General features: G+C 41.8%; 3 protein-coding genes across 3 annotated transcripts; all 3 read right to left on the bottom strand.

Annotated features, from left to right (window-relative positions):
• Window positions 1–2,782: 2,782 nt before the first annotated feature.
• gpr17 (G protein-coupled receptor 17) lies at window positions 2,783–4,284 on the bottom strand (the record flags this gene model as incomplete). The annotated part of the gene is made up of 1 exon (XM_080472629.1): window positions 2,783–4,284. The coding sequence occupies one exon, from the start codon at window positions 4,282–4,284 to the stop codon at window positions 3,274–3,276; it is 1,011 nt and encodes a 336-aa protein (XP_080328755.1). The 3' UTR covers window positions 2,783–3,273.
• Window positions 4,285–9,338: 5,054 nt separating this feature from the next.
• myo7ba (myosin VIIBa) lies at window positions 9,339–33,712 on the bottom strand (the record flags this gene model as incomplete). Its single annotated transcript, XM_080472713.1, has 46 exons — window positions 9,339–11,120; window positions 11,208–11,327; window positions 11,409–11,492; window positions 11,603–11,719; window positions 12,755–12,940; window positions 13,120–13,226; window positions 13,655–13,742; window positions 13,841–13,954; window positions 14,066–14,171; window positions 14,698–14,853; window positions 15,104–15,246; window positions 15,936–16,107; window positions 16,395–16,516; window positions 16,605–16,786; window positions 16,892–17,058; window positions 17,685–17,811; window positions 19,762–19,873; window positions 19,973–20,149; window positions 20,235–20,462; window positions 21,418–21,591; window positions 21,788–21,907; window positions 22,005–22,131; window positions 22,213–22,297; window positions 22,804–22,891; window positions 22,987–23,199; window positions 23,288–23,494; window positions 24,247–24,465; window positions 24,550–24,634; window positions 24,722–24,816; window positions 24,999–25,091; window positions 25,173–25,331; window positions 25,426–25,563; window positions 25,675–25,850; window positions 26,811–26,946; window positions 27,040–27,250; window positions 27,340–27,479; window positions 29,409–29,528; window positions 29,607–29,683; window positions 29,778–29,931; window positions 30,024–30,137; window positions 30,212–30,354; window positions 30,442–30,563; window positions 32,543–32,727; window positions 33,263–33,415; window positions 33,504–33,605; window positions 33,695–33,712. 46 exons carry the CDS (start codon window positions 33,710–33,712, stop codon window positions 11,025–11,027), a joined length of 6,258 nt encoding a protein of 2,085 aa, XP_080328839.1. The 3' UTR covers window positions 9,339–11,024.
• A 4,124-nt stretch (window positions 33,713–37,836) lies between these two features.
• On the bottom strand, window positions 37,837–50,364 carry sap130a (Sin3A-associated protein a). The gene is made up of 21 exons (XM_080473831.1): window positions 50,257–50,364; window positions 49,494–49,622; window positions 49,118–49,407; window positions 48,450–48,617; window positions 47,253–47,379; window positions 47,035–47,150; window positions 46,819–46,943; window positions 46,536–46,680; window positions 46,369–46,459; window positions 46,164–46,268; window positions 45,929–46,070; window positions 45,280–45,395; window positions 44,559–44,846; window positions 44,303–44,468; window positions 41,978–42,076; window positions 41,522–41,874; window positions 41,179–41,424; window positions 40,971–41,096; window positions 40,790–40,893; window positions 40,025–40,138; window positions 37,837–39,198 (listed from the first exon to the last, which is right to left on the bottom strand). The coding sequence occupies exons 2-21, from the start codon at window positions 49,603–49,605 to the stop codon at window positions 39,040–39,042; spliced, it is 3,192 nt and encodes a 1,063-aa protein (XP_080329957.1). The 5' UTR covers window positions 49,606–49,622; window positions 50,257–50,364; the 3' UTR covers window positions 37,837–39,039.
• Window positions 50,365–52,265: the final 1,901 nt, after the last annotated feature.

Below are 52,265 nucleotides of genomic sequence, written 5' to 3'. Positions count from 1 at the left end.
ATTTGTCAAGCACAAACAAATTAAACATGATCCCACACTCTTAAAAAGAGTCATGTCTCATTTACTACTCAAATATGGACACAAGAGACACTTAACAAGGGTTTGTGTGAAATTAGAAATTGTTCCTGAAATTATTAGATTTTTTTTATGTGTGTTTCAGGGATTTGTGTGTAAAATTATACATGGTCAGCACAAGCACAACAAATGGCCATTTTTTATTGAGTCTGTATCTCACTTGTGAGTTTTCAAAGCTTTTACAAAACTTTAAAAGCAGACGAGGAAGCTTCAAACAAGCTTTTATATACACGCCCATATGGTATTGTTACACTTAACATCAGTTTATATATATATATATATATAATATATATATGTTAAGGCCCAGATTGGTAAAATGTCTTTTTAAAGAAATCCTCTGTTGAGGAAACATTAATTTAAGGTGTTCTTTGAGTTATCATTGTAAGAGGAATGATCGGACATAGAGGTAAGAAAGTGACTGTGGGAACAGATTTGTGTTTCCCAACATTCCTTGCACAATGTATTACATGAAAAGACATCCCTGTCAATAAGTCTGAAGCGCAGGGTATTGATTTTTATTTTTCAAAAAAACATTTGGTTCTAAAAGTTTTCAGTAAATGACCTGTGATACATGTAACAAGGATCAATAATATTAATGCTGCAAGCAGCCTCGAGTGTCAGTCTGCGTTTGTATGTCGTCTAATGAAACGTGGGAAATTTGGGGTCTGTCGTACAATGGACAGGTTATGTAGACCGTACTTCCTGTTTCCAGCAGGTGGTCTGGCTGATAGTCGTAATTGTAACGTAGCTGTGATGAGGGCCGGGCTCTGATGCAACGTATCAAGTTTGAATGTGACCATGTTTAGACTATTAACGTCACACTTCCGGTTCCATGGCGAGCATTGCTTCAAATGGCTCTATGAATGAGGTGGTTTTGATGAGGGCCGTACTCTGATTCTGATTATAGGGTGGCATGGGTCTCTATCGGAAGGTTGCAGGTTGGATTCCCATCTCCACCTGTCAACATGCCGAAGTGTCCTTGGGCAAGACACTGAACCCCAAAACTGCTCCCATTGGAGTGACAGTGCCTTGCATGGCCGCAGCCTCCATTGGTGTGTGAATGGGCGAATGTGATGAACTATGTAAGGCGCTGGGGCTGCTCACGCAGTCGTAAGGAGCTATATAAGTGAAGTCCATTTACCATTCAATGTGTGAAGTTGGGCGCTAATCCAGCCATGCTAAGGTTTTTTACACGGCACTTCCTGTTTCGTAGCAAAACATCAAAGTTGGGCCACGCCCTCAGACTTTTGCAGGAAAGCTTTGCTCACCAATCGCTTTTCTATCACCACGCTGTTTTTTAGGTAAAATAGAATTAAATCCTTGAACTTGTTTGCTCTAGAAAATTATGCCATATTTTTCAAAATGGCCAACTTCCTGTTACGTTTCCGTATGTGTGGAGAACACTTTTTTGTGCGTCTTGGGGTGTTACATATGTGTATTGAATGTTGTAGCTCTTGGTGAAACGTGAAACTGTAATTCCAGCTAATTATCACATTTTTCGCCGGGTCTGATGAGTTTGCAAAGTGTTTTCCCAAAATTTTGTACATTTAGGCCCTCAAAATTGCGATTTCCCATGGTTAATAAAATATAACAACAATAATAATCCGAGCAGTTTCAATAGGGTCCGTTGCCACTTTCAGTTCTTGGACCCTAAGAATGTAGAACCATGACTGTGATAGGTGTAAGAGTTGAATGCAATAAATATGCAATAAACATCACTTTTAAAAACAACACTTTAAACAGGAAATTTTGCATTGAGCTCAAAAATTCAGCTTGGCTTTACGATTATAAGCTCAATAATCTTGATAAGGCAAAATGAAAACTGTCTTTCTGGACAAAACACGGATGTATCATAAACTTAAGTTTGTCAAAGAGCAAGGTTCCCTGAAACAACCGAAAAACAAATACAAACATTTAACAAGTGTTTTGTTGAAATAACCACAAAGGCGCGAGCTTCAAGGGTATCATCTCTACATGTACGTACTAATAGGCTTCATGATAGGAGAAGAAACTTGTTTGTTGCTTTATGAAATTTCAGAGGCGCCACATTTAGATAAACGTCTCTAATACTAGTTGTACAATTCAGAGACTAAAACATGACAGCCAGCGGTATTATTAATTGAATACTGTGATATTTGGTAAAAACATGCTGTACAAACTATAAAGTATTTGTTGCCTTCCTTTGCAGAGTGACGTCAGGAATCAGAAATAACAAATCGGATGATGAGTCAACCCAAAGAATATGACAATTTAAACATATTTATCATGCTTATCGTCATTGTTTGGCATTTTAGCTTGCTAACATTTGCTAAGTAGCGCTGAAAACACATTCGAGCAACTACAGGATATACTGGAAACACCAAACTGATTATAATTCCTACAGGTTCTACATATACTGCATTTACAGTATCATGTCATATGGCAATTTGAAGCCAACATATCATATTTGGCTTACAGCACAAAACAATAGTGATAAATTTAAGTGCATGCAATAGTAAGCAAACAAAGATCAACCAATTTGAACCTGATCTGGAACAAATCAGTGAAAATCCAACCCGAGCCCACCGTGTAAACATTATCACTTTATATCAGAGAATGGCCATTGGAGCAAATCCAAGGGTTGTACCAACGAATCAAAGACAATTCAAACTCAATCAGAGTCACTCAGGCCGAGAACATAAAGAAGTAAACTTGAATTCTCATATCCCATCTGATTTGTTAATAGATAGTGACAGAAAAGGTCAGCATAGTGATTATAATAGTAAAAAAATGACAGAATAAATGTTACGTTATAGAAAGTCAAGTATGTTTGCATGCTTCAAAGAAAAAGAAAAGTAAAAAATCTGGAAGTGTTTACATCCATTAAGACCGTACAGTCCAATGTAACCAGTTCAACTTTGGAGATGTTCTGACCAGTAGGATCAGAGTCCATCATAGCCAAGTGGACTAATAAAGATTTCTCATGGGATCGACCCACAATACATGAGAACAATGATGGCGATGCTTAATGGGAATCGTTAACCAGCACAACTTCTTCATCTGATAATTGACGATCTGTTGAAGAATGAGTAGCATTCTTGTTCAAACCAGATCTCAGAGGGCGGTCTTTGGAGTCCTGATAACCTGCTTTACTCAGACATGATGTCACTTGCCAACAGATTTCGTTTCCACAGACTCCTTGCTCCATTTTCCTTCTCCTCAGAACTCAGACTTGGCGCTTATAGAGCTCTCGTGCGTTCCCTTTAACTCGCCACTGGTGGCTGCTGACATCCCGCCCTTATCCCTGCAAAACAATCGCCTGAGCGTGCCGCGGAATTTCTCGGCGCCAAACAGATAGACCAGGGGGTCCATGGCGCCGTTCAGGCAGGTGAGGGAGGAGGTGAGGCGGTTGGCCAGGCTCAGGCCTTGGCGTGTCTGGCAGGAAACGCCAGGATGGTTGTATCCCAGGATGAAGGTCGCCCTGCTCATGTGATAAGGCAGGAAACAGACCACGTAGATGAGCATGACCAGGCCGATGGTGCGCAGGGCCCTCAGCTTGAGAGCCGGCTCCAACCTGGAGCCGCGGTGGAGGCTGTAAATGATGAGGAGGTAAAAGGACAGGGTCGCCAGGAAAGGTGGCGTGAAGGCCACAGCCAGCGAGATCAGTGCGTTGCGTGACGCCTTCTCTCTGTACAGCTGCAGACACATGGTGGTGTTGTCCACCTGCACGGTCTGATGGGTAACAAGCAGCGGCGCCATGGAGACGGTCACCAAGATCCACAGAGAGAAGCTGATGATGTGAGCGTAGCGGCCTTGGCGAACCTTCAACGACCTGACGGCGTGCACCACGGCAAGGTAGCGATCCCCCGCCACGCAGGCCAGGAAGTAAAGGCTGGCATACATGTTTACATAGAACAGGAAGCCGACCACTCTGCAGGGCACCTCGCCAAAGGGCCAGTGCCCTCCAGTGAAATGGTATATGCCCCTGAGCGGGAGGATAATCACATAGGACAAGTCAGCAACAGCCAAGTGTATCAGGAAGACGTTGGCTGGCGAGGAAACCCCGCGCTGGTGAGAGAAGATCCAGAGAGCCAAACTGTTACCGCTCAGCGCCAGGACGAATACCACCATGTAGTACCATCCAAAGAGCTGGTTCTCCACGGTTGCATCTGCCGGCGCACAGCTGTCCAATGACTGATTGGATAGCAGCCCTGTAGTTGCAGATTCCATCTTGACTGCTGTGGAAACAGAGAAAATATTCTGGGTTAACTTTGAAAAGTACTTTTTAAAGCTATACCAGACTTACAAACTTCTTAACACCCCACCTGCTTCCAGATCATACACTGCATTCTGAAGAGGAGATCGGAATTGTGATTCACATTTGAGACAAGTACTTTCAGTACTAAAACAGCAAGCAACAGTTAAAAAGCCCAGATTAGTCCAAAGTAATTCTTTGAACGCTCGCAAACATGGAAGACAGCAAAAAAGTATTCTTTTAAGACAGTAGGGAAAAAAAAATCCTTCTTTAAATACAAGAAAAGCTTTATGCACCCATCTCTTCTCAACTTACAACATTGTTCTTTCTTCTCTGCCAAACAAATTCTGTAATAGAGCGTCGAAGGGTCAAGAGGGTCATGGGGATCATGGTCAATCACAGTGAATATCTTTTGAACCCCATGTGACCTCATGTGACTCCAAGGGCCACAACAGAGGTCATTATAAACACGATAAAGAATCAATGAGCCCCAGTCTGGATTCAATGGCCCTTTAACATGAGAAACCTTATGCACCCTGGGTGTCACAACCATAGAATTAAAATAGCCGAACTCCCCACCTTCGGGTTGGACTGATGAATTATGAACTGATGAATCTTCCTGGATAAGAAGTGAAAGATCTTTTAAACAAGACCAAGTCCAGTTGATGTGATTCAGTTGTTTTTAGATATTAGTTCAACTACATCCTGTACAAACAACAGGGAACAATGAATGTCGGATCTTCAAAGAAGATAATATGTTCTTCACAAACACACACTGAAGTCACAACTCCATAGCTTTACATCTTTTTCTGCAATATATGTGGTGTTGTAGTTTCAATTTTTCAAACTGGCCTGGATGTGAATCTCGGGGAAGAATAATATACTATGTCAGACAATACTGCACTCACACAATACGTTGTGGTAAAACGCCTTGTGAAGAAAAATATGTATTTCACTCCAGCATAGTGGGGAAGATATTTGACCTGTGCGTCTATCGTTAATGAGAATTTGAAGCTACAGTTATATGTGGAATAACTTGAAGTTATCAGTGAACACAGACTAAACAGTCGTAATCGTAAGCATTTGTGTATATTGTGTTGTCAGTATATTGACATTAGATGGTAAACTAACCAACAGATAACGAGTCACACTAGTTTGTTGTCTGCCCTGTATGTAACTATTATCTTTCTGCAAACTATAAAAACACTGATAGCTGAAACATCACATTGACTCACCGCTGCCCGTGGTGATTTTCCTACAAATGCATTAAAACCTGCAATAATCACATATTAGTTCACAGATTATATAATCCTTTTGATGAGAGTGGAAATGACAGCACATTTTGGGGCTTTGTTTGGCTGAGTCACAACAACAACAACAACAACAACAACAACAACAACAACAACAACAACAACAACAACAACAAATCCGTATAAAATGAAATGTATAGAAAAGGGTTTTGGACTGAGCACGACCTCACTCCTCTGTTCTAAACCAGGATAAATGTGTTTCTGCATAAATGTCTATTAATACTCAAAATTTAAATGCAAATATGTCAAACGTAAGTGCAGTTGTAGAACTAAAGTATTTTTCATGTTGCATGTATTTTGCAATGCATTTTAAATGGTTTAATAAGTACATCTGGCTTGTAAAGAGAGTTTCCATAGCTTCAACATTCTAACACTTTTGAAAGTCACAAAACAAGTGGACGCCTCAGACTAAATGACCATATTGAAATAATGGGACTCCAAAATATTGGATCGCTTCTTTCTCTGGCTCTCACCTGATCTGAATGACTCCATGTTTGTGGAGAAGCTGGTGCCAAAGCACTCGTGTTCACAGTTTGTGTTGAATGGGGTGAATGAGTCAAATACAAGACATTCATGCAGGATAAGAGGAAACAGGCACATTGATTTTCAAAGAGATAATCATTTCTGGTCAGCTTCATTGTGGTTACTCAAAGTATCTACTACTAAATGCAGTTTGTACTCTCTTTGACCAATGCTGTATGAAGGTTTAATGCTAAGGAGGATAAAGTTGACTTGTACTCGCATATTTTCCCCAACTATTCAGACACACCTCAAAAATGACCACCCACTCGTCCAACCAACTCCAGCGCTCCACTCCTCTTTCTCTTATCTGTTTTTTTTCTCTTTGTTGCTTTAACCTGACATCTATACGGGGGAATCACAGAGGAGGGAAGAGCACAGGCTGACATTAATTAATCTCAGGCAAGGCTCCTCTCTAACTCTGGTATTTGTGATTGATCCAACACCAACAGTGCAACATGTGTATCCAGGAAGAGTCTCATGCCTCCAGATTAGATGGAAGGTTTCCATGCACATAGCACACTGAGCGCTAAGACGAGATCAAATCCTGTTGCACAAATGCAAGACTCCCAGACAAAAGGCAGCTCAAGGATTGGCTGCTCCTGCATGACTGGGCTAAATCTAAGCTTCATCAGCTCAATACCCAGGCTGTAAAAGAACCAACCAGATGTGGCGGCAGTGGCAGCGTGGCTCTTTTCAGTGAGTCGCTGCGAGAGCCACATGGAAGGCTTCTCATTCAAGAGCGGCTCAGTCTCTGAGCGTTCAGGGTGTACAAAATCCTCCTCCCCTCCTGCCTCAGAAGAGCTGATGAAAAAAGGGCTCGCTGTTTCAACGGGGATAACAAACCAGGAGTGGAACATTTGAATTGAAAAGCTTTCATAAATACGGATCTCCGAGGGATAATCCCAGAGGGAGACGATCCCGAAACACGCCTTCATCACAGCGATGTGATTAAGCAGATCAGTGGAGGCGTGAGCGAGTGAAGAGGAGGCTGTGCATCCTGGCTCCGGTCCTTTAACATCCTTCACTTGCGACTGTACTGACAGCTGTGCAGTCTTTTTTTTTCTTTCTTTTAACTGGAATACAGTGCATGTGAAATGTAGTAACAGGATTAAATGAGTCCACAGGATGTTAAACCATCTGCACTGTAAAGAAGAAAACGCAGACTCAGCTTAATAACATTCCTCATAATGTTCAGTCAGTTGTGCTGATAATTAAAAAAAATAAAGATGTTTGCACATATAGTGCAGCTTCTTAGAATTAGAATAACTATTTGAGGATACACAAAAATTGGAATCAACTTCATACATAAAGTTCAGCAAGTTGTGTTGGTTACAGCAACAAAAAAACCTCTCAAGTTGCACAATCTTGTTTCCAAGTTGCCGCAACACAAACTGACTGAAGCCAACAAACACCTATTGAATTTTTGATCAAAATAAATATATATTGCATAAACTGTCAATCGGGTTTATTCAACTTATGATTTGAAGGCAGTTGATGAGCTCTTCACAGATAAGACGGTGACATGATTGGAACAAGAGCTGAGACGGCAGATTCTTCTCTATATTGTCAGCATGAAACTTAACACCTTTAGAAACGTCGGTGGAAATGTTGACCTGTCCATACGTCCAAACTTCAGCCTCCGTTTAACTTCATGAAGTGTCCCTACAAATGTAAACATCCATTCTTCTATCAATCAACCATCTCTGACCAGTCTCTGCATTCATTCTCTTTCCATTCAGCTCCATTCACTGCTGCCAGTTAAGTCACAACAGAAGTAAACGTTGCAAACAAAGAGCGCTTACCCCGAGCTCCTGAGAGGAAAACTTCTTCTGCTGAGAGACAAACCGGTGAGCAGCCAGTGCAGGAGCAGGAGGCTGAGCGAGGAGCTGAGTGCCGTCTGAGAGATCGTCTGCCACTCTGTGGAAGAACTTGCGCTCTGACATAAAGAACCTCGTCCTATAACCCCCCCCCCCCCCCCCCCCACACCCAACCCCACCCCCTTCCTTTTCTCTCCCTCAACATGTCCTCGGGAATGAGACTGTAGCTCTTTTTGTGTCTCAACAAATTTGATAACAGACAAGGGAGTCCCGATGGGAGCCTTTTCGTTTGAACCCTGACCCCACCCTTTCTCTCTCCATCCTTTTCTCCTCAGAGAGCCACTTGTGCGCTCCACAATAGCCTGAGTCAGAATAAGTGGCGCATTCTAGCAGCGGGAAAGAAGAATGGCATGCCTCAGTCGCAACGAGTTGTCGGGTACGACTCCATGGAAACCGGGTCTCGTGGTGCGCCGGGCGTCTTTAACGTGAACTCCCACCCTCCCACTGTTAGATAGACGATGGACTGTGCCGTTAATTGAGAAGTTTATGACTAAAAGTCTCAGAGATGATCTTTTGTAGACGGTCTGCTGAGTTCTAAGGAGGGCCCCCGTGCCCTATAGGAGTGCAAGAAACAAAAACAGAGGAGGGGGATGTGTGCTCGTAGGAAACAGAGGCCCTTGTTGCTGTCTTGCCTCCTGGGGGCATCTTGAATTGGAATGCCCAAAATAATCAGTCACATAGCCATCGGACAGATGTGGAGAGAGGACCCGCTGGCAGGGGGGGGATAATATTTCTTTCATACACGGACTTCACAGCTGTGTGTCAGACACATCGGCTCTTTCTCTGTTCACTATCATCGATATGCAAATGCATTTCTGAAGACGTGAATGAAGCTTCTATCTGTGTGAGAAGCTTTGACATCACTGCTCTGTTAATCTACTGCCAACTGCTAATTGGGGCGTCCACCCCCCCCCCCTCCCCTTCCTCCCTCTTTCTTTTGTTCCTCTCCTCCACTTTGTCTGCTGATCGTCTTGTCCCCCCGAAGCGTAAACATCACCCTGTCTGAGTACTCAAGATCATAAATACATCAGTGTTCATACTGCTGGGGGTGTTCAGCTCAGTTCAGTTCACCCCCCCCCCCCCCCCCCCCCCCCCCCCCAAAACAAGAATTTATTGAAAACCGAGATGCTCTTTTTTAAAAGTGGACAATGCTGCCTTTACAATGAAGTACTGTAAAGTTTTTGTTGTTGTTGTTTTTCTAAAAGCTTAATCTACATGGATATTTTCTATGTTTACTTTTGATCAAACAAAAATGTTATTGAGCTGGTGGCCTCGGGATGCAACCCAATAAAGAGAAAAAGTAAATAAGTCAGAGTCTTTGCTTTCACAATGTCACAATGTTTTATTTGACAAGTCGAGCAGAAAACAACAATTTCTCAACAATTAGCGTTATATTGAATACAAAGAACAACATTCTTTATGCCTTATGAATTGTCGCTGGCCACCCAGAGGAGTTTATTAATCCTCCAGTAGAGATGGTGAAGAACAAGCAGTTTGAGAAACATGCATGAGGGACATGTTTTCAAAAAATGGTCAAATGAAGACTGTTAACACTTTTTGCACTTTTTATTTTTTTTGCATAATTTTTCAAAGAGAAATGCTGAATGTAAACCTGTACAGACTTTTCATGTAAATAATTCCTGTGAAGAAAGTTTTTTTTCAATTCCATCGACAAAGTAATCCCTATATTGGAATAAATGCATGTTCCTTCATGTCTGTAAGTTAAAGCATTACATTTTGTTTAACCTTTCTTCAGAAGGAGTAAATACAACCAGTTTTGGTTGTATCTAGTTTCACAGTAAATGTACTTAGTTTGTTTTGCAAAGAAAAATGCTACTGTGCATACAATTTCTGAATGATTAAAATAGATCATATAATCTTAAGAAGATAGGTTTATTTTGTTGTTGTTTTTATTAGAAATGTATAAACATTCCCTTTTAAATGCAGTAAATAAGTAAATCATTGGCTTAACAGGAGTTTGTAGAAGCATGCCACCTATTCTGCGACTCAATGCAAAAACCACTGTCACTTTAGGTGTAGGCTTTATGAAGCATTTATTTTAACATGTAAGGTTTTCAGGACAGAGTTACTTTAGGCTTTCGTTCAGGTTCTCTTCAACCTCACCAGACCCTGCTGGAAAAGACTGGATGTCAGACACGTGTTCTATCTGACTGGCTGGTTTGTGTCTCCACCCTTGTAACACTGCTGCCAAGTTATTAATGTGCCTCATGTTTTATCACTGAAGGCTCAACTATTTAAATAATAATACATGTTGTTGTCTATAGCTCTACCTTGTTTAGCTTGAATTTGTATGCCGGTTGTTAATTGGGAGGCAGTGTTAAGGCACTTTCACCTGGAGTGTCGGTCTTCAGCTCATCTTTGCGTTTGTGGTCTAGATTGGGTGGAAACACTGCAAGCTTTTAAAGGCATTGACATTTGACTCAGTCCTCGGATCTTTCTCTGGTCACAGTTAGGTCGTCTGAAAACAATTGTCTCATGTGCTGGCACCTACAACCTGCTCAAAGATTTCTTTTTTTATTGTTAAACACTAATCCTATATATTGGGTTTTTTTTGTATTTAGATGATGTCGATTTACTTACCACATGGACTGTGCAGTGAAGCACTTTAGTCAAGTACTGATTGTGCTACTTCACCAAATTGTCTTGACATTGACAGCTATTTTGTTTTCTTTTTGTGGATTATTTTAGGTTATATTGATATACATGAAACACACATATTACATATTGTACCTTTTCAGGCCCCACATTTGCAAAAAATCAATTGTGTGGATTCATTTAGATTCCATAAATAGTTTAAATGATGAACGTGAAGCTCTAGATAAACACACAGATCTGCCACTAACTTAGCTTCATGCCACAAGTTGTTTCTTTCACCTCCCATGAAAGGCATTATAGGATTGATTTATCTTTCAAACTACAGACAGCTACTCCTGATCTGCTTCATGATGTCCTTGTCTTTGTGCCACAAGTCGCTGTGTTCTGACTTCACATGTTGAAGCGCTGGTTCCTGGATTGTAGCGCCCTCCTCTCTCTGAGGTACATGCTGACATAGGAAGTTATAAGATCGTCCATCTTGTAACCCTTTGATGAGAAAACACCGAGGTAAAGAAAGGGAAAATGGAAAGAGTACACGTGATCTTAAAGCGGGTTTCCGAGGGCGGGGCTCACCAGGGAAGTCTCACACAGGAATTTGGTTCCTTTGACCAAGCTGCCAATAGTCATGTGGAAGTAGGTGCTCCCACTGCACCAGTTGGCAATGCGGTTGAATGGGTGAGTTGCCAAAACATCCTGCGAGCGAGAGAAAGGAGTGGTGAGAAACAGTGCTTCCACTGAAATACAAACAAATGTGTGTGCTTGACTTTCTCCAACCTTGGTTTTAGGGTGTATGATTGCGAGTCCCTGTTTGCTGATGGCTATTCGCACAATGTCTGGAAAATTTCGCTCAGACGTTTGCTGCAAAAACAGTCAAAAAGATCAACGCTGGCAGGACTAAGAGAAGGGGCAAATATCAAATATCGATATGACGAGATATTTGTTTGCCATTCCCTTGCTGCAGCTTTTACCTTCACTTCGAAGAAAGCGCAGCCGAATGTTGGCCACCGGCTGACGATCTTCAGGAACGCCACCTTTGCCTCCTCAGGAGTCGAGCCAGCTTGTTTGTTAAAAGTCGCCACAATATTCTGAGATGTAGAGAAAATAGAATCACATGACACAGGGCTGTTGTTTCTATAAAACGCTTTTTTTCTTTTCACTTAAAACAATAATTTTGCAACACATCTACAGCCTTGGAATATTCTCGGTTTCTCCAACTAAAGAGAAATCCTCTGAGAAAATCGAGAACAATTAACATTACTCCAATTCCGCTGACATACTGCTATGAACATCAGCATTTTTTTGTTGTGAATCAGTTTAACAAAAAGCAACAACAACTGCAGTTGCAGTAATTATAAATCTGAAAAAGTGACATGTCCTTCGGTATTTAAACTTTGCAAGGCATGGCGAAGCAGTGTCCTAAGTAACCCCAAGGGGCCCCCATAATAAAATTGAAAGAGCCAGTGTTTGAGATTTATAGCTGAGGTCTGCACCCTTAACCACCAAACCGAAAGTGTCCAGAGCCACACAGTTAAAACCTTGGCTACAATCTGCTGTCCATCTCCGAGATTATTTATTTACTTAAGTCAAAGGTGACAATAATAAACAGGCCGTTTTTTCTATCTATCTAGAATATTACTGAATTTGATTCAGTTCAGAGCTTGCTCTACCACAAAGGTCATTTATTTATTTATTTATTTATTTATTGTGGCTGCACAGAAAAGCTCCCTACCTTGTCCTACATGTTGGTTCATTGTGACCTTTGTGCATCTTGTTGATGCATGATAACCCAAAAAGATGTACTTTTACTGTCCATTTGTGTTTGTGATGACATTTCCCTGTAGCCTCACATGCAAATATGCAAAAATGTGATGATGCTCTCTGCCCATGTCACTTTCAAAATATTACCATGTTAAGTCTGAAAACTAATATTAACGTGAAAGAACTCTTTAAATAAATCCCCACTGTGTATTTAGTGATACTAATGACCCTTTGTGTCGTCAAGAAATATCTCTGAAAACCCCCACAGCTCTAGTATCTGCTGGTTTTAGTGTTTTGATGGGACTTTTCAACAATAACAACAAAGAAGAGTAAGATCCGTCTGGTTCTTGAAGCTTTCTCACCTTCTTCCACTCGTTCTCAGACATGGCCTTCAGCTGGTCGACTGGCACCAACTCCTTCAGGAGCTTCGGTATCATCACAAGCTGGCTCTTGTCATTGCCAGCCTTTATCCTGAGCAGGAGGCCGGCAATGTTGATCATATCTTCTCTGTTGGTAATATGATAGCCTCTCAGGTACTTGGGTAACTCCTGGAAGACATGAAGTGTCATTTGAATTATGATGTTTTGTCGATTGGGTCATGACTGATTGAGGGATCTGCCACGGTTCCGATCTGCTGCTGCCTCAACAGGAATAATAATCAGTTAATATTTCTCTTTCATTTCAAATGGAGAAGTTAATCAGCAAGAAAGATGTGATGTAAATGTACCTGAGGGAAATGGAAGATACCATCAGCTTTTAGGTCTCTGCCGGGGATCACATTGAACCACAACTTCCTCATGAAGAACACAAGGTACGATATGTTGACCGGCCCGGCTGGAGACACACACACACACACACACACACACACACACACACACACACACACACACACACACACACACACACACACACACACACACACACACACACACACACACACACACACACACACACACACACACACACACACACACACACACACACACACAGACAGACAGACAGACAGACAGACAGACAGACAGACAGACAGACAGACAGACAGACAGACAGACAGACAGACAGACAGACAGACAGACAGACAGACAGACAGACAGACAGACAGACAGACAGACAGACACACACACACACACACACACACACACACACACACACACACACACACACACACACACACACACACACACACACACACACAGGTAGGTAAATATATCTAATTTAGGCACCAGTCATACAGGCCCTCTATTTACATGATGTGTTATTACCGTCCTTGATCCTCTTGGCTCCCTTGGACCAGTCGGTGATTTGTCTCAGACTATCAAAGAAGTAATCTGTGTCATTCAAACTCAAAACCTGAAATAAAACAAGCACAGTTACAGGCTGTTTCCTAATTCACTAACGAGGCAGGAGAGTTTACAAGAAGCCAAACAAATGATAAATTCAAGAAGAACCTTGTCGTGTGTTTTGACAAAAATACTGAAGCCGTCTGCTGAAGCCAGCTTGAGTTTCTTGGTGATGTTCTGGATGAGGTCCTTGACCTTGGTGCTTGTGGCCACCTCAAATATCTGGAATCAGTTGGAAAACACCGAAGTGTCAGACCACTTGAAACCCAAACTGATGTTAGTTTTCTTTGTCAATGACGTGTTTTTATGAATCTCAAAGATCTATGTTCTCGCCTCGTCCGTGTCATTGGGGAAGTGGACTTTGTGGAAGATCTGGGTGCTGTTCTGTTGGATGGCGTCCACCTCCACTTGATGAGGCGGGAGCTTCCTGTGCTCAATCCTACAATAAAACAGAAAATTCTTCGTCACATCCCCTCAAGTTGCCGTTGTATTGAGCCTCATGAAATAGATGGTCCTAGGGGTGGGTTCAGACTTGTGAAATAAATAATGAGAGCAGTAAGTGAACTTTATTTATAGAGCAACTTTCATGGATAAAGATCAAAAGATTCTTCACACCATTAATAGCAGAAAGATAAATACAGAAATAGTGTCAGTACCAATCAACAACAGGAGCTTGTGGCTTTGAAAATGCTACATACAGTATATTGTTACCAATTTATGGATTATCAATTTTAACGGAAAAAATATATGCAACTAATTTGTTGCGATCAAATATCTTAAAAGGTCTTAATGATGTTCTGATGGTTAAAACATCAACACAATAAACCCAAGACTGCATTAAGTGTAGCAAACCAAACTATTGTGGAAACTATCATGATTATTGTCCAGTTTACTGCCTCATTAAACAAACTAAGCTTCCTTTGAGTGGAGGTGATGTGTAACGGGGTGCAGCATGTCGGCCGTACCTCAGAGAGGTCTGCATTCGCTGCAGACAGTCAGACGCGAGCGTCTGACTGCGACGTGATTCCAGAAATCGCCGTGCATGCTTCAAAAGGGACTGGCTTGGAGGAAATAAGCCACAGCAGAGCCAGAGCAGCTGCCAGCCCTGCTCTACGCTGAACCTGCATCATATGAAAAGAAGCAAAAACAATATTATAAGCTTACCCCCTTTCAATCAATGGAAAGCTATCATTTCAGTTTCAAGACTGAAAATAGGTGAAATGTACAATAATGTGTGCCTTTTTCTCAAAACCTGCTTGTTGGAAAATCCCCAATCTGAATTTTCACCAATTATTTGTCAAAGTGGAACTTAAAGTCAGAGTTTTTTAGGTGTTTAATCTATTTAGGAAATATGAAGAAATGTTTGTATACCGGTTGTTATTGTTGGTCATCTGCTTCATGATCTGGCAGTAGATCTCATCCCTGAGCGCCTCGTATTTGGTGGCAGGGCCGAAGATCTGGTCGGTAAGCTCCAGAGGGCTCTGCATCTGCTTAGTGGGGTAATCCCCCATGTACTTCAGGATAGGTACACACTCAAGTCAAGGACTACTGGGGTTGAACGTGGAGGCTATACAAAAGTAACTCACTGGGTGACATACTAGCTGGAGGAGCCTATTGTTGCCACAGGAGAATCTAAATATCTTGGTTGGAGCGACATAATGCTGGTGAAAAAATGGCAGTTAGAGGACAAATCCAAGAAAATGCCCAGTTTCCCCATGATGGTATTAGAAGTCATAGTAATGCCATATAAATAACAGACTGTTTGTCATTGAAGTATTTATGGCAAAATACAATAAATTCATTTTCACCTGAGGTCAGAGGCGTACACTTTCATTGCATCCAGTTCTTAAGACATGATTGCAAAGTAGTGTGTGATGTGATGTGATGTGATGTGATGTGATGTGATGTGATGTGATGTGATGTGATGTGATGTGATGTGATGTGATGTGATGTGATGTGATGTGATGTGATGTGATGTGATGTGATGTGATGTGATGTGATGTGATGTATTTCCTACAGGCAGCATGCATAACTCGAAAAGTAAGGGTCCTAACAACATACCCTTTGGAACCTCCTTACTAACTTCAGTATGTGTTGAAGAATCATCAAAGGAAAGAAAAGCAAAGTCACCCTGATAAATAAGATCTAACTGAGCTTATTTTGATTGGAAAATCAAAGGGTGATGAAAAAAATAACTGAAAACATTTTGCATGTGAAGGATATCAGTGAACGCGAGGCAGGCTTTGTGGCTCAGCTCTGTGTTGCATAACTTCTGGAGGAGTGGCTGTCGGATTGGCTCTCTGGAGTTGGCCCACAGCCTCTCAGGAGCGGCATTTCGAGAAATCACCTGCCGCTTCACGTCCTTTGTGGGCTGCCTGTAGAATTGAGAACACAGGACAAGCATTCCACAGGACATGTTAGACAGAAAAAGGTTTAAAAAAATTTAAATGACATCAGATTTTTGATTTTTTTTCATATTTGTTTTTCTTCGGAAATTATTTTCAAGATGTGATTTTATTCACAGCGCTTTATGTTCATATTTCATCATCACTATTATCGCAACAGATGTTTTTTGTTTCTTCTCCAAATGAGGTCCCAAATCTCTGTTTTACCTCCCTGCTGACCACCTGTGTGAGAGACAGCCCACGTCAGCCTGAAATACCTGAAATACTGGAGAGAGAACTCCTTCAGTGTGACAGGAGCCATTTTTTCCATCGTGTCTGTTTGCTTCATGTTTGCCTCCATGATGTTTATCCTTTGGTTTGGAGAGAGGTTGATGAGGCTCTGAAATGAATAAAGATATTTGAAGCACGCTGCAGAGTCCAGAAACTGTAGCTCATCAGACACAGACTTGCAAATGACAACTCCGTACCAAGACCTGGTTGGTGGGTTTGCTCAGCGTTGGCAGGATTTGGATGGCCTCAATGGGGACGGCTCCTGTTCGCCTCGTGCTGTCGCTTTGGCCCTTTACCCAGCCCCGCTGCTGAGAGAACTCATTGTCTCTGATGATAATAATGAGCTCTCCTTTCTTGAAGCTGAGGAGCGTTGGGTCTTCTGAAATAGAGGGAAAGTAGAAGTTAGGCAATTGACAATCAGCAATGAGCAGAGGTTTCTCTAAAGGTGCCATTTCTGCTGTTTTAAAGTGATCGGGGCTCCCACCTGGTACGTTCACTTCCTTCAGAGCGACTGCGTATTTGGAACGCTCTGTCAGTCCACTGAGGAACATGGTGAGTAGGTCGCCCATCTCCTCAGCATTGGACCCGCTCAGGACGAAGTCTCCTTTCAGCGTCAGCAGACTCACGACCTGGCCAAACGCTTTAACTTCTCTAGGTGGCGCAACAGAGACCAAAACACACGGTTAACAAGGACCTAGTGTGATCGTTGGCATTTAACATAATTATGTTGGACGGAGACATTTCATGCAGACAAAATGTAAACAAATAAAACTATATCAGATTAGATGTTTCTTCACTGATCCCGAGGTGGGGAAATTAACTGCTTGTGTTGATGATTTATGGTTCAGACGGCTTGAAACAGTCGGTTTCCTCGAGCTGATGGCAGCTTATCACAGGCTACTGTTTACATTCATCAGTTCCTGGCACAGCGTCCGCTGTCACATGCAGCTGGTGTCAAATGACAAGCACACAGTGTTGCAGGTCAGCCGGCATCTCACTAATAAACTATGGCTTCATGGGAATGAACAGATCAGAAGAGAGTCGGCTTTGCTTAGAGAGGCAGGAGCTCAAATGTATTGTTTCAGGCAAAAGACAAACAGAAAATAATAAATATGTACTTTGTTGTATTGTGCATTTCATGAAAAGTTGAGTTGACATGAAGTTATAAAGTTCATTAAAAAAACACTTTATAATGACCATATTATGTCCTTTTTTGGCAGCTGGAGGTAATCTTACATGGATTTCAGTTTTCCCTTGACCGATATGAGCATATCTACCTTTTGGTATTGATGGCAGTGACTTCCGGGAAAGATAATTCCAGCAGCCTCTTCTCTCTCTCATCCAGGAACGTGATGCCAGTCCAGTTTATTGCCACGATGAAATGCTTTTTTGTTAAATTTGGACCTGAATACATGCACAGAGGAAGAAACACAATTAATAAGATATAAATTGAACTTTGGGAAATGAAAAAGAGTCCATATGTGTATAATTTCCTTGTTTATGGCAGTTTACCTCATCATATCTTAAGACAAAAAGAAAAAAAAAAAGCCTTTTAGAAATATTACTCTGCATATACATGTACTTCATTTCTTTTTATAAAAAACACATACCTAATTAATTAGAGTTATATGAATGGAACAAAGGAGGGTTTATGAAAACCAAGCAAAAGAAGTACGGCCATATTGGTTCCCTGAATCCCAGCGAGCCTGAAGCAAAAGGTCCGAAATGCAGCCAAAGTAATTATCTATCTATTTTACGTAACTATCACTTAAAAGGAACAGAAATCTTCATCAAGACATGTTTTAGGATCAAATTAATAAAAGGTTGTATTTTTGTAACAGGGTCAATTTATTGAGCAACCTCAGGGAGGAATCAAAAGAATCAAATCTACACGCAAGATTTAAAATTAAAATTAAATAAAATGGAAAAATGGTATTATAGTGTTGCCATAATATTGGATAAAAATAAGAGTGGATGAGTGTATAAAATGACTTTATAGTCTTTTTTTTTTTGTATTCTTATTGATCATTGATTGTTTATACAAAGGAGCAGATTACACAAGTCATTCTTTCTTCTGCTCCCTTTCTCTCACAACTTGGAAACTTTTTGTATTGTATTGAATTGTTTTGTTTGTTTTTTATTTGTCAATGGATGAAATAAAAAAAAAAATACATAACTATGTTCTTCAGGAATCAAAGGAGTCGATAAAACTGACATCTTTCATCTTGTTTTGTGGCAAAATCAATCTAAACACAGTTGTGATCTGTTTGAAAGAAACACTTTGTGAAACATTCGGTTGGTTTTTGTGAGAATATTCTGCAGATTGTCCTTTTTTGAGATTTAAGCACAATGTGTTCTGTGGATGGATTCTGGAATGAAAATCAATACAGCACACTTCATTTGGAGGTAATTATTATTCATCTCAATTATTAAGATGCTGTCATAATGTTAGATTTCACTGTTTATTGTCAATATTAAGTGGTCAGAGTAACACAAATAAAGAAGTCCCTGTGCCCTTGTGACGCTAATGGCCCTGCAAAAACTGAGCAAAGTCGTAAGGTTCCACCTAAAACATTCAGAAAAACAGACTTATACCAGTGATCAGACATGTTGTGTGTTATTGTCTGTGCCACAGCAAACAACAAAAGAAAATGTGGTCCCTGACATACTGGTCTGAGGGAGACGCAGACATTTCTCTCACACAAGTTCTATGTTCAGTGAGGAAGCAGGTTGCAGCTGAACACGGCCTGAAGGGCTGCCACCTCAACCAGCATGCTGGCCCAGTTGTTGGTAAAAACAGTGTGTTTGTGGTCTGGGGCTACTTATTAACCACAACCCACATTTTAGCCTATAGAATATTACCACTTTTCAAAAGGGTGGCCTTCATTTCACACCTTTTCCAAACTTGCTATTGAATTCTTGTAAAAGTCAAAATGATTCTGGTTGCCTCTTTTCCAAAGCAAACACTTACAGCAGCCTCTCCTGGTCTGTTTGTGAAGCTTTTTAAAAGCAAGTTTGAGTCTGTGGTTTGTTCTCACAATTGAGGCATGCATGCTGCACTGTTTTGTTGTCTGTCATTTGAACAATAAGAGCAATAGAAACAGGAAATGCTGTGGATTCAGTGCATATTTGAAGATCGCTGAATCACCGACTACCTTGGCCGTGGTACTGATGAGGTAATTTTTTTATTTTTTTGCTCTTGTTTCCATGAGTACTTTTCACAGTTCTGTCCAGCTATAAATACTCATTTAAAAAAAAGTTCCTGTCTGATATGACATTGAACCTAATTTTGTTGTGGCTCACTAAACAGAATTCAGTGGATAAATTTCAGGTTTCTCGTGATCCCGGGCCCACCTGAAACTTTGGTGACCTGAAAGAACCTGGAGAACAACATGGGCCACGCCTCCCGGGCAAAGTCGACCATATCTGCCTTCACCAAATCGACTTTTTGTCTTGCAGCCAGATACTGAGCCTTGAATGGATTGAAAAGGAAACAGAAGCATTAAATCTGATCACTGGCTTTTAGAGCCTTTGTTGAGGCTTTGCATGCAGCACCATCTGATACAGGACTGACCTGAGCATGAGCTGTGCTGACCATCTGCGTCCACTTGGCCTCTGATTTGGATTCCAGCAACGAGCTCTTGATACAGTCCTGCACGGCTTCCTTCACATTTGATTTGCTGCTGTCTGACTCGTGTACAATGTACAGATGTTGAGCAGCCAGCTGAACCAAATCGTCCTCCTGTGAAAGCATGAATGTGTCGTTTATACGGGAAAGCATTTTGAGGGTTAAAAACAAGGCGCGTTTGCGATCAACATGGACTCACCTTTTCACATCGGTACTCTCCAGACTTCAGCCCATGAATGATCTGTCGGTGAATGAGGTCTGTACTGGCTTTGTCCTCCTTGCTGTCGTGCCAAGGGGTGAAGATCTCCTTGCGGAACAAGAGTCGCCAGGGAGTGTGCTGCTCCTGACCTCCCCTCCTCTTCACTTCCTGTTCACACTGGGAGATGGCGTCCATCACGTGCTCCCGACCACTGCCCAGAGCCCACACCTTGGCAGCAAATCAGAACTTTTTACTTTTCCTACAAATGATGAGATTAAGAAGTGGCTTCATGCAGCAAAGACTTGTGGTGATGGGAGAGCGGAGGTTGAGCTGTGATACCTGCTTCTGCAGAGATCAGTTTACAACAGGTAGTTCTACTAAGCTTGATCAGAAAAGAGAAGGAGAAAAGCTGTTTCTGCAGAATCAAATCATTATTTACTGTCATAGTCACTCCTGTTGTTGCCGAGTGTGTGGGCTCTGAGATTACTGTGTTATGATTATTTTACATAACAAAGATTGTCAATCTATTGTGACTGGTAGTTACTGCCATTTGACACCCTAATTTTATGACAGTAAATTGTTTTTTATAAAACAAACAGAGAAAAGAATCTTGGGATTTTAAGGGTCTATTTTAATTCTTTTTTTTTTTGGTATAAAATTATACTTTCATTATCCACATTATTCAAACAATTGAACAGTGATTCGGAACACATGATGATGTGACAAGCAAATATCAATATAGCTGATTTATAGGTGTAATATAAGAAGAATATTTGCAGCAAAACTGCAAAAAAACGAAATCAAGTTAAACAAATGTTTGTTTATCGTTTCTGAAGAAATTATTGTTGAAATATTAATATTCTTTATTTATAAGTGTGAGCAAATCATTTTTTTCATAAGGGCATGGTGGGTCCGTGTTCCCGATGCTGCAGCTTTACAGGACTTTCACATGAAGATTGAAAAATATCTAATTTTAAAACTTCTATGAATTTTTCTTTCTCTACTTGCATTTGCAGAGTCACCAGCGTATTCATGAGCTGCGACTCACAGAGCTTGAATAGTCACACTTGTAGGCTGTTAAGACCATCAAGACATGTCCAATCGATCAGTTGTTATGGAAGACAATGTCATGATCTATCACAATAAAACACACATTACAGATTTAAAAGTGAAATTTACATACCTTTTCATACAGGGCGACATAAATAGAAAAGCCAAAGGTGTCTTTGAGTTGGATTTTGTTGGCGATGAGTTGGCAGACCTCTCTGGATGTGGACGCTGAGTCAACAGGAAGGTTGATGGAGCGGCCATCCAGCAGAATCACTGACACCAATATGGGCTTTTTGGTCTTGGTTGCCTGTCACAGACAAAGCAGTTCGTTGATTGAATGAAGATAACACAATCTGCTGCCAAGTGAGGGTGTTTTCAAATAATTAAATAATCTAAAATGAGCTGAGGTCATTGTCTACACAAAAGTTGTTGTTTTTTTGTCTCCAAATTCAGATCAGCACATCTTTTGTATCCACTGTGTTCTTTCAAGTTGATCTCAGGACCTGTAGCTCCAGCCAGGCGGGAGGTTCCCCTCGCACTCCGTTCGTCACGGTTCGCCGCAGCCTTTCAGAGCAGTAGGTCGTGTACCCTCTGGGAGCAAAACGAATGAAACTCTGGAGGTACTGTCGAGACAAGAGATAAAAGCCAATGAGGACAATGTCACCACATCGAGTACCTTTCATATTTTATAGACGTGGCCAGTGTGGCTGTGATGCTTACTCTTATGAAGCGATCACTCGGAGGGAAGCTGCCCAGACAAAGAGAGAGCAGGATCCATCCACGGAAGTAGCTTTTGGGATTGTTGTTGTCCTGAAGCTGCTTGCAGATTTGACAGTAAATCTCGTCCCTGTGTGAACCGTGTCAGTAGAGGCTTAGAAAGAGAAGTCTGATAGAGAGCGAAGCAGCTTAGGAGTCAAACTCTTCTCACCTGAGGTCACGTCTGAGGATGGCGTACCCCGTAATGATGTGGAGTTTTTCCAGAGAGGTCAGTGGCTTGTCCAGGGTGGGTGCCTCTCCAATCATGACATCGTTGTCCTCTTTAACAGTCTGCTTGGACCCTTTGGTTTGATCTCCTGACTGTGAATTAAAAGATTCAGTGTCCCTTGTTCTGATACTCATTGAACAGAAAAACAAGGCTGTTGTTCCAGTGTTCCAGCTCTCATCCCACCTCCCAGATGATCGAGGAATTCAAAGCAGATTTTGTGATTCCACTTTGTTGACCAACAGATTTTCTTTTGGAAGAAGACTTTTTGTTTTTTGTCAGAAAGTCACCAAACACTGAACTTTTCCTGCTTTGTGCTGACTCATCAGAAACCATTGAAAGTGTTAGTTATTTGTTATTCCTTAGCACTCTCTGAAGCAAAGATTAAGGACATTTGAGTGTTTGTCGTGATATTACACCACATCTACAAAATGAAGAAATAGAATTAAATTATATATCGTGGGATGTTTACCTGGTCCAGGCCGACTGTGTTGCTGAGATGTCTCTCGTTTCTGGAGATTAGGTCCTGAGGTAGAAGTCGCTCTTGTGCAGAGGTTTGTTGCTTCTTTGGCTCGGGAAGGTCTCCCATGAACCTCATGATGATCCACCACACTGTCAGAGAAGCCTGGTGAAAACACAAAAGACATTGGATTGCAATTTAATCAAACAGCAAGGCCAAAACGGTTGAGAGGGAAAAAACCAGAAGGTCTGAAGCAGCACCAGAATGTCCCTCTCGTCCTCATGGTAGAGTAAGGGCTGTCGAAGACGCTGACGGATATGGTTGGAGGTGGCAGCCCCCTGGAAGTACATGGAGGCAAATTTGGAGAAGGAGTACTCATCCAGGTCATTGTCATCTTCCTCCAGAGCAGTTTCCTCCATGGGAATGTCATCAATGTCTATTTCTTCAATAATCATCCTCTTTCCATCAAATTTCTGAAAACATAGACACACAAATACCGTTTACTTATCAAATCGCATCTAAATCTTGAGCAATGTGGCCAAAACGTTTTAGTCCCCAAACCTCAAGTCCCAAAGGTGCTTCTCCGTCCTTCCCTCCAACCATACTGGGTAGGAAGCCAAAGATGTCGTCCATTTCCTGGTCTGTGATGGACTCAATCCGATCTTGGGTGTCCAAATCTCTCTTCTTTCTCAACACTTCTTCCAAGTACCTCTGTTTCGCCAGTATAGCCAGCCGCTCTTTCTCCTGTTCCTTAGCAGAGAGGTACCTCTGAAAGAACATGACACAGTTTGAGGTCAGAGGAAAGCAACTTCTTCTGAGCTCTCTTTAAGGAGCTCCCCAATTTGTAAACTTAGGGCTTACTGTTAATTCTTTCTTAAAACTATCTAGTTTAGTGTTATTAAGTTTCGTGTGGAAATATGCAAAGGACCAACGTGCAAAATGGTTTGAGTCATTATGTGACTATAATAATGACTTGAGACGTCCGAGAGACACACTATATAGAGGAGCATCTTAAGGGTATTTAGTTATGCCTTTTTTTAATATATTTCTAGTTTCATTTCTCATTACCTGAGGTTTAATTACCTGTATTATGTACACTACAGTATGTGTCTGGATGTAAGGTAGTTCATGCTGGGTATTTGGTGTTGGACATCAATAAACCCTAAAATTAACTTCAACAGAAACCACCATCGAACACTTTTTATCAAAAGTGAGCTGTGAATATTTTGAGGGCTCAAAGACTGAAATGTGTAAATGGGAGGATATTTCCTTTAAGACATTCTTCGGGCATTGTGTCACAATAATCAATTAAATTACATTTTTAAAAAAGCATTTAGAAATAAAAACATGATGAAAATGAGGTTATCTGTTTTATTCAATGCATAAAATATATTAAATAATTATCAGACAGTAGAAACATAACTAGAAGTGAACTCTTGAAACTTGAGAAATAAAGTCAATCAAAACATTCTTATATTCTTTTCCAGTTGTAGAGATGTGAAGGTTCCTTGTAAACTCACGGCTCTTTTCATGTCTTTGAGAGCTTTCCTGGCCAGCATGCCCCTGGTGTGAGCTTGCAGCAGGACTACAGCCGCTCTCTTACGCCTCCACTCCTTCCTGGCCAGGAATCCTCTGATCTGGGCCTGCATCACGCGGGCGGCCTCCCGCTTCTTCTTGTACAGGAAGTGCATCTGACGAGAACGAACCTGTGCCTGCAGTCTGGCAAAGCCCAGCTGCACCTACAATCCAAAAGCAGCTGCAGCTTCAGTATAAGCCAGAGCAGGATTTTTGTTTATGTAAATACATGACGAGAAGACTTTTACCATTCTGTACAGCTTCCTGCCTTTGTGGCCCTTCCAGTGTTTCTGGATGACCAGCGCTGCTGCCCTCTTCCTCAGGAAGTCTCTCCTATTGAGGGCACAAATCATACAATCATGAAATTACCCTTCATATTTAAAAAAAAAGAAAAAAAAAAGGCTAGAGGTGGTACCTCACCTGTATTTGTAGCCTTTCATGACTTTCTGGATCAAAAGTGCTTTTATGTTCAGTTGTTTCATTCGCTCCAGTTCAAGGACTGTGTCATGAAAGTCCTGAGGGAAAACATTGGTCTCATTATTTTAGGTGCATAACGGTTTCAGTTTGCTATAGTTGGATTCTGATTTGTGTATTGAACGGAATTTTACATTATACCACTTTACATTTCCTACACAGCTTTCATAAATAGTGCCAACATACTTATGAGCAAATATGTCTCCGAGGGTCTGGACTGTACCTTGAGGAATATCTTTGATTTTCCAGTCTTCCAGTCACCTTTCCCGGCAAGAACACTTTTACAGATGCTTTCACAGCATTTCTCTTTGCTTTCCTGATAAACAAAAACAATTGTGATCACAACAAAGGGAGGGGACATATTGAGAAACTTCTCTCGTCATCACGTCCAACTGACTTTTTCGGGATCACACATGTGAGCCTTGAGCAGGACGCGGTAGCGATCAAGAAAGTCGATGAAGCTGTAGCGCACTGGATAGCCAGCTTTCCGGATCCTGATGGTCTCCATCATACCAGAGTAGCGGAGCTGCCTCATGCACAGCTCCCTGTCAAACACCTGAGACAAGGAAGCATTGAGACACTGATTTAACCGCCACAGTCTGTTTGTTAAACAGGCAATTCATTTTATTCAATAGGTGTTCTGTGCTTACCATTGGCTTCTTGAAATCGTTGGGTTTAATGCAGCGTATGAAGTACGGCTGGCATGCGGCCAACGTTTTCATCAGCGAGTCCAGAGACTTTCGAAACTGTCCGGTCAGCGTTGGCACACGCTTCTTGTTATCCATCGCCTGCGGTCACACACAAACAAACGTCACACAATGTAAATAATTGTTCACCACTAAAGTGTCTCTATTAGACGTCTGGTTAAAGCCACTGGAGCTTTGAAACGCGGCGCTGACCCTCAGGCTGTTCTGTGTCATGGTGATGACCATCTTGGGGTTGGCGCTGGTCTTGATTGTTGAGGAGCCGCCGGAGAGCTCAGTGTGAAACATGCTTTTGAGGAGTTTGTTGGAGGAGGTCTGCACCAGCTGAATCAGGTCAATGCTGAGGGCGTCACGGTTTTTCTCCAGGAAGCCTGAAACCAAAGGAGTGGTGAGAACGCAGCAGAGGAAGATCATCATTACAGCTTACAGTTCATCAATGATTGTACAAGTTAGAGTCTAGAGTTTGTTACAGAATCTCACAAACCCATCCTGGTCCTTTGCCAGATAATAACATTACTGGTATTTCAGATACTATGGACCAGTGCGTTGTACAAAAATCTAATGTGTTATAAGAAAAAAAAAAACAGTCAAAGGTATTTTCTTTGGAATTCAGCTCCTAAAAAAGACATTAAGGCAAACAGTAATCTTAATAAGCTCCAAACATGACTGTTAGCGGTCAGCTTACACCTGAACATCTATTAGCATCACTAATCACATGCAGAAGAAGTGGTGTGCGTGTGTGTGTGCGGGTTTCCTCCCACAATCCCAAAATACATTCACTGTGGTTCCCTTCATTGGTAGGCTGTTATACAGGTCAATTCATAAAGAAATGTCACCTCTGGGGACTCAGATATAAATAACCAGCAGGAAATATCAAAACAACTGTGATGAAAAAACACATGACTGACTCTTCGTATGTTTCCTAAAGCTCAAGTTCCTTTGTTTTGTCTTTTTGTCTTTGTTTGCATCTTTTCCCCGAGAGACTGACTTTGTGAATTCTTCTTCAAATAAGAGCATCACGGGTCGATTCAACACGCGTGCAGAGGAACGCGAGCAGCGAAGTAGAGGTAAAGGATGTTTTAAAGACAACGAGCTGGACGAGAGAAACGTTGTGAGTGACTGTTTGGTGTTTATTTTTTGTTTGTTTTAGAGTGCCACTCTAAACCATTGGGAAAGTGCACTTCTCGTTGCATAAGGATTCATTTGTGTCTGCCTGTCGGGTGTTTTTAGCAGAGCTGTTTTCTCAGAAATCAACATTTTATTTTGCTTTGTTTTTATGACTCTCTCAAACTATCAGCCCAACTGGTTGTTTATAGCAGATCTGATAATACCTTTTGAGTCGTAGTAGACCGCTCCTGCAAAATGCTGGACTCCAAACTGCGTCTCGTAGTTGTTCTTTGGAGAAAGGTAGATGTCTCCTTTCCCATGAACTTGATTCAGCTTTTGGAGAAGTGTGGCGTCTGTGGCCTGAAAATGGGTCATATTACAACTTGATTAGCATCTTTGAATGATTAAAAAACTATGATTTTCTTTTATAAGAGGTGCATGATGGACAAGGACCTTCGGGAAGTTGCTTTCCTCATCGATAAGTGCCATCATGTTCAGAGGCTTGTTGGCCAGCACGTCCAGGGTACGCTGGTTGTCCACGTAGTCTATGTGCTTCCAGACGATGTTCTCCAGGGCATACTCCTCCTGCTCCAGCTTGAAAACATGTTTGACGAAGAACTGCTGCAGCTGCTCGTTGGCAAAATTGATGCACAGCTGCTCAAAGCTGTAAGGGACCAGAGGCAGATGGATTTTAGTCTGAAAGAACAAGCTTTGCAAAGCTGTGATGACGTGAGAGCTGCTGGGATAGTTGACCTGTTTTTGTCAAAGTTCTCAAAGCCAAAGATATCAAGCAGGCCGATTGACTGTCGGACATCTTTTTCCTCCTCGGGTGGCTTGTAAATGGCCGAGTTGATTTTGTCCACCACCCAAATGAAGAGTCGTCCATATATCGCCTGCGCAAATAATACAGAGATCAGCGATGAGAGCACCAGACAGCACATGTCAGCATGCAGCTTTGTTGTCTATTTTTATTTGACTTTTTGTCCAGTGAGAAGTGTACTGTATGTGTAAATGTTGATTTAGTCTCTAGAATGTGTTTTTGATCATACATCCTTTCTGCACACATTACAGTTTTATTATAAAATTAAACACTTACTCTTGTACTTCTGCAGAGCTTCTGTTGTTTCTCTGCTAACTGATCCACTGCTATATATATATATATATATATATATACATCCCCAATCTATTATATCCCCCCCCAATCTATCTGTCCTATCCTTTCCTCTCTTATATCCTCTCTTCCCCCTGCCTCTCTCTCTACCTCTCTCTTTACCTCCCCCCACCCAAACCAAGGTTTGTATCTCCCCCCCAATCTATCTATCTGTCTATCCTATACTTTCCTCTCCTCTATCCTCTCACCCCAACCGGTCAGCAGAAAAGCCTCCACCTCTGAGTCTGGTTTCTACAAAGGTTTCTTCCTGTTAGAGGGAGTTTTTACTTTTCAAATAAATCTGCTTGCTCATGTGGATTCGTTGGGTTTTTCTCTGTTAAAAGCACCGAGAAATGACTGTGTTGTATTTGGTGCTATATAAATAAAGTTGAATGGAATTGAATTGAATTTTCTAAACCAGCCATCTGCACTGAAAGGCTCAGAGGGGTTGATCCAGGGTGGGCAAGGCAGCTAATTGCTTATGGGCCTAAACTGGAAAGAGGCCGAGAGAGAGAGCTGACATTGGTACATATCAATCACAATATAAAAGACCTACTCTATTTGTTTGCAACAGGAAAATGTCCTCAATGAGACCCACTACTCCTCATGTCGAGGCGAGGAGGGGACCACTCACAATGCCTGGCATTTGGTGAAAATCATTGACACCAATGGTGCAATTCCAACCTCTTCTGACTGAAACAACAGTTTGAGAATCTCCCTAATGGGGCCTCCAGCTAGTTGCTTGTTGTCTGGTGCTGCTGCTGTGAAACACGTTGAAAGAGTGAAGCGACCCTCTCCACCAGGGCACGCAAAATAAAATAAATAACTGGAGGGGCGACGGAAAAAACAACAATGCAGCGTTAAGTGAAAGTCATTTTGTCACAGTTTGTACTTTTCCCGACCAGATCTCCAGCTGTCCAAAGGACATGACATAATGACGTACAGTAATCTAAGCATTGCACTCTTCTTTTTACTCTTTTTTTCTACGTAGCTTCTGACAGACAAAAAACAAAACATAAAAAAGAAATGATTTGAGGTAAGCTGTGCGCAATGTTTGAAACTTTTTACACACCAAAGACATCGTAATGGGATTTTCACAAGCTGAGACCTGCAAGCAGCAGTTACAAAAATGCCTCCATCCTGGAGCCTCCGGATTATCTAGAAAAGCCCCTGCTGACTGTAACACATTCACCATGTACCCACTGAACATCAGCTCCTCTTCTGCTGCTTTATTACTGCTTCTTCTCATTAGTTCATAAATCTGTTTCTGTCATTAGGTCCAGATTTTACTCAAACTGACTGATGAGTGAGTGAATCTCTGACGTGTGAAACATCCTTTGCGATGTGTGTCACAGCTATGGTGCACGTTACTGCAACAAGGCCATCGGAAAAATAAACACTTTTGTATTAGCAACACCAAGTAAAGTAGCCTGACTACTTTTTAAAGAAGTAACTAATGATACTTTAATTTCCAGTTACTTATGCAACACTGCTCAGGCTTCTGGCTCCTCAGCAGGGAATTGGTACCTCCACTGATTGATTCATCAGTTGTTGGTTGATATTTCTGTTCTGCTCATAGACACGAACATCTTACATCCCTGAACCCTCAAGCTGCAACCCGGCAAGAACTGACTTATTCTGAAGTTTGCGTGCTCAGTGTGACTGGTTTTACTTTGACGAAGGCGTCCCTGCCGTCCACGGCTTGTTCGGAGGTCAGTGGTCGGACCACGCTCTCTCTGGCGGTCATGAAGGAGCGCTGAGTCAGGCCGTTGTCCAGAGCTTTGGGATCCACCTGAGGTGACAAGACTAAGCTGTCAGATGAGGTTAGTTCCATGTTTTGTATTTACGGGGGGGGGGGGGGGTCACATGCCTCCAAAAGCTGGCTCGCCATTGTGAAGTGGGAAGATTTGCGGGTGTCACAGCCCTCCAGGTTATTCACCATGGTGCCTGAAACGCAGGGAATATTAATTACTTGACAGATTTGACAGAAACTCTCCAAAACACAGGGTATGCGTTTGATTTGGCGCGCTCTCTCCCTTACTGGTAAAATTCAGATTTCCCAGGTGGAGGATGGCAGCGAGCAGTTTGGATATTTCCCAGGAGTCCTTCTCGGAGAACGTGAGGACTTTCAGAGCAGAATGAAAGTGAGCGTACTCGTTCCCGTCGTCGCGTCCTTCACAGCTGGTGCATTTACCCTGGTGTTGTGGAGTCAAAGCTGAATATGAATCTTCATCCTGTCATTTGTTGTTCCCTCTACAAAAATCAAAGACATCGGATTTCACCGTACCATGGTCAGATACTTGTAGTCTTCGGCGTTACCGAGGGAGAGGATCTTCTTCTGCTCTGCCGGCATGCCCGTCAGCATGTCGTAGAACACATGATAATTCCTTTCATTTGGGGCCTGCACATAAACACAGACATTCGTCATTACCTGGGATCTGGATTTCTGCTATAAACCATGAGCCATTCCCTCACCTGACGACACACTCGAGACTTCTCCAGCAGGTACTGTTCAATCCGAGCCCCTTCGATTGCCCCGTCCTTGTTGAAGTTGATGTCGACGTACTTCCCGAAGCGACTGGAGTTGTCGTTGCGGATGGTTTTGGCGTTACCAAATGCTGGGTAAAAAAATATAGATTTAATCCAAACAAGATCAATACAGAGAAGATGGAGAGGAACTGATTCCAGAAACTGTGGGCACTTACCCTCTAAGATGGGGTTTGCCTCAAGCACCTGCTGCTCGATCCAGGAGTGCTGCCCGCTCACTACAGCCAGGAACTGGATCATCAGCTTGGTGCTCTCAGTTTTTCCTGCTCCAGACTCGCCACTGATGGGGCAAATGCAGACGAGTTAAAGTGTTTGACCCGCATCTTGAGAAATTCTTCTTAATTTCGATTCTTTTTTGGTTCAAGTTCACCAAAACTTTTAATTTCTAACAAATTCGACCAAACAATTGTCTATAAGATCCTGGGAGTGATCCATGACCCAATCTGGGTCGTCTTTACACTGGTCTATTTTAGCAACTTAACTTATCACTTCTGATGACATCATTATTCAATACAAAAGTACTTTGAATTAACTGTGTTTAGTTAACAGTTGATTGAAGTACAGATAGGAAGATGTGCTGAAGACATCGTCGTGCAGGACCCTTTATAAACACCCTTCAATATGGTAAATTAGCTTTTAATGTAGGAAATAGATTGCCATTAAATCTTCACACTGGAGCCACGAACTGAACCACCTTTTCAAAAAAATACAAATACAAATACAAATACCAACAAACGGCGTTTAACTGTGTATTACATACATAAATCTGCATCTATCAATGGAGTTTGTTCAAAATTGCAAAGTCACCTTCACTTTCTTTGTTTTTTCACCTATAGTTTTACTATTGAGTTGAGGTTGTGTTGTTTTGCTAAATATCAACACGGCTGGGATTCAGTCTTGAAAAGTCCTCACAGACGTGCTGAACCGCACAACTGCACAGCAATGAAAATATAAATTGAAAAAATATATATTTATGTTATTTGTCTTCTCTAACACTTATAGTGCCGCCACTTGAACACAAAGGGAACAATTCAACAATTTTTACAAGCATTTTCTTCATTGCTTTCTTAATTACCTTACATCCCGCTCCCTGAAATAATAGACACGTATTTGTATATTGTGATTATACATGCAAGAAGAGATTGGAAAAAAAATCCTGTTTAATGTTATGTTAGTGAGCAAGAGGGAGCAAACTGTCCCAGAGCTGCTTTACTGAAGATCAGCAGGTTCTAATGGACGTCCATTAGTAGGTGATCATCAAATGATGGCAAACAAAAGAGCCCACTGGGGTCAATAAGATTCAATTTTCAAAGCCGTGTTAATCTCTTCACTTTGTTTAGTCCTGCGGTGCGAAACTCAGCCTAATCTGATCTCAGTCAAATGATGACATAATAACCTATAAATACTGATGATTTTGAAAGTTTTCTCATAACAAATATGAGTGCATTCAGAAATTTTAATATGTTTTCAATCTTTGAAATACATCCTGCTGTTTTAGTACAACCCGAAACTGGACATCCCTGTTATCCACACCAACAAGCAGCTGGATTTACAGCATGGCTGACCGTCCAGACGCGACAGCCTCCCCTGTCAGTGTTTACCTACGAGAGCTGCTTTAACTTTGGGTGTGCCGACCGACCCACTGGATACGTCTGTAATGTGACATGAACTGTATTGATCTAACTGTATGAAGAAGAACTGTTGACCACCAGCTATTTGGCTTTGAAGACTTGTTGTATCGTCAATCCATCAAAACATTCACAGGCCGACAAAGTTAATCATGTATTATGAAGCTCTATTTGTTTTTGCTGGTCGATTCCACTTCCATCTACCAACCTGCCTGCTCGTCACACAGCACATTAATGGGATTCTTCTTCTTCTTCTTCTTGTTATTGTTGTTATTATTATTGTTGTTATTATTATTTCTGTTATTATTATTATTAGTGAGGTGTGGTGTGCACCATGGGGGCATTAACCTGAAGAACTGCTGCACCTGCTACTTTTCTGCTAAAGTTATTTCTATTGTTGATTGCTGTCTGTTTTCCTTCAGACTGTTTTTTTTTTTTTATTTCATTTTCAAGGAGAGTTGTTGTGATTTTGTTTGAAGTTTGAATCCGTAAAACAAATTCAGACACACAAAAAGCAAGTGTAGGTTAACAATGTAAATATCTATTGTATTGATTTTAACTTTGATTAGGAGAAAAGGCTGAATTCTACTGTCAATACAAGTTTGCACCTTGTTTTGAGCGCAAAACCGACCTGATGATGCAGCACTGGTTATTTCGGGTGCGGCGCATGTTGAAGAAGCAGCTGTCTGCGATGGCGAAGACGTGCGGCGGCAGTTCGCCCAGACGTCGATCTGTGTACATGTGCACATAGTCCGTGGTGTAGATGGGCAGCAGCTGGTAAGGGTTCACCGCCACCAGAATAGAGCCTGTGTACGTCTTGAAACAGAGAGGGACATTAACTACCACACAGTGGCACGCTTGATGGGGTTTGTTTGTGTACATGAGCATAATGAAGTTATTATGGTGGGGGTGCAGCGTCAAACCAGTGACCCAAATGACCCCTATGTTTAGCCAGAGCCGCGGCGCACGAGGCATGTGATTCCATAGATTCAAGCAAGTCACGGATTAGTCACAGTCACCAACCGTGACCAAATGTCAGGTGGTTGATATTGTTATTGCCAAGACAAGATAATATCAGTCTGTAAATGTTGCCTCGAGTGTTTAGAAGCAGTGGGCTTTCTGTGGAGGAAAATAATTAGATTCATGGCTTTACACACACTGTGGCGTTTTGAAGCCATGAAGCAGAAACACTGAGACCTTCTCTTGTAACAGAGGCTGATTCGTCCCCATGGAGACAAACCGCTGGGACATAAACAACAGGGCAAAGTCTACGGGCGAGAGGGAGGAGGACGCCGGGCGAACGTCGAGGATATCGTAAAACAAGTTGGATGCACCGGGAATAGAAACTTACATATATGTTTCCCTCTTTGTGCCGCACCAGGAGGTTCCTGAGCAGCCCGGCCTCATTCAGGTCCCCCAGCCTTATCATGTCGTCCACGCCCTTCACTGAGGTGGGGTGCATGAGGCGAACGCCACTCTGGCTCTTCTTGTTGATCTTGTGTGCCTGCACGTTACAGAACAAGTGATATCACGAAGGAGTAATATCACAGGACTTTTACTCTGGACCTCTGGTCGTGGGATGACTGTCGTACTTTTCCTTCATCGTCGACCAGTTGGAGCTGCCCGGTGTCGGTCACTGTCACCTCCGCACCGATTGGCACACCGCCACCGATGTCCACCCACACGAAATCCCCCTGATTAAACAAACCAAACAGTGTCATTTTAAATAGAAATGTTCTGAAGAAACCTGTTGTTGAAGTCAATATCAAGATAAATGTCATACCTTACTCAGATGCAGCATGGTGGCAGGAATGTGGATTCAGCCTGCAAAGAAATTGAAGTGTCTATTTCCACTGAAAGATCCTCGTTACTGCAGTTATACTTGATTCAAACCGACCGTCTATGTCAAGTCATGCGTGTGCAGTACTCTTTCATAGGTAATATTTGAATGGATTATGCTTCACCACAAGATGTATACATCCGTAACACACCGTAGATGAGATTAAAAAACAGTTGTACGATGTAATCAGCCAATTAAGCAAATAAAATGCATTTATTGAGTGTGAAGCAGGTGTTTACCACTGTTAAGCCATACTTAATTATTGTGATGCTGTAACAAACAAGAAACAACAAAATGTCTTATTTAATGTTTTCTTCAATTTACTGTCATTAACTAGTCTGTGAGGAGCAACACTGTAAAGAATCTGCTGCTGGGATTGTTAAAGTATTTCTATTCTACTTCACATTTACTCATTTTCACTTTTCAAGACTCGTTCTTGAACTACTTTGAACTGAATTTGAAAAAAAAATCATGTATAATTCAGAAGCCGTCGCTCTGGTAAACTCATGACCGATGTTATTTAGTCAGGTTCTTTGAATGACACGAGAAACACACGCAGACGTAGATTATTTGATGTTTTACAATAACCTGGTGGTAAACCAACATGAGCCATTCCACTCAGGACAGAAGCTATTTTATCAGATCAGCATCGTCATGAGCTGGCATGTGCAAAAAAACAATTTCAGTCAAAAAATGACTAAGTATAGGGAAGTGTCTATACATTCAAATTGCCATTAACCTATTTAATGTTCAAATACGTTAGCAAACAAGTATGTAAACAATATGTTTTCTTTTCAACCTTTTAACGTTTCTCCAAGGTGTTTTTGTTTTCTTCTTTTTGTCCCAGAAAGAAGCGACCAATCAAGGGCTTCTTAACTGAACAATGACACTAAGAATAAAACGAGGTTAAAACAAATATCCGAACTTTAAAAAAGTCTCTCTTCATTTTGATGAATCCTTATAATTTAACCTAATAATTTTTCCACATTCCTGAAGGTGTGTGCTCTTACCTGAGGGCCTCTGTGTCCTTGCTGGGAGCCCCCTTGCCTCTGCTGAAGGGACGTTTCCTGAGAAAGGCAAAGAAGCAGGAAGTGTTCCCAGCAATGTACGTTTTATTGCTTATTGACTTTGCTCCTGCCGAGGTAGAGCCACCCAGTCATTCTGATCGCCAGGCCCAAGGCGTTTCCTGATATCACCAGAGGGTGTTCATACCAGTTGTGTCTCAATGAGCCATATCGTGCCTGGTAAATGTTATTGGTCAAAGCAAAACCCTCACTGTGTCTCCTGTGGTCATCAGGTTTCTACAATTAGAACATTATGGTGATCAACAATAGCATGTAGTTGAGTTAAAATCGCCCAACTAAATGCCAGTAAGTCACTGTTCTGCGGACTAAACACTCCTGTCATGGGTCCAGCACTGCTTGCTGAACACCCAGAGGCTATTATGTTGTAAACCAGCAGATATAAAATATGACCTGCTTAAATCCCTCTGGATGAAGAAGGATATTCAGGGTGTGATTTGTTATAACAGCAGAAGAGGGCGGGATGTTTTCACAGACAGGTGAGGACGTTGATAACAGCTAAAGGTTTAAAACAATAATGAAGTTTGATAACTTAAAATAAAGACAAAGCTTTCCAATTTCATGCTGGACAGCGCTGAACTGGTCCCTGCACATCCAGGGGCGTCAGAGCGTGGTGCATGTTGAATTTCATTGCAACTGAGAGTGCGAAAAAGGGAAATTTGAATTTGCATGATTGTTTCTTTGTTTTAACAGTTTTTCTCATTGGCTAAAAAAAAATCTTTAATTAGTTTTTTGAAGCAAATACATTACAATTACATACACATGTACAGGGTATTTACATTTCACTTATTGTGAAATCCAATATATATTTAAATATCGCAGACTTCCTGTTAGAGTGCATGAGACTTTTTTGTGCGTCTTGGGATGTTACATATGTGTGTGACTTTTTCAAATTTTACAGGTGGCGCCGTTTAGCCATTTTTACAGTCACGTGTGATGCCGCCAAATTATTAAATTTTTCGCCGGGCCTGATGACTGTGAAAAGTTTGTACGCTTCGGCCCTCAAAAATGCGTTTTCCAAAAATGAAGAAAGTATAAGCGTTAATAATAATGATAATAATCTTTATAATTTCAATAGGGACCTTCGGCACTTTCAGTGCTCGGACCCCAATAAAAACTATGTGAAGCAAACTGTACATAGATTGAGCACATGCAGCTTAAAAGAGAAACTCATAAAATCCAGAAGAAAGTGGAACGCAAACTGTAAAGTTAAATCTGGACCAATGGGAGAAGGACAGGGCTGTAAAAACCAGTTTCAGTAGCTGCCTCCTAGTGGCAATAAATTAGAGCCAAAGTGAAAGTCCTGCTCCACGATAATACCCAGAAAACAAGGATTTTACTCTCACTGTCAATCTTCTAGTGGAACACATTTATCCAAAACATCTGGAAAAGCTCCTCTGCTTTATTTCAGAGATTTTGACGTTATGACTTCACTCTTTGATGTTTTAAATTATTTTTCAAATGTTCATTAATCCTGATATTTTAGTTTCAGAATTTGTTTGTGATAGTTAACTTACATTATTGATATTTTCTTGATCTTTGTGACATTTTGACTGTTTAATTCAAAATTGATTATTAAATATAACTTTTTGTTTTCATCAATAAATCCTAACTTTTTACTTGCTTCATCTTACATTTTCATCCAACTGTGGACTTAACCCTTTAATGCCTGAATTTATATTCATGTATATTAAAAGAAAATATTCTTGGGGTGTTTATGCCTTCAAGTAGATGCTCAATTAAATTGAGATTGTTAATTTGACTATAGCACAAAAAATAAACACAGATGTGGGTACGTTTTAAATTTTCAACAACAGGCATAATGGCCAATAATTACAAAATAATAACAATATAACAGACTTTCTTCTTGTTCTTATGGAGTATGAATCGGTCTTAAGAACAAAAAGAAAGTTCAGCACGCTGGGGTCCTGCCGAACAAAATTACGTCAATTTCAAGGGGGGGTAGGCAGATATTTATGTCACAGTTCATGACGTCGTTTTTTTTCCAGGTTTCTGATTGGATATCGTGGCTTCATGGTTCTCCCTACACTGCCCCCTACAGGCTTGGCATGCTCATAGCAGCTCTGAACCAGGTGTATATGCAGTCCGTGTCAATGAAGACTTTTTTGTAAATGTAGAGTGGGAAATATCAGTTTTTGTAAAAACCTGGGTGCGTGTAAACGTGGCCTCCAGTAGATGTTTACCATGACATGTACTCCATGATTCAGCATTATTGCAGATAATGTCACACACTTTCATAGACATTCTCTAAAATGCTTCAGGCAAGTTTTGAAGAACAAAACATCCAATCTGAGGCGTTTACCAAATTACTTGAATCTCAACGCAGTGAAGCAACTGTGGGAGGTGAGATCAGAGATGGTCCTGGAGGTCCTGCGTGTTTTCAATGTTCCCTGCTGAAACACGCCTGAATCTAATGAATGCATCATGATGAAGCTCAGCAGAAAGCCAGTGATGAGCCAATCATTACTACCGGGTGCATTGAAGCAGGAGCAAACTGAAACTGTGCAAGACTGTGGAGAGCTCACCCCTGTGCAAGATTAAAAAGCTCAATCCACGGAGGTTCCACCTCTCCGCCAGGATCCTCTGTTAACGTCTTGGCGCCAGGTCACAGCACCTTCAGAGGTAAGAGAGGGTCAATGCCTCGCCGTGTCAGGTCTGTTTAACAAGCATAATATAACACACCTGATCAAGTAGTTTGTCAGCATATTGACACAAATTCTATCACTGTACTTTATATCCTATCTTGACTTTGCCGTTTCTCCTCACCCATATGGTCATTACATAACGCTCAAAATGTTGACTTCGCTTCCTTTCACTTCACTGTGGACATTTTCAAAATGTCGTTTTTATTGTCAGCATACTAACAAACGTGAGCGTTGTGTAACTTCCTACTAAATATATATTTTTTCTTTTCAAATGTGAACCAAAAACAATAAAGTAAGAAAAACATTTTGACATGACAAACCAAACCAAACCAAAACAGCAGCATATTCAGTAATGTTTATGTTGCTTTACTATAATTACACAGACGAAAACAATGTACAGTGACTAGATGTGTCAGGCTCGCGGCGCCAGTAACACTGCAGCATAATGCGTTGCACAGCACAAAATGTTTTCTCGAGTACAAAACTTGAAATCCAAATGCACATTTACAGGAATCAACTCTGAACATAATTCGGCACTGTAATAACAAGGGAGAGGTTTGCTCCCTGTGGTTTTATTCTGAGCTCTGCTCTTTGTGTCAAAATCAGATAAAAAAAAAAGAAAAATGTAGTCGTGTTTGTCTTTACATTCTTTTGAGAACATCCCGTTGGTATTTCTGTCACTTTAAGATGACATGCCGTTTTCAGAAACACCATTACTTAAAATCGTATCATCGCTCTAATACAAGTCCTCTCTACTTGCCTACTTCAGTTCTTTAATTCATTGATGAGCTTATAACAATCCAAGATATTACACACCGAGTTGTGCCTCCTTTTAGGACTTATTTTGCTGTATTGTGGTTTCTTTCGGGGGGGTGGGGCTGAATATGTGAAATATGGTTTCCTACAAATTATATTCTACGTGCATTTTGCCAGCATGTGCAAAATCTTTCCCGGGTCCCTGTTGGATTCATGTACACGGACAAAATGAAGGCACAAACTGATGAAAAGAGCATAACAGACTAGCCCGTATACACACACACTGCCGTTTGTTTCAGTCTGCTGGATGGCTCCCTGGGTCGTTCACCTCGACTCAAAAGTCTTGTGGGCGTCCCATTCAGGACAGCTTCTTCAGGTATAATCACACAAGTACATTAAAGATACACAGCTTCAAATTGTCTTTATAGAAGAGGCAGAAACTAAGTTAGTAGAAATGGTCTTGGGTTCAAAAAAGGAGGAGAGAAAAAAAGAAAAACAGGATGGGTAAACGGGAGGATGAAAGGCCTTCCAGTATGCCACAGTAACTCAACCTACGATACCGTGTGTCTCGTCTTGAATGAGAAACTTTTACTATTTGGGCCTTTCTGCTCCTCATAGCTCCTCCAGTCTCTTCTCCACACCCCCTCTCACGGAGGACGGGGAGGGTGCGTGCGATTGTATGCAGCAAAAACGTAGCACCAAAATTCTGAGCTCCCATTCGCCCCCTCCAGACAGAGAGGGGGAAGTGGTTACTGGGCAAAGGGGGAGGGCGCCGCGCCGCGCCCTACGCACGCTCCTTGCGCTTCAGCTTGGAGGACTTCTTGATGGTGCCGTTCTTGTTGAGCAGCTTCAGCACCTTCTCCTTGTGGTCCAGCACTTTCATCATGGAGTCTCGGGCCTCGGTCACCTGGTCCATCACCAGCTTACTGCGCTGCATGTTACCCTGAGGACAAACACACCAGTAAGTTCTGATGGAAAAAAAGCAAAAGTTGAAGTAAAGCTGGACTCTCAAACTTTTTATCTGCCGTTACATTTTTAGAATAATTAAAACCCGCCTCGCAACGCTGCAATAGAATCCTAGTTTGTGATCCGAGGAATGCGTTTCAATTCCCAGAAAACATGTTTTCTTTTAGATTTGTATCATCGGTGCTTAATATACATTAAAAATTCCTCCATTTCTATTAGAATTCGACAAAGATAAGATCTTTGTCATTTCACATTACAATAAAACGACATTTTGGTGACAACTCGCATCACAGCAGCTTGTGGATGAAAACAGAGGCATATAAAAGTACATTATTACACATATATATATATATATACACACAGTATAAAAAACAAAAGATAATAAATGAGTAAAATAGGTGCAAATTCGGGTGTAATTTTAATACAATAGAGCCCTGAAGGGTTTCCTAGTGTTGTAATAGTTAGTCCAATCAGTTCACACCAGGAAGGCTCAGGTTTGATTCAGCGCAGAGTTTTTTTGGAGTTTGGATGTCCTCCGGTTGTTCGCCACTTGGTTTCCCTGGGTACACCCTCTTCCTCGACACAGCCCAGAGGCAGGCTTGTTTTATTGACGGGAGTCTCTAAACTAAGTGGACATGCGCCACATGTTAACCCTTAACTTGTGTGAAGGTTTAGAAGAATGAATTGTGGTTACAAAGCTAAAAGAATGTAAAGGTTAAACACTGCACGGTGAAAAAGTTTCATACAAGTGTAACAAAATCAAGTGCCAATAACAAACAGACCAAACCTTATGATCACCATACCTGTATAAGCTCGTTGATGCGGTGAAGGTCATCGTCGGCGCCGGCCCTCTTCTTGGGAATCAAGCCTTCTTGCAGGGTGGAGAGGCGGCTGTACACATCATGCTCCAAAGTCGACTGCAGGACAAGTTACAGAAAAAAAACAAAATGTTTAGTAAAACACGTGAAGGAAAAAGAGAAAATGGTTGATCATAACTGGAGGATATCAGAGGATCTGGATGGAGTTGAGAGTCGTATTACAGGTTGGGCTGTTTGTTATTGCCCGCAGTAAACTGTCACACTATGGCAAGAGAAAGCATATTATTCCAGCACCCTCATCTAAAATCAATAAATATTCTCAACTGTTGTAAATATAGTAATACTTATCAGTAGAACTCACACAAGGAATTTGCATACATTTGTGGAAATAATGGAAAAGGATTTATTCAACACAGCCTGAAGTTTGTGCATTTTAGGTGTCCTTCCTGCAACCAGATCTTCTAGGATCTGCACATCAGCTCATTATCCAAATATATTTTTAATAATATAAAAAGCAAAGAATTACTTCTCAGCCCATTATAGATCTGGGAACTACCTCATACACCAGCATGTGCAGTGAACACCCTTTAACAAGTACTTTGAATAACAATCAATGAAGATAGGAGCAAAGTAACCAACTAAATCAACCTCGCCCTGTATTTTTAAATAGTGTTTGCAAACCAATTACCGAAAAAAGAATCCCTGTGTGATCATGCTATGTTAATACACTGCAACTGTAACAACACTCACCAGCTGTCTGAGCTGCGCAGCACAAAGGTGGAGCTTCCAGCCTTGCGCTCTGCATGCCACTCCTCTCTGATTGGCCACATCTTGTAAGGTGCCCTTCTTCTCTTCTGTGAATGAAACACAATAATTCAGAGAGGTACACTGGTTGTATGGAAAAAAGACGCTGTGCTCTTGAGAAGCTCACCTTTGACCCGAATGTCGCTGTACCTCTGGAAGTGGTGGTAAGCAGCCTTCCAGGGGTTACGGTAGTGTCGCAAGAGGGTAACAGGGGGCCGCGGCCTGACTGGCACGTAACGCACTCCTTCTTCGTCTGAAGACAGAAAGACGCATTGACCAAGGGAACACAACAGAAACACAAACTCATCAATGCAACAGAGGTTGGAATTGCATACCAACATATTCCCTGGGTGGAGAGTCACGCCGTTCTGCCCTGCCGGTGATGGGCCTGCCGGGGGCCTTTTCTTCATCTGTGCTGTTTGTCTCGACCATCTCAGTCTCCTCCGTGGAAATAACGTGCTGCTGCTTGCGTGGCTTCTTCCTCGGGGAGGCCCCAGGGATGAGATCTCCCGGGGCAGGGGCAGCCAGCAGCGTGGTCTGAGCGGTGAGTGTCGGTGCTGAAGACAGGCTGGAATTGGGGTCTGAGAGACACAAATGAGTGTTTATTATTTTAGTTTTTGCATTAATTAGATCACCAATCACATGTGGGAGACATACACAAACATACACAGCCCTAACCTTGCTGAGAGGAGTCCATGGACTCTGACTCCTGCTTAATTTTCACATCTGGACAGACGGAGCCGGCGGCGGTGCTGCTGGCGGCCGGCTGAGTCGGCGAGGCCACAGTGTTGGCCATGGACGCGGGAACAGGGGGGGTGATGGCCATGGCTGCCGGTAGAGAGGAGAGGACGGTGGAGGGCTGCGAAGACGGGACGGGCCCAGGTGTGGCGAGCATAGAGGGGATGGCCTGAGCGAGGTGCTGAGTGTTTGAAGACAAGCCCTGCTGCTCTCCTCCCTGAGAGGGCATGGCTTCGACGGCGGCCATGACAGACGGCGCTACCGCCACGTGCACCTCGGCTTTGGGTTTCACACTGCGTGGTGAAGAACAAATCAAGTCAGCTGATGCATCAAAAGAAAATGTTTTACCCTTAAACAAAAAGCATTTAGAAAAACTAGTAGAGGACATAAAGTCACCTTGCAGGTCGGGGAGATCCTGCTCCTCTCACACCGCTCTCAATTCTGCCACTGCTTGGTTCACTTGGCTGTGCAGGGATCAGGTTCTTACGAACACACCTGGAACATAGAGACCAGCAACATAAATCCATTACACTGGAAGTCCACATAACTTTCTTCACCTGAAGCCAAAACACTCCCACCTACAGGGTGACCGTGTGCCAGTGAGAAGCGCAGTTTTAAAACTATGACACACAGTAAAATATAACAATTTTGTTCGTTTTATTTAAAAAAAGAAAAAGGAAAAAAAAAGTAGAAAAACAATGTCATTGATGATATTACTAGAACTCTAACACCCCACAGCTACTTTTCTGTGGCCTTTTGTATAAGTGCTAATCGCTGTGCAAGTTACAATTAAGATTCTACTGATCATGGTAAAATTTTCAGAAACATCGATTTTAAAATCACAGTATATCAGAGGAGAATTTTCCTCATCACAAGGCACAGTAAACTGCAAATTCAACTGAGGACATAGAGAATTCATGTTCCCTGACAAACCGAATCACAAAACAAATTGTAAACAAACAGGAAGCCAGAGTAACAGGCTGAGCTTGTGATCCCGGTCAGACTGAAGAGAGAGACGAGAGTGTTCCATTTACATGAACACTGAATAAAGTAATATCAAATAGTTTAGACCCAAAAATACACCTCAGATTTTCTGTTATGCTGTGACCCATCCAGACCTCTCTGGTCATATGGATCAAAACTGCTTTCTGTTCCTCGAGTCAGAAACAAACCGAGAAGCTGTTTGTAGTTTTTATAAACCAAAGATTTGGAACAAACCAACTGAAGATTACAGGATGACTGTAACCGAGTTCTTTTAAAACCAGGCTGAGGACCTTTCTGTTTGCTGCTGCCTTTCAGGGAAACAAGTATTTATTTCACGATTTAATGTATCTTTAATCTATCTTGTACTTCTACACTCTTATTCCTAATGTTTTAGATTGTATTGTCTTTGTTATTATTCACTTCTCTCATTGCCATCACTGAAATGTGGTATAGAAATACAGCTGCCTTGCCTAAAGTGATTGGATTTACACGGACCTTCATGCTCTGACTCACCCGTGATGTTGGCCGTTTGCGACATGCAAGTTTTACCAGGTAAGCCCACCGGTATTAAACATGTTTTTTTTTTTTGTTTTTTTAGCTCAACATATCAATCTTCATGTATTTAGGAAGAGATGAGCACTGAAGTCTTTCTTAGTGTGATTTGACAGCATTGGCTTCTGTATTGACCAGGTGGGGTTTGCCATCACCACTTTTCTTTCACAAATAGACACATTGTGAAGTTACACAACAGACATACGGACAAAGCTCCGACAGCTGGGAAACAATTACATGTGATATTTACAAAGACTGTGATGGGATCAGAAGAAGAGTTAGTCCACCTCCTCTGATCTTAGTTACGACTCTAAAGAGCCGATCTAAGTTAATTTACCTGCAGCTACTGTCAGCCATTTTTAAAGATGCTGTGGTTAAATAGGTTCAATCCAACTGTACTTTCAGATCTGGCAAATACTTTGACTGAGTAAAAACTAACGTGTATAAAAGATAACACAATAAAGGTACAGAAATAGATTTTTTGGTGTGTTTTTTTTATTTTTATACAAATGATATTCAACCTATGGGAGCAGGTCCTGGCTCAACTCTGACCCGTTACACAAACAACTTCACTTATGCACATAGAAAACAATAAAAATAGATTTGATGTCTTAATTATGTGCTAATGGTTTCATCCAAGTACTAAAAAAACAGTTAGATACTAGGTAAAGACCCTATTTGGTGAAAAGAAGAAAAAAGGAGACAGACTCTTGTCCTGAGTCACTTTCGCTTTCCAATCCGTGCCCCTGTGAATATTTTCCTCGCTACTTGAGAATCGATTACAAACAGGTGCAGCAGCATCCAGAGAGGGATAAGTTGACAGGTGGAGGGAGGGTAAGACAAGCTAATGCACAAACGGTAATTGACACAAACAGATAAAACTGATAAACTGACAACTATTTATTATACAGGTATTACAAATAATACCTAAAAAAATTGCTATTGGAAGGTAACTTTCAACGAGAGTTAAAATACTATGGGCTTAATTGTTGAAAAATGTGTTTGATCTTTTAAACAAATATGCAAAAAGCGTAAATATCTATAACTGAGTTATTGGCCTCATTTGTATTTCTTTAAATTTTGTGTACTTGTACAATGACAAACTATTCTATTCTGACAGAAAAGCCAATCGTGGGGGTCCGGGCATTTAGAAGGAAATCATGAAAACACACGTGTTACACTCACCCTTCATTAGCCGGCTTCTTGCGGAGGATGCTGGGTCTTGAGGAGACCAGTGTAGGAGTTCCTACACCTCCCTGCGTGTGTGCTTGAACCATAGTGGCTACCGGCTGGGTTGTGCTGAACGTGCTGCTGATGGGACTCGCTACAAAACCATCGGTCAAAACAACTCCTGGAACGAATAATGCGCCAATTACAAACAAGCTGTAACAACCATTTATCAGCGTCAGCTTGTTTAAAATAATATTATTTCAACAGGTACCAGGTTTTGCTTCAGCCTGTGGCTGTTGCTGCTGTGTGACTATTGGGGTCTGCTGTATTCCCTGTGTGGTGATTGGCGTAGAGGTGTGCAGGCCCTGGACTCCTATTGGTGTAGGCTGGATGCCTTGTGCAGCCATCGGTGCTGGCTGGATGCCCTGGGTGCTGATTTGTGCAGATGGCAGTCCAATTCGATCTACCGCCATCAGCTGCATGTGGTTCAAATGGACAGTTGTAGCCACGCCCACTCCAGCCTGAGTGGGCAAGCCTGAGCTTGGAGCTTGAGGAGTCACTTGAAAGAAAAAAGCAAAAAAACATTTTTGAAAGTACGAAAGAGACCTATGTGCAATATGAGAGATGAAGTAATCCTATTTGCATTTATTGGGTTGCAGAAATAATTTTGTTGTTTAAATTTGAAACAGTCATTTAAATTGGCTGATGATACCATCTTGTGGTAAAAAAGGGTATTACATCCAAAGGGCCCTCAAAAGACAAATTGGCTACACACACACTTCTTTAAAAGGTCATGAATGTTTCCACAAATTTGTAAATGAAAAAGAAAAAAAAAAGTAAATGAAACACACTATCCTAAAACATTCCCTTGGAGACCACTAACATTGAGAATACATGCTCAAGTGTTTAGCTTATTTGTATGTAATTATTGTTTTTATACATCACAAATTAGCACAAGTTCCAGTACATTAAATGAAGTACACAGTACTCACCAGGATACTGGCGGATAGTAGATACAGAGCTACTGATGGGGGTATAGGTATGTGTCAAGGGGTATGAAGAGGAGTAAGCCGGGAGGAAATACTGGAACTGCACCGGCACTGAAGGCCTGTGAAATGAAATACAGACGGTTAATAATGACATGTCAACATTCAGTTCTAAAACACAAGTTTGTTGGTAGGACTATATGTGAATATATGACATTTCAAACTGGCTTCTTTTAATATCTGTTCACTGTGTTGATTGCAAGTGTAATTTCTTTCCAGTTATAAACAGACGCTGAATAGTAAAATGTATTTATTTTCAATAAATTTTAGAATTTTTTTTTTTTATATTTTGATTTAATTCTTTATAATTTTCCATTATCCAGTGCTAATTTTATATGTTAATAATAAAATAATTGTTTATTGTTCAGTGTCAGAGGAAAAAAGGCAGAAGGTACTTAAGAGGTGAGCAGGCAGAATTTTTCAGAAATTATTATTTCTATAACAGAATACGAGTATTTCTTTAGCAGCCCAGATAAGCATGCGCGTGTGGGCATGGGTATCAGATATTTTTGAAGTGCATCATCTTTGTTAACTACCTACTTGCACAGAACTATTAAATGGGCCGCAGCAAGTTCATTAAAACCTGTGTGCTCACCTGTTGTCGCTCCTGGCTTCCATGGTGACGGGGTTAGGAGAGGACCTGTGGGCCGGGATGGGGATGAGATTGGCTCTCTCACCCGGGTACTCGGACTGCACACGGGATGAAGAATGAGCAATGGGCTGCGGGACAACTTTAGCTGTGAACGAAACAAAAGAGCAGTGAAGAGAAGCTTCACACTGCAGAAAAAGATATGAAATACAACAAGTGTCTGGAGCAGACAAAGACTTACCAACAGGGATAGCCGAAGTGGTCACTGCTGTAGCATGTGAAGAGTGGGACGCCATTGTCATAGTGACAATTGTGTTATTGGTCATTTGCGTATGAGGCACAGAGCCTGAACGTGATACAAATATGAAGGTATTTGTCAGAATCCCAGTTAATTTACATATTTCTGTGGCTGACTGATATTGAATTAATACTTGAAAGCCAAATACCTATTGTGGTTGTAGATGGCACAGTGTTGGTGGCAACAATTGGTGCCACAGTTGCAGCAGCTACGGGTGTCACAGGACTGAAAATGGGCTTCTGTAGAGGACAAACAATAATTAAAAAAACATTTAATATTTAATTATCTGTATAGGTGTCATTTGTAAACAGTGACCTGTGCCATGGCGTGTGAAGGCTGAGGTTTTCCAGCTCCAATGGCAGGGTTTGACGGCAGAGTGATCCGTGTGCCAGTGTCGCGAGATGCCTGAGGTCTCTGGATGCTGACAGTGGCGGAAGGATGAATGGTCAACCCAGGACGTCTGCAACAATGTGCACAAGTTCTCAAAGGTTGAGGTTATCTCTTGTATCAAAATGAATGAAGATTTGCTTTTTTTATACTCTCTAATGCCTCAAACATCATTGACAATCCCAGCATTGGTCTTAATGCCACAACTTACCCATGAGCCACCTCTGCAGAGTGTGTGACAGTGGGACTGATAACTGGGGACTGTGTTCTTGTTGCCGAGATGGGAGCCACCACAGTCGGCAGCACAGTTGTGGAGGTTGTCACTGCAGGGCGCGACTGCAAACGGTAGGGTACAAACACTGTTACACATGAGGAATCTAAATGCTACAGGTGTCACGCTTGTTTGTGCTGAAGCACAAATGAGTACCTGAAGGGTCTGGTGGATGATGTGCTGCACTGTGGGCTGCCCCGGACCTGCACTTGGCCCAGTGGCTGGCCGCAGGACAGTCTTTGAGCTGGACATAACTGCTGCAGCAGCAGCACCTACAGAACCAATATATATATATATTACATACACACACACACACACACACACACACACACACATCTGAAGTCTGGTGTATTCTCTTATGACATCATACATACCTCGAGGTAAATGAGAAGTGAAGGTCTGGGGAGGGACTGCAGGGGTCCCAATCTGCAGTGCAGGGGCACTGCCCCGAATGATCTGAATGTTAGCTGGCAGCAGGTGGTGCAAGTTGCTAGAATGACCCTAAAACAGTATGAAAGCAGACCCATGTTGATAGGTACAATTAAAAAGTATTGCTGGGAAACAGCTTTAATTGTGATGAAATCCCATTAAGTCCTGCAAATAATTCCATGTTTTCATGCAGAAGATAATCAAAAATTATATACTGGAGTCTGATTTTCATTTTTAAAACATAAACAAAAGTGCAATTCCATTTATTTGACCAACAATTAAATTACAATATATAATGTGCTTGTTCCCTCTATCAGTTAACATAGCATAGATAACATAGGTGATTTGCTGGCATCAATGATGTGCATTCTATTTAAACGATATCTAACACTTAAAGTGCTCTGGTGATTTAAGAAAAAATACATATTTTGCAGTCAATATAAATAACTGATATTTATCAACCGTCATTAAGGTTCAAGACTTTTCCTCCATAGAAATAGGTCTAAGTGGGGCCTTCTTATATTTGGAGTCTAATATTCCGTTCACAGCCAGACACCAGCTGTGCTCTGCAGACACTTGACTGAGATATTCAAATGTCAGGTTCATATAATCAACAGTGACTTGGTGATTATACCTGAGGGGATGACAAGCCACCCACAAGTGTCGGATGTTGTTTATAAAACTGCATGCAACAAGAAAACATCCTCAACAAAGTTGCACTGTAAAATGTGCAGGCACAGAAAAGTGTTTGTGTTTCTTGGTATTCAAAAATGATAACAACAGTTATTTCGGTCCATTAAATTACTGACTTCATAAGGATAGCATGTGAAAGTATGTACCCTTCTCCCTGTGTCTGCCCTGTGATGGACTGGTGAATTATCCAGGATGTACCCTGCCTCCACCCATAGTTATGCTCAGGTCAACTTCAGTGCTCTGCAACTCTGAACTGGATAAAGTAATATCGAGGATGTATGGATTTGGTCAGACAAGCTGTTCGATAAATACACAAAGGTTGCGTTGCCCTGCAGCAGTCTTAGGCCCAATCCACTCTCAAATAACTAATGAATGACTTGGAAAATGCATATACAGAAGACCAAGAGTTCCCACCTTTACAATGGACAGTGCTCTTATGGTTCACTCACCTGCTGACCACTGATGGTTGCCACAGGGATAGATGGTGTTGTGGCAATACTGCTCTCTATGGTGACAGTGATGTGACTAGGCACCTTAGGGGGGATGGGGATGTGAGCCTGGTTGGAGGCTGGTGCTGGAGCAATATGTCGACTTGGCATTGGTGACTTTAGGACCGCCTGGTAAAGGAAACACAACATAAATATTGCTCCGTCAGCTCTGGAGAGTGTTCAAAAATACAATGTGCTACATAAAGCATGATTAATTCCTCAACGATAATATTGATCCCTATTTTGTGTTTCTTTCTAAAATGTGAAATAAACTTCAAATGCTTTTTTCCCTCCAAAAATTTAAATCGATGTCTCAAGAGCACATGAAGTTGTGATAAAGTTAAGAAAATGGAAATAACATTTTGACCAAAGACAAAATAAGAAAACCACAAACAAAAGATTGCCAAAAAAGAACAACAATAACTGGCATTTAAGTTCTCTTTGGACCTTATTCTCCACATTTTGATATTATTGCTTTAAAAATTACTAATTTAATGCAGAAGTACTACTTCAGTCGTGGATTTATTGTGATGTTACAATGTTTTTCATCGACAGAGCAGGTAAAGGTAATTCAGAAACGCACAGATTATGCTGTCAGTGGTTAGTCAGCCACTGTATTCAACAGTTACCTTCATCTGTCCCTCAGTGAGGACTGCAGGCTGGCCTGGTGGGAGGTGGACCGATGGACCGGGTACAGTCACGGGTATCCCTGGCTGGATTGGCACAGCTTGAGGAGCAGCCTGTTGCTGGCCGTGCACCTGCACCTGTGGGTATGGTCTGACCACCATGGTCTCCTGCTTGTCATCTCTGAAGGCCAGGGTCCCACCACCACTCGGAGGAGGTGGAGGTGGAGGAGGAGGAGGATGATGCTCCTGCTGACCGTGGTCAGCATCCCGAGCACTCTCTAAATCTGCACTGGCTATGGAGAGACAGATGGATTACACATCACTCTTCCAATGCTCTCCTTGGTGCATATGAGAAAGAGCCAGAGAGATGCTGTGATACCTGAAGCAGTAGATGGCTGATTGACAGATACCAGGTTTCCAGCTGCAGGGATCTGAGGTGTTCCCCCACTGGAAGCAGGCAGCCCGTGTCGGGGGAATTGCTGGGAGCTCATATTTAACTAGTACAGACCTTTAAAAAGAATGAATATTTTACATTACCTCTAGTAGCAGACCCACAGTGGCTCTAACGCGAGGCTAAAAGCTGAGTAATATTTGCAGCATTGACATTTATCACGTTGGAGGACGACAACAACAACAAAAGGCCACCGGTTTAACCCTTCACAGACTGCGCGGGGTCATGGACGTGCTAACCAAGCTGAAGAACACAAGCAACAACACAACAAAAACAACCTACGAACTGCAGCAAGAAATAAATATTTCGACAGAGCGCTTCACATTTGAGAGAGAGAGATTTGAGCTTTTATTGGACCACTGTTTAGCGCAGTATGCTTGTTACTAACTGACAAGAATTGTTCCGTAGCTATCCGAAAACATTGTGGCTCCAAAACCCCGTTTTCTGGCGGCTTCCATTAAAACTTTCAAACGCGATACCAGCGCAGTCAGAAAATTTGCACATTAGTCGCTGGTTTTGCTTCGGAAACCTAAAAACTAAAAGCTACCTTGCTGGCCAGTTAGCTGAGCTAGCAGCAGGCTAAAGCTACGAGGCTAGCCCGCCTACTCCCCGGGACCATTGGTTAACTTTCCGCACAGACTCGGCACGCCGAAATAAACAAACACGTTTCTTGAGTGTGTGCAAAACTCACCGCTTCAGCTCTCTTGGTAGACTATGGCCGTTTAGTGGATTACAATTTTTCCATCAGTCTTTTCTTTTTTCTCCGACATGTAAGCCGGAAGAACGCTGGGAAAAGACTGGGACCGCCCTCCTGCCCTCGACCAATTAGAATGCAGCATCTGGGCGGGCCAACCAATCAGAGCGCAGCACCCCAGCCGCCCGCAGCACCACGGTGAAGAAGAAGTGGTCCGCGGAGGGAGAGGAGGAGCTCAGCTCGCGGACTCACTCATATCGTGCCAGCTGATCTATAGATCACGCGCAGAAAATATTTTTTTTTTTGTTTCTTTTAATGGATTGAATAAGCAAAGTCTGAAGACTCAACTGCAGAGATGCATTTAACAAACAGCAGGCCCGGTAGCATGTGGAAGAACGAGCCACAACACCCGGGTAGCTCCTCCTCGTGGTGGGCACCAGACCAGCCTGCTCAGCGCTGCTGTGGGACGGATCCACTGACTCCACTTCCTTCAACAGGGTTTGTCACAAGTCCGTAGCTTGGGCCACCCCACACCAAGCAAAACCAAGTCAAGTTTTTTTTTTTTAATGTCTTTTATCAAGGGAAAGCGTCTTCCAAGCCCTCGCCCCGCCCTCCCTTGCTGAATCAGAGCCCTCCTCTACTGTGTGGGTGTTGCAGCAATGATCCAATGAGCCCTATACAAGATCTTGCTGGCATGTCGAGGTGTGAATAAGATGAGATGTGCCCAGCCCCCCCTTACCCAATCAGAGCTCTTTCTTTTTATTTTATTCTGAAGTGTTAAATGACCTCCACAAATCACAATTACATGGTGTGACAAAACAAAAAATATTACTTTTGTAGTATTAAAAACTGGTTGAAAGTAAAAACACTTAAGTTAGGCATTGGACAAAACAGATTTTTATTGTACCATTCAATTTAATAAAAATATAAAGTGCATAACTTATGGAAAATAGTGTGCACCTTTCATAATAAAAGCTGCTTATAATGCACACCCGGCATAATGCGCTCCACACATGGAGTCCACCTCCCTCCGAAAAAATCCTGGCTATGGCCTTGGAGGCTGCACCTCCACCTTAGGCCTTGTTTACAATTACCCGGGTATTCACAAAAACTGATATTTTGCCCCCTATACATTTACAAAAAAAAATCTTCATTTACACCTGATCATTTACACCCAACAAATTATTTTGGTGGAGTTTTATTTCAAGCAACTGAGTAAATATAAAACAGGTTGTATGAGGTGTGTGTGAAGAATATATGTTACCCATAAGTTCTCAACAACATTTGAGTCACAGACATTCAGTTTTGTTTCATTTAAATTGATGGTATTTTATTGGCACTTTCTGAAAGTCATTACTCCTTTTTCTGTCTCTCCTTCCTCTCCCTCCTCTTTTCTTGCTTTTTTTTAAATCTTGGCCTTCCCTTTGTCAGTCACGGAGACGAGCTTGTCCAGTTTCCTAATCCTGTCGAGAAGAACCCGGATGTCCAGATTTGTCTTCCATCCATCGCTCCTCCTTAGCGATCCAGGCCTCCACAGTCTGTCTGGACCTTTTCAGCTGCTCTTTTTTCTGCTTCTTTGTCCTCGCCTCACTCTCCGGCAGCTGCTCTTTCAGGGCCTCTGCATTTCAGTGCTGTAAAAAATCAGGTGAAAGTGATACTTGAGTAAAAAGTACAGATACTTTGCTTGAAATGTACTTCGGTAAAAGGGAAAGTCAGCCATAAAATAATTACTTGAGAAAAAGTCTTAAAGTACCTCATATGGAAAGTACTCACGTATCAAAAGTAAGAGTACAAAGATACAAAACAGTTTTGACAGAGAGACTCCTCTCATCTCACCAAGGTCTCTGTCTTTTTCAGCGACCTGGGTCTTGAAGTGTGTGCGACCTCAGCCTCTCTTCTCTGCAGGGCCTGTTTCAGGGTCGTGACCTCTGAACTCAGCAGGCTGAACCTCTGCTCGTACTGAGATTGCAGGTCAGATTCCCCGGCAACATCACACAATTACAACA

The sequence above is a fragment of the Lipophrys pholis genome (assembly GCF_963383615.2).
Source record: "Lipophrys pholis genome assembly, chromosome: 10".
In the NCBI taxonomy this organism is placed as follows: Eukaryota; Metazoa; Chordata; class Actinopteri; order Blenniiformes; family Blenniidae; genus Lipophrys; species Lipophrys pholis.
Note: the sequence above shows the minus strand (reverse complement) of the source record. Positions and strands in the feature narration are given on the sequence as shown.

What these genes read in the sequence shown, in the direction of transcription:
- sap130a (XM_080473831.1), bottom strand. Translation starts at nt 49,605, where the DNA reads ATGAGCTCCCAGCAATTCCCCCGACACGGGCTGCCTGCTTCCAGTGGG. An exon ending in TCACTGAGGGACAGATGAAG is followed by an intron (nt 48,618 to 49,117) that starts GTAACTGTTGAA and finishes TTCCTTTACCAG; the next exon opens with GCGGTCCTAAAGTCACCAAT. An exon ending in TCCACCCAGGGAATATGTTG is followed by an intron (nt 41,097 to 41,178) that starts GTATGCAATTCC and finishes TTCTGTCTTCAG; the next exon opens with ACGAAGAAGGAGTGCGTTAC.